Source organism: Mya arenaria, chromosome 6 (genome assembly GCF_026914265.1).
Source record: "Mya arenaria isolate MELC-2E11 chromosome 6, ASM2691426v1".
NCBI classification, from domain to species: domain Eukaryota; kingdom Metazoa; phylum Mollusca; class Bivalvia; order Myida; family Myidae; genus Mya; species Mya arenaria.
Genome location: NC_069127.1, coordinates 20,502,871 through 20,567,705, shown reverse-complemented (window position 1 = coordinate 20,567,705; position 64,835 = coordinate 20,502,871). Strand labels below are relative to the sequence as shown.

At 33.7% G+C, this 64,835-nt stretch overlaps 3 protein-coding genes across 5 annotated transcripts; 2 read left to right on the top strand and 1 right to left on the bottom strand.

Annotated features, from left to right (window-relative positions):
• Window positions 1-8,013: 8,013 nt before the first annotated feature.
• Window positions 8,014-17,502, top strand: LOC128238185 (uncharacterized). The gene is made up of 4 exons (XM_052953809.1): window positions 8,014-8,115; window positions 11,520-11,645; window positions 15,233-15,337; window positions 16,678-17,502. The coding sequence occupies exons 1-4, from the start codon at window positions 8,103-8,105 to the stop codon at window positions 17,127-17,129; spliced, it is 696 nt and encodes a 231-aa protein (XP_052809769.1). The 5' UTR covers window positions 8,014-8,102; the 3' UTR covers window positions 17,130-17,502.
• Window positions 17,503-20,575: 3,073 nt separating this feature from the next.
• On the top strand, window positions 20,576-28,646 carry LOC128238183 (probable serine/threonine-protein kinase mkcB). Its single transcript, XM_052953808.1, has 6 exons — window positions 20,576-20,631; window positions 21,088-21,213; window positions 24,168-24,281; window positions 25,123-25,236; window positions 27,519-27,618; window positions 28,176-28,646. The coding sequence occupies exons 1-6, from the start codon at window positions 20,619-20,621 to the stop codon at window positions 28,513-28,515; spliced, it is 807 nt and encodes a 268-aa protein (XP_052809768.1). The 5' UTR covers window positions 20,576-20,618; the 3' UTR covers window positions 28,516-28,646.
• Window positions 28,647-31,412: 2,766 nt separating this feature from the next.
• Window positions 31,413-62,694, bottom strand: LOC128238182 (uncharacterized). 3 transcript variants are annotated; one of them, XM_052953806.1, is made up of 49 exons: window positions 62,657-62,694; window positions 62,088-62,270; window positions 57,155-57,340; window positions 56,703-56,924; window positions 56,473-56,604; window positions 56,030-56,214; window positions 55,509-55,664; window positions 55,103-55,241; window positions 54,672-54,794; window positions 54,428-54,552; window positions 53,842-54,147; window positions 53,287-53,497; window positions 52,253-52,509; window positions 51,683-51,896; window positions 51,272-51,514; window positions 50,888-51,037; window positions 50,262-50,456; window positions 49,655-49,906; window positions 48,680-48,878; window positions 48,269-48,438; window positions 47,183-47,344; window positions 46,552-46,674; window positions 46,200-46,337; window positions 45,215-45,328; window positions 44,710-44,823; window positions 44,144-44,404; window positions 43,691-43,816; window positions 43,301-43,426; window positions 42,919-43,044; window positions 42,601-42,732; window positions 42,258-42,335; window positions 41,749-41,913; window positions 41,368-41,493; window positions 40,937-41,062; window positions 40,630-40,758; window positions 40,140-40,262; window positions 39,627-39,887; window positions 39,122-39,231; window positions 38,790-38,826; window positions 35,351-35,629; window positions 35,101-35,139; window positions 34,675-34,787; window positions 34,349-34,410; window positions 34,010-34,164; window positions 33,219-33,324; window positions 33,080-33,096; window positions 32,123-32,249; window positions 31,612-31,667; window positions 31,413-31,456 (listed from the first exon to the last, which is right to left on the bottom strand). In XM_052953806.1, exons 2-49 carry the CDS (start codon window positions 62,176-62,178, stop codon window positions 31,416-31,418), a joined length of 7,128 nt encoding a protein of 2,375 aa, XP_052809766.1. In that variant the 5' UTR covers window positions 62,179-62,270; window positions 62,657-62,694; the 3' UTR covers window positions 31,413-31,415. The 3 variants fall into 3 exon arrangements, 2 of the variants coding, with proteins under 2 accessions (XP_052809766.1, XP_052809767.1); XM_052953807.1 differs by lacking the exons at window positions 31,413-31,456; window positions 31,612-31,667; window positions 33,080-33,096; window positions 62,657-62,694 and having other exon boundaries at window positions 62,088-62,617; XR_008261642.1 differs by lacking the exons at window positions 31,413-31,456; window positions 31,612-31,667; window positions 32,123-32,249; ... (4 more) ...; window positions 38,790-38,826; window positions 62,657-62,694 and having other exon boundaries at window positions 34,694-34,787; window positions 62,088-62,617.
• Between the last annotated feature and the right edge of the window lie 2,141 nt (window positions 62,695-64,835).

The window sequence follows — 64,835 nt, the reverse complement described above, 5'->3', positions numbered from 1 at the left end:
GACTTTGCGCGGACTTTAACCAACCCACCTCCGTTCATATCCCCGACAATGACATCAATCATGCAGTTCATTAATTGTAATAACACCAACAGTTCATTATTTCATTCAAAAATTGATTGAAATATTCTTCATTTCATTTCAGAAAACCTTACAGTTATTTTTTCACCCATTCTGTAATTAGAACGACCCGACCGTAATCGGAAAAAGTTCATCAAATGACGTCACAATAACGCAGGAAATTATTAACCACTTCAAATAACTTTATAATTTGAAATTGACACACTAATGACACTAATACATATAACATATCAAAATTTGCTTTTTCTTACATGTTGATTTCAGTTTTCAGACCTGCAAACACTATCAAGATATATAATTTTCAATTTACATGTAAATTGTTATGCAATGATTCTCGATCCGAACACATCCGAAGATGTTGCGTTCATCGGAAAATACTTTTCAATTGCCGAAAGGTAGTTCATTTAAGGAATGGAAGTTGAGGTTAAAATATGATACTGTGAAAGTAATGTACCAAGCACAGTATCGCATACATTACCAACTCCAATGTTCTTCTATTAATTAAGCTTTTTTTATTTTACAAGATTGTAAAACAATTTATTGCAACCTAATATTTATCACTCTCGTTGGCACGATGTTACGCACAGTTACATGGTCCTGTGTTGTGGGGGAGTACTCGAAGGAAACCCACTTGTCCGGCTTGGTGACCACACACGAAACTGGACATTTGGGTTTTTACTTAAGTTTATATTGCTTCTAAAGTGCGCGCCTGTGATCATTCTATTATTTATCGAAAGTGACAAAACAGGATATTTTTTATGTTTTTGTATTATGGCGTGAATATATTCAATATCGCTTTGCGTGTCAAAAGAATGATGTTTCTGCTGTACTTATGGCTCCTGTGTTCCAGGTACTGGTACCTTCTTAGTGAACTCCCTTCTACTTTGTGTATGTGTTTGATATGCTTTCTAGACACCCATAGAGGTTTTGATATCAACAGATGCAACAGAACACATCCGCAAATGACAATGGTAAATGTAAGAATATCAAGAGCATGAAACAAAGTAATAGCGGTTTTTAATACAGGGATTTTTGAGTGAGTGCATTAGAACACTTCAATTGTTGTTTTTCCACTTTCTGCTTCTGTCACAGTCACATTAACACAATAATTACAAGATCTCTTAAAGAATGAACAATTGCTGCCAGAACGATAATCATGAATGCAATCTTGCTAATTTGATGGAAAATTGCCATGCTAAAGGTTGACAAATCATCCGATACTGATCCATAGCCACAAACAAAAGCATGAAACTGGACAACCCAATGATTAATGAAATACATCACTTTGCAGCCAGGTTTGTTTTGGAATGTAACCGTAAAACAATGTTCGATGATATCGTCGGAGAATAAGATGCATGCTATAGGACAACTGTTGCAAGACCCTTTACTTTCACATGTGAAGAAGTCCTTGGTACTTTGAATCCTTAAAATATGACGGACATGATATTGTCAAGTATTCCAAACACTATGACGGACACAGTTTTAGCAATGGCCCTGGCATTCTCTTCAATTTTCCTTTTCCTTAAGCTTTCGAGATCATCGATATTACTGTTGCTTACATCCATTGTATTATCCCCTGACTTCCTGAAAGTAGATACTAATAATTTTCAGTTCATATAAGGGTCAAATAAGAGTGAAACTATTGATGTTACATATTTTGTTAATATAAAGTAGCATAACGCATTTTTAATCTCCACGTATTAAAAACTTTAAACATAGATTAACTTGCCTTTAAACAAAAATATTTAAAATTGTAAAGCAATTATCTTTTAAAATGATGTGAGGTTAATATGAATAATTATTATGCAGAACGATTCTGCCTTATTTATTAAGAAAAATACTGCCCGCAAATAATTTCAACATTTATTTTACTGCATTGCCGGTGTCGATTTTCTGGTTACAAATATGTAAAATGAACAGAAATTACATCGACAAAATATGAATTATTTTCACATTAAGTCTAATGTATTAATACACACTTTTTAATAAACTGATACATATTGCAAGATCATTATTGTCTTACAGCCACCTAACATTTGAGTTCCTTAATGGCAATGTCCGGACAATAGGCATTGTAAATCGCCAAAATACACGATTAAAAAACGGAAGTTTTCCGTTGTGATCCAGCAGAACCAATGAAATCAGACTGGAAGTTGTGAATTATGATCCAGCGTACCCAACAATTTTATGAAACCAAGTGTGGATACCAAGATGGTACACACGTTACCCTGCCAAACCAGAAAATATGTTTGGCTATCAAGCAGATACCACGAGACAAGATCTGTATTTAGCTGAGAAACTTACCGTGATACCAGATCCGAATCTTCGTATACTTATCAAGCTCACACCGCATATCCGGACCAGAGGCTTCGTATTGAGATGCGGCCTCATCCGTGATACTTACGCAGACGTTGAAATGTTGTTTTAGATAGTTTTGTTCCAGGGTTTTCTGACAAGAACTTGTCATACAGATTCCCAACATAATCTGTCAAAACTCTTGTTTGCTGCTTTTCTCCTGACTCTGTCTTCTTAGCATCGGCCTTTCCTGGTTGGGAACGGCTGTTATCATCCCGACTTAGAAACTCGATTACCTGACTTTTCAGATTTCTCGCTATGCACAGACGACTTTCACTGTGCGTGATATTGACCAAATTTTTGTCCATCACTTTAGCCAATGATTTTCTAGACAGACCTGTCTGTCGCTGTATTTGATTCAGACACCTATATTTTCTTGCTATTCTACCGGATACAATACAGTGCAGCCCTTGTCGCCTTTTTGCTGATGTTGATTCTCGTGCTGATTTAATTTCAGACATGACAGTGTTACTTAACAATAATTTTCTTCTAATAGCTTGTTTGCTTTTAGGTGTAAGTTTCAAACTTTGGAGGTCTGCTTCTGTCTGTTTCTTTGGTGTACTATTCACAGTTGTATTGTGTTTCACTTCATTTAGTCTCTTGCTTATGCGTGATATCTTGCGATTCCGGACTTTAAGTTTCTTTCTCAGACTCTCATTCAATTCCTTAAGTTGTCTTACTTTCTTGTTAGACCTTGCAAGCGCTCTGGCTTTCACTGTTTTTATACCCCTTGACTTATTACTATATGTTGGTAACCTAACGATAAGTCGACTTGGATCTTGTAGCTCTTGTTGTGTTCCTTGAGGAGTACCGCTTTCGTATCCACTAGTTTCGTTCACTTGAGATAAACCATCTTGTTGTTGTTGTTTACGCATTCTGGATAATCGGTTCCTTAATTTGTTTTTTGAGTTTCTTTCAACCCTTTTTCTCTCTGATAGTGTGAATGCAGGTTTATAGTAACCGCGCTGTCGAACCTTTTCTTTCTCTAAAAACGCTGACCCTTTAGCCTTTTCTCTCTCTCTATACGCCTTTTGTATTTCACTCCTTGATTTCGCCATTCTGAAAGACCAATATAAAAGTAACGTAAGTATCGATACATACGTTACCAACATGTTTGGCCAAAAGTTCCGCCTGTAAACCTTTCTTTGAACGTTTTACTTATTCTAATATGATGCCAGCAAGTTTAATAAAAATATTAAAACTAGGTGTGTGATAAAGAAATGCAAACAATTAGAAAAATTGGCTCGATCTGTCAATATTGTACTTCACATATTTCTGTACAAACTACTATCAATGAAACAATCAAATTTAATTAAATTATAATCAATGACGTATGTATTTTCATCACTACTGCATAAATCAATATGTATATGCAATTAGTATTACTAAAAAATAAAATAAATCACTATTTTATTACTTATATCAGTGCTTTAACATAATGATACATACGTTACTACTGGTCACGTATGTATCACTATACATGTATTGTCATCCTTAGCTCCCCTTTCCTCTGAGCTTTAGACTCCACGTGAGTTTAAATCATAAAATATCATTGTTTTCACATTTAAAAGACAGTTTTTATATAAACTAAATATTAAAAACAACAAAATAGTTCATACCTGCAAATCAGCCTCTCTGCTTCAAATTATGTTAAGACAAGAAACGTCCGAAAAACATACAGCTAGTAAATATGACCTTCCATATTTAAATCATGGCGGTTTACAAACTTCAAATCGGGTAAAGCTAGGTGATATTATGTTTATCGATTGTTTCGAATTAGTTTCGAATTATTTGGTATCGTAAGTATCGGTAACGTATGTATTATTTTATCATTTTAATAACAATATATCGGCTGTTAAATACCAACCATGAAAATGTGTTGATTTTGAGACAATCAGTTTGCCATTAGCTATTCATTGGAGCAGAAACGTTTCAATAAATACTTCATGCCTATTAGAAAATAGTCAGTAACGTATGTATTATAATTTTTCAAACCATTGAATTGCTTGTACAAAATCGGTTCCATATATTTTTGACATACTAAGAACTAATTAAATCAAATTGAATTATATTTGGTATGCTAGAAAGAAATTAAATACTGAATTTATAGTGTGTTCTTACTGCCTTTAAATAACTGAATGACGTGCTGTATTTTGTGGTAACGTATGTACTGATATGCTGTCGTCACGTTTTTACAACCTTTTACAATGAGAATAATATAATGTATCAAAGATTTCTGATTTTGATAACAATGGAAATGTTTATTTTTTTTGAAAACTGAGTTTAAACGTGTTTTATATGCATTTTTTAACTGTTGCTTAATGTCAGAAGATTAAAAATCACAACTGGCGTCAGTAACGTAGGTATCGTTTTGGTGCAATTAGAAAAATAATATTTAATTACCAGCAAACTGATATAAACAACATTAACTCTCCAGTAACTGGCCTATGGTTCCCTACATGTGTGACTTGTGTTATCAACACTGTAGACCTGTAGTAACCTTAGAGACACCAGAACACCTGTATGGGCCCTATAAATGAATTTGGGTGTTAATCGGAAGTTCGTACAGTGATCAAGCTGAACTCATAATATCAGATCGGAAAGCTCTGTATTAAGATGTAGAATCACCTTTATTTCCAAACCGGAAGTCCCGTATAGAGATAAAGCAGACGACCTTTTACATGAGCAGAAGTGCAGCACTAATTTATAAAATCTGATTGTGATTATCACTCCATTTTTGTGTCATGATTTGTCTATGTTTATTATTTGACATCCACGGACACCTGTTTTTAATGGGATGTGTATTTTTGTTCTTGATTCTCCATTAAACATTGCTATCATATGTGTTTGTCGTAGTCATATTAGAACAGAGACAAAAGCTGGTCATATTGTCCGGTGTCGACGTGCGTGTCTGCGAACTCGCTTATTCGGAATGTTATTTTAAGAAACGTTAAGCTTAGACATTAAGCCAGGTTAATCTAATCATACATCATAAATATTCAATAATTTACTTAACTATTAGGGCATTATCAGCACCAGTACAAGTAATGAGTGGATAGTACTTAACAGTTAAAGAAATTGACATACTTTCTATACAATATATTGATCAAGTTTGATCATTTTACTAATATTGACAATCTGCTTTCAAACTGTGCCAGCAGTCCATATATCTTATTGCGTATAACAATATTTTTTTCGAAGAATAATTACGGTCGAAACTCGATGGCTCGATATTCTAGGGAACGGCCAAAATACTTCGAGCCAAGCGGGATTGCTTACAGAATGTCATTTTTTTATTCGTTACAAAAAGTCTCGTTTACCTCGTTTGTTATTGGCTCTCCGCAAGAGAAGAGTATTTATTGGACATGATTACACATCGTACAGTTCGTAACAGGACTTACTCGATACTTAGAAAATATCATTTGATTTTTTTATTTACTATAAAGATACATTTATGCGAAACAAACAAGCAATTTTAAACAGTTAGTAACACAAACAGCTTATAAGTTATATCAAAATGCATTGAAATTTATACAAGGATAGCAATTAGAGACAGAACTAAAAGTAATGGGATGTTAAATCTAACTGTTAAACCATTAAAATTTGGTAATAATTAAATAAAATCAAGCCATTTTTATCAATAAGCGCCTTGTGCTAAATGAAGCCAAGCAAACCAGAGATTCTTACTTGAACCCGCGAAAATGACATCGATCCAAGCAAACAAAACAAAGTGTGAAATTCGTACTTGGGACCGCGAAAATGACATCGAGCGTAAAGATATATCGACCCTCAAGATATCGAGCCATCCGATCAAATTTTATATGAACATAAAGTAAAATAAACGACGAGGATATCGAGCCATGAGATATCGAGCCAACGAGTTTCGACTGTAGTTTGATTTCAGTAATATCAATTGCAAAACCATTTGACATTTTATTAAAATTTTTAATGATCCTTAATATTTCTGTTCCACAGTCATTCTTGAACATTTTTTAATGTCATTTATTAAAACTCTAGAACATTGCATACGGGCTTTTAAGCTTAGAACAAGCTCATCGTTAAGCAAAATATCATTGATAGCGCTAGAGGTACGTTCCCTAATTTGGTCAAACGGCCATGACGGAAAAAAAGTTTTACAAAACACGGATTTAGTTGAAACTTTTTTGCGTTATAATAAAACAAACATTAGATACATTTATAGAGTGGCTGATAAGTACACTAGCACTGGAAGCTACTCCGTTTGTCCTGGTGAACAAAACGAACATTCTTCGAATGTATGCAAAACATAATTTACATATAAGCCAAATATTCTTAGAACTCTTTGCAAAAAACGTTCTTTGAATGACATAACTTCTCACCGATCAAAGGAGATGATATTACGGACGGAATCAATTACTTTCTATCTAAAAAAGTGAGTTTTGGGCAAGTAGAGAATCCGAGACACCAGTCCGGACACTACGCGTTGTAAATAATCAGACTACACGATACAAAGCCGAACGTTGTATGTTGGGATTCAGCAGATCCCGTGACACCAGACCGGAAGTTGTGCATCAGGATCCAGCGCTCCCAGCATTTTCAAACTTATTGGGTCATTTGCACATACGTTACCCTACCCTATCATAAATTATGTTCAGTTATCAAGCAGAGAAAATGAGACAAGACCGACAATAACTATTCGTCGAACCAGACCAAACGCGATACAACACCTACTTGTGACATAATCGTACGAATTTGTCACACACGTGTGAGGAATTCATATGAACACAATCATGTGTGTGCTAATTACGGACCAACATCGCTTTATGTTGTTAAAAGTCATAACAAATTCATGACAAAACCAATCTGAAAGAATCAAACTGTGGGGCGTAAGGTTTTGGGGTAATTTTACCCCTAAAAGACCAATTGTCATAAAAACAGTGTTAAGTCATGTGTTCGTATCATTTGAACAATTAAACTCATGGAAGTAAAAAGGTGAACGAATAAGAATGTCTGATGTGCACAAGTTTGAGTTCTTGACTAAATGGATCAATGCGGCTATACAGCATAGGCTCCGAGGACCGTTCCCTATAACCCCCCCTCCCCTCCCCCCTCCATGTAGAATCGGACTTTGCGGGAGTGCAACATAATATTACTGAGAATACAAACTACCTTAAGGAATTGCAAAAAGGCAATCATTAAATACTAGGCTTAATTATTAAGAATTTCAATGTTTTAGATGAAGAATTGAGGTATTAAGGAGAGAGATGAAATAGAATTGTCAGATGAAGATTACTGTATATTTTTCAACATTTTGATTTTTTTATTGTAAATGTAACCCTTTTTGTATTGGATTTTATATTAATATGGGCTTCTGAATGAAAGGTTATAAATGCGCCACCCGTGTTTACCTATTTAATTAATTCCTCATTAATTTTGTTATATGCTTACATGCATATTGTGTATTATAAATTACTTTTGTAAGACACCGATCATGGTTGACAAGATGAAAAATCGAAAGACATATATAACTTTACTATTCTATTTTAGTGTTTTTAAATGACACTTTTATTATATTTACTCATATGGAACAGATGATAGAGTCACGGCTAGGTGGATCTTTCAAATCAAAGATTAGGATACGAACGGGGAAATTAACTTCCGTGTTTTTGTTGTTGAGCTTGTGAAGGAATATGCCCTCTTGTGGTAAGTACCTTTGTTTTTTCATCTCTTATTACACTTTCAAAGGAATTATATAGATATTAATAAATTAATGTAAACGTCACATACGTCCGTGTTATTCTTATATGGCGGTTGTTTAAATGTAACGTGTTTTGTAGGATTTAAGAACTATATTATGCATATTGTCGATTTAATATTTTGACTCAAGTATGTAAGTCGATATGCTAATTTAATCTTATAATATTTGATAATATTCATAAATTCATACAAGACTCAAAACGTTTTTGATCATTACCTGACTGGCAAAGTTTCCCCAATATGGTATGTACCCTACTACTATTCTTCCTAAATATCTGTACACACACTACTTATATATCTCTAATACAATAACTTGTGCTTATTTTGTATCTATTATAATTACATCGTGTTTGAACTATGGAACCTATATCTAAACACACAATTCTTAATTCTATTTTGTAGCATTTTGTATATATCTTGATAAACAAGCATACACCATTGATCATTATTTCGAATAAGACATGTAATTACCCGTACTTCTCAATTTATAACTTGATCGTAACTGTACATGTGGAACAATTATGAAACAAACAAGTCAGGCATGGTAAATGGATAAATATTATCAGTGGCAACTTTCACGGACCATGCAGTCGACATTTTAAGTTATTTAAAACGTTATGATCAAAGGTAAAAAACATCTCCACAATATCAGTGACACAGTCAATTCAGGCAACAGTCTCCTATGGCACGCCGTTTCAACATTAATTCATAAATTCTATGATATTACCTATTTTGCTTTTCGTGAATTAATTTGCAAAGGCGCGAGAACAATTTCATATCAACCAAAAACTACCAGTCATTTCGATAACCTGGGTTATGACGAATTATATTGCAAACGGCGCGTGGTATGAACTGAGATCAAAGGCTCCTCGAGCCGAATGCACAATTATGCCATAACGTAGGATTTTACTGTTACTACAAATAGTTAATACTTGTGATTACCGGTTTTTCATCGATTGATTCGCTTCAATCAAGCGACACTGAGGGTTTCACTGGTCCAATCAACCAAAACACAGATCTCATTGGCTATGCATTCATAATGCAGAAATGCTTGATAGGTTCCGTTGTAAACAACTATAACTGGTATCGTTTCTTTGATTCAAGAAACTTAATAGGACTGCCAAATCGAAATCGCCGAGAGCAGCAAACTGTAACTGGTGCGGATAATTTTATTTGGTGTGAGGAATTCACTATCTGGTCTGATCCGGCAGTTAGAAAATGAAATGCTATTTGAATAATATTTAATATTTAGCGACGCTTTCTTCACGCATATCCAGTAACATCCACTTAGCGTCCGGCATTAAAGTTGTGCCTCTGAAAAAATGGTCAACTCAGAAATGGTTAGAACAAAGGAAAGTTGTATTCCTTGTATCGGTGTTTTAACAAAGGGCATGTTAAAGAACCAAAGGTTATATGTGTGAAGAGCTAAGGTATCGTAACCGGATATTTTTGTATTTCACTCTGTGTATTCTGTGATGTCTGAATTTTGGTATCGATATGCAGTTTCGTCTCAAATTCCTGTCACAAAAGGCATTGAAAATAGTAGGGGTCAATAATACAATGCAAAATACAGGGACAAGGCAAGAAGTCGAACATTTAAAAATAATGCCCGTTAAGGGGCACAAGGCAAGGGCCCAAACGACAACTAAAAGACACAAACATATTAGCATCACATTCAAAAGTACAAGCACCAAAAACAACCTTACACCACATGCAGACGAACAGACACAACAAAAAAATCATACACTCAAGCCATAATGCAACAAATGGTCAATGGAATACTTTGAAGTGTTGATTATTGAATGAACAATATGTTTTGTTTGAAATCATCAATCTGTATTGATCTATTTTGATTGTGAAACTTTAATGGTTACATCGGCGACCTTTTAATTTTGTTTCCAACTCTAATGACTAAACAGAACGAACAGTTGCTTCTTTGTGGCCATCATGCAAAATGTGCGGGAAATATAGGAACATTAAACCAATTGGAAACCATGACAAAAACGACCCAATACATACCCATCACATGATTTGAACAAAATAGTATTTCAACAATTATAAACAAAGCTGTGCATTAAATGAGTTTTTCAAAACCTTGAAATACCAACTAGCAAAGGTGCTATTTTCACAACTTCAAATTATAACAGGTTACATACAACTGATTTTAATAGCCTGAAATGTTCTTCAACAAAAAAATAAATATTTTTAGAATTGTTATATAATGATCTAGTTCAGATCTACAACTGTTCTGATTTGTAGAAATTGTGGAAGGTTATTTTTTGTATAGCATCTGGTTTTTACAATTTTTAAAACAACTTTTATAGTGCATTACTATGTATGACGAATTAATGAACACTCCTAGATGTAACCCCTGAGATTCATTTGAACTGTTCAAGAACATTTCATGCATGATTGAACTTTATTATAAATTATATAAACTATTCCAAAAGCTCATAAATTGTAGTAGCCTTATAAAACACACTTTAAAAAAGCTTCAACCATCGAAATAATGAATACAATTAAAGAAATGGAACACTATTGGATTTTTTTTTATCATTTTGTACCATGTGTTACCATGAATTATGAATATTATTTGTGTTATGCCCACCACTATATTTCAAGGACAACACAGTGCGACAAGTATATTCTTCTTCTATTTTTATTACAATCACATTATCAGAGATTCAGATCTAAACACATTTATTTTAGTATCTTATAAAAAATATCCATTTACAGAAAAATAAAGGTAACCTGATATTTTCTTTTTAAAAAAAACAGGAAAATATCATTTTGTTTGATCTTGTAACATTACAGAGTATTGCAGTTTTCTTATGACTGAACATATATACTGTAGTTATATTAAATTAATCAAAAAATGTTTAATTTTAGTGAAGTGATTTATCATTTCACAGTTTTTGATCATGTCTATTCAACATTGAAAGACAATAATGATAGTTTGCAAACTAGTTAAACAGTCATGCAATCATGCACGTGTAAAGCTAATAGAATGCTTGAAAATCAACCTTTTTCTTTATACAAGGTGTAAATATAACAAAACTATGCTAAGTAAAAAGAACCTGAAGCGTGCTGAAACGCCAATTCTAAATGGTCAAATTTCACGACTTTTTATAATAACATGTAAACAACATTTACTGACACTTTAGTTCAACTGTCTGATGTTGACAATTTTGACCATCTATTACTTTGTCATTGGTATTCCAATATTTAGAATCTTCACAATATTTTATCACTTTGAAACGTTTGAAACAGGATACCATATTTATCAAAATTAAATGCACTGTTCAATAAGTGGATTTATTACCACATCATAAACCTGTTACATCTTAAAGCGTCGTGTTCCGATCCTTGTGGATCCTGGTCAGCGTGTAGTGTAACCTGTGGAAGTGGGTACCGGGGAAGAAAAAATCGCAGAGGATGTCATGACGAGGAGACATGCACCCAGCCAATATGTCCAGGTAGGGCGTAATCTGTTTATAAAGTAAGTCAAATAAGGCTTAACTTACATTTTATAACCATCTTATTAAATTGAAACACCATAGGCGCTTACTTCTATACAGATTTAAGTTCGTCTGACACAGTCCTTAACATTTATAAAAATATATATATACTAGTATATATATTTTGTGTAATGTAAGTAAGTTTCGTTATCGTACCTACATTCAAAAGTTTCAAGATATGTTTTTTTCAAATGATCCATTTATTCGCTTCGCTTAATGTTAAGTAAGTGTTTACTGAATACGATCATTTAATCGAAATAACCTTTATATACAATACTTAGGAAATGCATGTATCATTCAATGTTTTCCACCAAAAAAAGTTAGGCTAGCCACCTTGCTGGATCGGTCAATGAAAGAAATGTACAAATAACATTAAACGAAGTTTTCTGATATTTAAATGTATATAACATATATTTTGGGACTAAACCCTAGAAAAGCATTAAAAAGATACAATTTTGTGAGACACGCTCCTTTTTGTGATACAATTTTTGGACATGAATCTGGTCCAGCAAAAGTTTTTATCTTTATGGTATCCATGGTTTACCTGTGGGCTATATGTAAAATTTTGAAAAAGCATCAACCATGAGAATATTCTAGTTTTAATGAAAATATACTATATTATCAAATAGTTGTCTTATATCAGATCAATTGTTCTAACATTTGAAAAGAACAATCTTATTGCATAATGCTATTTCACTGAATACAAATAAGTTAATAAGCGAGTTATATATAGGATTTTTGAAACAGATAAAAACATATCAATAAATTCACTGAATAGGACGGGATGATTAAGCAGTTTGTAATAGTTAATTTACATTAATTGATTTCTGTTCACTACAAACTGGCATCGGATTAAATTTAGATCGTGTTTGTCTCATGTGCATTTCTGATTTATTGGTTTACTGGAAACTAGACATACAACTTCTTTTGAAACAAACTGTTTAAAATATACTTTAGTTGTTTTCACGTTGATTATAACTATATTTTAGTTCAGAATGTTTTACTTTGAACACGAAACTTTGTATACAAAGGGATTAAATACAAAGGATAAAAATCTTATTACCCGACTTTCTTATCTAATTCACATGAGCAATTTCGATCGATCGAGAGTAGTTTATTGTTAGCACATTAATTGTTATTTAAATTTCATGAACATTTGACTTCAGCCTTAATACAAACCAGATTAGTTAGTTTATTAATTCGGTAAAAAAGAGAAGGTAACTAGATGAAATATTGGAAAAAGAACCTTGTAACTTTATAACGCGACAATTGCGACCGACTATTGATGAAAATGGTTAGACCATTCATGTAAAATTCGATTATCTACATAACACATACAAATAATAGGTCAAATTATCCATATGATTTAAAGTTCAATCCCATGTAGAGTGAAGTAAATCACTACCTTAAATGATCGAATAACATAATTGGAAGCAATTGATGATATAAATGTTTCAACCAAATGATCGTGACACTTGTTAGATCAACATGTTTGGCTGTATGTAAGCTTGGTCAAAATTGGTAGTGATTGACGTCCTCTTACATCCTTATAATTACCCAAGAACACACCAGGAATACTCAAAGACACCTCAAGCTGCCCCTTTACCTTCACACATCCAGAAATAACATAATGACTTAGCTAAGCTACCTAAAGTCGCTATGAAACTACCCAGGGTCACTTAAAAACTAACAAAAGAAACCGAAGAGCTAAATGAGGACATTTTAAAACTAACACTGCAGAACATCCTAAGGAAATTCCACAGATACCCAAGGACACTCCAGAACCATCCAATGACAGCTCTGGACTACATATTAACATACCAGTACTAGTCGAGGATAGCCAGTGACTGCCCAATAACTGCCAAAGGACACAGCGTGACTAACCAATGACGCCCATTGATACTCCAAAACTGCTCACTGTTATAATAGATTTTCCGAATAGTTCACTATAAACTACTCGAGACCACTTCCGAACTACCCAAGGACACCACAGGACTGTCGAGGACACCCCAGAACTGCACAAGGACACTGCCAGGTTTACCCAATGATTCCCTAGGTAATACAAGTACACCCAAGGACAACCCAAGAAAACGGCATTACACCCGAAAACTACCCAAGACACCAACGAACTACCAAATAGCACTCCAGGACTACCCAAGGATACCCGTGGACTTGCTAAGGACACACCGTGACTAACCAAATACATCCCAGGTCCATGCCTACCCAAGGACACTCCATGACAACCCAATGACACACAAGGACTCCCAATACCAAGGACAAGGACACTCAATCATTACCCAAATTCAACCATAAAACTTCAAAAGAGCAACTCGAGCCTTACCATGACCCTCCAAATGTATGAATTGACATTTAAGGATATCCTAAGGACACCAATCGACAACGCAAGAGACGCAAGTACGCACTATTGATTACTACTGGTGTAGTACACTACAAAACTACGAAAGGACACTTCATACCTACCAATGTACATCTCATGTCTACCAAATGACATCCAAGGTAAATCTAAGGACTCTACACAGCTACTGCTGGACATCACACAACTACTCAAGGACAGCCCAGTATTACAAACGCACTCTTTAGAACAACCTTATAACACCATAGGACAGCCCAAACACGCTCCATGACTACCAAAGCACCATCAATTACTTCCCAAGTACACTGCAGGACTACCCAATGATCACAATAAGACATCCATTATTACCCAAACATTCTAGGACCACATCCCATGACACCAATGAATACGTATGGACACCTTATTACTACACAATGAAACTAAACACCTACCCAAACAAATCCTTTAGTTTAAAATCCTACATCAACATTTCAGTAATTTTATACAGCAAAATTATTCTATACTAACGATCTTTGATATAACATATTATTTTGTATTGATAATAATTCATATCAGTAAAACCCTGCGAAAATCTAAATTAAAGAAAAAAAAACGGAATGACCTTCATTTTTTAATTCATTCGGCGTTTTCAACACTTACTGTGCCTTTTGTTACTTTTAATGTATGCTTAAATGGAAGCTGAAAACTTTCAATTAAAACATAATGTGTTATTCCTTGTGGTAAGGATAGTTCTTTCCCTAAAATACCTGAGGTCATTCAGTGAAAATAATGATCCTCAGTGTTCAATCATTGTCCGTTCCTTTTAATTGCTTTACAATCATACTCATTAGAGTATATATAAATTTGGGATATCTATTTTAGGGAATGGTTAAAGATAACTTCAATTTGGGTATTTTACATTTTTTCATGAATTCCTTAAGTGGTCTAATATTATTTTTTTCATATTTTGCAAGACAAGATCACACTCAACCAACTTGTTTGCAATACTAGACACACAAGAGGTTTAAAAAAGGAACTATGAAAAAAAACACATCACCTTTTTATTATGTTTGCCATTGTGGGTCCCTACTAAGAATAATAGAGGCGTTTGTAAACATGGTACTGTGATTTGAATAAACATGCAACACTAATGGAGTTTCGGATTAACATAAATGTTGGTTTTCCACCGTAGAAACAAGAGTATTTACGACCAAAGAGATATACCAAGGATCAGTCAGCACTGTATCTTCAACGACTTTCGACATATCAAGTCCAACAGAGCGTCATAAAATCGCAGGTGATTTACCAATTTTTGCAATATTTGTTTATACTAAAAGCATCTTGAAATGTCATATTCAGATGTAGAATACTTACCCAACAATGAAGGACACAGTTAATCGCTGGTGTAAATATATGATGTGTAACGAAAATGAGACTCTCAGCTCCCAACGGTCTAACTTGGCGCACGAAGTATCCCATTGGAACCCAATGGGCGTCCCCCAGGCACGCCAAGGGACGCCCATCGGTGACCTTGTGACGTCAATCAAACGTCTAATTAACACACAGACGAATACACTGATTTTGAACAGATTATATGGGACAAATAGTCTGAATAACTGAATGAAGGCGGAACGTAAGATTGGAAATAATGACTGAGGAATTGCCTTTTGCGTAGACTTTATTCCAAATATCAAACTAATTTAAAATTGTAAAACATAAACTGATAATTTTACTGCAATCATTTTCCAGAAAGGTTTCTGTATAAATCCTTGAGTTAATTCTTTACGCCCACAACAAGATAACAAATACAGTTGTTATAGTTAGAGTAAAATAAAGTTAACTGTTTAAAAGAAAATATGTGAAATATTTATACGATTTTAAAAGAATTCATTTACTTATAAACTATTTTGAACACACAGTTGACACTTCTTTTGTTGGCCGTTGAAAGGCAGCAACATGTATTAATTTTTAATCTATTCGTTTTCCTTTTTTGTTGCTCTGCGACTATGTGTGTCTCTCATTTAGAGTTTAATAAGCCTCAACCTTGTGTTTTCTTTGTAGTTTTTATTATTGTATTATATCAGAAGAGCAAAAAATGAAAAAAAAACCAGTTTATTCATGTGGGTATATCGTAATTAAAATGTATAATTGATTTCACTGTACATATCTGTTATTTTTGTTATATTTGCTTTGTAATAAGATAGTATTGACATGTTTGCTTATGTTTCCTTTCTGGTGTAGATGCATTTAGATGTTTTTCATAACATTGAAGGAAGACCAATCATTGTTAAAACGATATTATTATCGGACATACCCGTTGTTTATCCAGCTGTTTTAGATTTCTATAATTTGTACAAACTATTTCAGAAGTGTTTTTATTTGACAATATTTTGATAGTAAATCTTCATCCAAATAAGCCATTATCAAAACACTTGCAACGGTCACAACTTTTACAATAATTGCAAAATATGTGAATATGTTGTATGAAAAACAGATTCTGAATTGCCAGGATCAACATTCAAGATCGGGCAATATCTCATATGTAACCAAAAGGATCCTATTCAAAGATTTGTATATCAGTATTTCCTGTTTGATCTGCGTGTGTAATTAAAGTGTGTGGGGTTTTTTCTTTTAAAGAACCGCCGAAGTCTTCAAATTCATTTAAAACAGTGGCGATAACTGTTCCAATCGTATGTGTGATGTTGCTGATCCTAATCGTGGTAACGGTATATTTGGTACTGCGACGAAGGAACCGACAGCAGCCTGATTCGATTGAACAGGAAAGAAACGACAAGCTTCAAGAAGCCATAACCCCAGGAACAGGATATTATAATATAGAAGGGCAGAGAAATGACGGTGGTTATTACAATGTCTGTTCAAGTGTCACAGATCACGGTTCCATGGAAAACAGGAGAGTTGTTACACCAAACAGTTGTAAAAACCCGAACAAAAAGGACAAAGAAAATGATCAAGCTGTTCAAAACCCCGAAAATGTATCTCAGTATGAGAAACTACAACAAGCTATCTACCAGAACAATGAAACTAATGATGAACCAACAAGAGTTTATACTGATTTAATATTGTCATAGGTTCATTAACGTATTCAACCATACTTTATATTATTTATTGCAATAGACAATTTCCTTAAAAATTAATGTCTTCTTTAAAAAGTAAGATTCAATATTTTGTTTCTGAGAAAAATAGGTGAGATCTTTATCATAATTACCTCTTTCAAATTATCTATATTTATTGGGGTTTTTCCTGTGTTATACTGTTTTATCCAATATATTTATCATAAGAGACAAGAGCCGTCATTTTGTTGGATAAAACATAGATGTTATTGAGACATTTTTATAGATTACGTAGATGGGTAACAAAATTACAGGACAAATACTAAAATACTATCCTCCTCAAGTAAATCAATGTATCTGCAAATCCTCCCTTCATACGTAAAATTTGGAAATAAACTGAATGCAATTTCTTTTTTTCTTTTTTTTCTTTTAACATGGCATCAATACCCATGCCTTGAATTTCACACACAATCTATTGTATATTGCCAGGAATAGATCCTAAACATTAAACCAGACTATCACTATACGTATCTTTGTCATACTTGGTATCACAAAAATGATATTCGGAATTCAATTTGTCGTCACAAAAGGGCATTCAAGAGAGCCAATTCAGCAAAGAAACCGGCCAATATTGCAAATTACAAAAAAAGAACCCACTTAATTATCTCACCAAGCACAGCCATTCAACAAACTTACATATGTATTACGTGATCAATATTTATGCGAAAAGCTACAGAAACATGCTCAGTAGCAAAAAGTTTAAACATAAACCCGGTTTAATGGCACTGGGGAAACGTCAAAGACACGTTAATACATATCATTGTAAACTCATACAGCTTTTCACTCAACAAACTAACACTGAACAATTTAAACATACATTAATGGTATTTTTCATTTCAACCATCTCCTTAATCTCAATTGTCTCAGGGGTATATTTATCCCAATTCAACATGTAAACAAACCGCAGGTTGATAACTGCATAACCATGTGCCACTAACGCAGCAAAGCCGACTGTACTAAACATAATGCAACGCGCTACGGAAGTTAGGCCAGATTGATCATTGCCTAATGGTTTAACACCTGACTGTCAACCCTGCGGTCGAAGATTCAAGCCAAGTTCACCTCTTCACCACTTTTTGTGTAGGAATGATGCCCATCAATTTCAATGGGGTCGTATTCCATGGCTTATCCATCGGCGTCGTAACAAAGCCAGGACTTTGAAAAATGACCTCAGGGGCTCTTGACTGAGGTAAACTAAGGCAGCACTTCGACTAAATCAAAAGCTGAAACCTTGCTCAATATTAACACCAATCGGCAAAAGACAGCAGTTTTCATATGTCAGATATTTTTTTTTTTATTCTGGGAATATGTTTTATTTGAGGGTCTTATTTAATACTTATCATTTGGTACCAATATGTTTTTCTTTCACTAATCATTCTTTATTATTCTCTTGCTCATTATCACACATTCGTGCTACAAAAGTGGCACGAATGAGGAAAACCCCAATCTCAATCTCAAAGAGAAAAGGGCAATTATTTAATCGCACGGACTTAAATATAACTACTATATCATTGAACTGTAATGGGTGCAATGTTAAAAAGCTTCCTTAACGATCAAAGAAAAAGAGACGAGGTGAAACTATTTTTCAGGTGTAAGCCGAATACTTATGACGTCATAAATAGCGACCAAAATTTAGATGATAGTATGTGGGAATAGATATTCCCAATTGCAGATTTACAAACGACATAATTTGATTATATATCGGTTGTATTTTGCTAAAAGCACCGCTAAGATGAACTGACCTCATTGTATCTATTGAGATTTATTTTGCCTTCTTATACTAATCCAAATAAAATAATAAAAAGAACAAAATTAATATTGTTTAAATATACGGAGTGAGGCCACAGTTACTTTTAGCATATGATTAATTGACATGTAGACACTGATTGAGCATCTAACCTTAAAACAGATGCAATCTGACCAATTAAACACACACCAATTAATCACGAGAAAACACTATATTGACCATTGATCCGGCTGTCAAAATGGAGTAGAAAAACATTACCCTATGGTATTGTCGTCATTCGGCTACAAATCATCATTTACAGATTACAACAGTTTATTGTGTTTCCAATATTTATAATATTTATTTTTCAAACGAGTGTCAATTTAAGTTTTAAAACTTTCTTCTCGTATTAACCTTATATGAAATATTAACGATAGTTGATCAATCCGTGTTATAAACGATGAAACGTTCACTGTAACGAAAAATACTCAACAACATACAAAAAAGGCAAAATGAAAAACATTGGGTAATTAAAAATGCTTACATATACTGTTCGTAATTGTTAATCAAATCAATCTAGAATTTACGATGAAAGATACAGATTGAATGGCTTCTTTCTTCTAAATAATTTGTATTCTCTTAAATTATTAACATGCGACTAAAAGTGTTCTTAAAGTATTAAGCCATGTTAATAAAAAATAGTATCATCATTATCTAGGCAAAGCATGTCTGATAAACATATAGTTCGAGCATGATTTAGGGCAAACATGAAACTCTTTTCGGCATTTCTATTCTGATCTGATATTAATCATTTAAAAAGCTACGGTTTACCATTCACAATTGTTTAAATAAGCGCTGACATAATGGTCTGATATTGCATTATTATGTTGTGAAACTACAGTATGGGTGATATATGTATCAGTTATAATAAGATGAATTAAAATGTTAATTATTAAGAATGGGAGGAGTAAGCTTAGCGAAAGATCCCTTCTTAATGATAAGGTATTACTTTATGTAAATTAACTAACTAAGAATACAACCTCATGGGCTGACAAATTGACGTGCAAAGTTGAAATTCCTTATAATAAAGCCTTAATAATTGTTTATCTGCAATTTCTTTGGCTGAACATGTAGGTTGTGTTCTCATTCCTGTATGACTTAATTTAGGTTGATGCATGAATATTTATACGTTTTGCTTAAAGGTAATCCGCTCTGATAGTAGGTCGTAGAGGTTTAACAGGTACAGGTTTAACATTACTACAATCGTTAATTACCATATACGATTGTTGCCTATTATCACATTTGTTCATAATGCCAAATGTCATTTGTCAAACCAGCACAACGAATAACGAATAACATTTTTCTAACCAACACGTCCAAATATTCAATGTCGTTTTTCTGATCGTTATAAGATGTTACTTTTATTTCAATTTTTAGATCTAACTGTCTGAAAACAAACGTAGTTTGTGTTTACAGTCAATATAGTGTGCTTAATTGACTGTGCTATAGAAAGGTATCTCCGTCGTGGCTGAACGGATGAGATATCGCAATGGATGTATTACAAATATATATAAATTAAGTACATTTTAATGACACTCTTAGTAGATTTAATCATTCGGAAGAGATTATGGTGTCAAGACGAGGGAGATCTTTCAAATCAGATGTGAGCATATAACCGGAGAAATTAACTTCCTTGTTCAGGTTGTTAAACTTTTGAAGGAATGGCCTCTTGTTGTGAGTGTATTTATTATGTTGTTTTTATCGCTTAAAGTATTCTTATTACTACTTTTTTAAATAAAACTAATACGAATACTTAAAAAAGTAGTAGAATCAATAAAACTATATAAAAATGAGCTTGACAGGTCACCATATGTTTCTGTTTGATGCATGTCATTTTGCATAATCATAACCAAATGTAACTAATGTGGTTTTATTATTTTTCAAGCAAAGTAAGCAATAATTCAACTGAATTTGGCCATTTATTCGCTCTATGCATGATATCATTATTGAATACTCCGAAGCACGTTATATTTAAATGCAAAAAACAACACACCAAAACATCATCATCGTTTCGTTGTAACAGTTAAAAACGGTAAATAAGAACAATGATTGTTAACGTTATTATTCAAACTACATTGACTGCATATTATTAGAGTAAAATCTCACTTCTTAACATGCTCTGCCTTTAAGCATCGTGTTCCCATGTTTGTCAATCCTGGTCTGCGTGTAGTGTAACTTGCGGAAATGGGACACGGACAAGGACGAATAACCGTGGATGTATGGACAAGGATATATGTTCCCAACCAATTTGTCAAGGTAGGGAGTATTATAGATTTAATTGGTTTACAACAATATATTGTAACATTATTATTTCCATTGTATATTTATGTCGGTATCTAGGTAACGTGTTTATGCGAACGAAGATTTATGTTGATCTTTGATCAATAATTAATTAATTATATACTTGCCCTTATCTCATTTTTTAAAATTTTACCCGCTACTGTTCTTTAATTAAGATTAAATACATTTTATAACCAGCGTAGTAAATTTAAACACAAGACCCTAGTTAATTCATTCCGGTATCTTGTGAAAGATTTTATACCAAGTAGGTTCGTGTTGATCTGTTTTCAGAGATTTACTTATCTAATATTAGTATTGATTTCATAATTAAACCCGCTAACGTTGGTCAAATGAGGTAAAACGTAGATTTTATATCCTTGCTTCAAATTTAAAGAACCTTAACTAGTATTTATTTAAACTCCTCTAACATAGTTTTTGACATTTTAAAAACAGTGTGTTTTACTTAATAATGAAGAAACCTATTCAAGCCATAAGGCTTGGTTCAAAACATTCATGTCATTCAGCACAACAAACTGAAATTCAATACCCTATACCGTACAAGGAAGTATTTTTGTTAAAGCCTATTTTTGCATCACACTCCAAAATTTCCCTGTATATGGTCAATTAAGCAAAATAACCGGTTTCTTTTGACACTACAAAGGACAATCAGTTATCAATAAGAATATTTTATTTGATGAAAAAAACTCAATCAATTTCCACATACTCGGGTTTCTAGTGTAATACTTGCTTATATAACGTTTTCTAATGTCTTTGAAACAATCACATTTCAAAACAAAATGAAACTCTTCTTCAATGTCTCTTAAAGCATTAACACATAATAAACATTGTCTATCTTCTCTATTGACTCGTTGCGATCCATATCGTCCGGTTTCCACACGTAATTTGTGACCAGATACACACATCCTTGTTAAATAGCTACGCAGTGATATGTTTGTAACAATGTCCAGATATTGTTCATATTCAAGGTTATGTTTTAAATGTTTATACACTGTCAACAAACCATTATTTTGTAGACTCTCTCGCCATTCTTGCATGAAATTGTCTACAACTGTCTGCTTAAACATAGATATAAACTGCTTAATAATAACACTGTCTATATTATTCCATACAAAAGTGTAACCAAATTTGTCGAGAATATTCTTAATATTGCTACACCAGTTATGTTTTCTATAAACAAAGTCGAAATGTGATCGTACAAAGATTTAATAATACAATTGTCTGTATTGACGACCTTAAGCTAGTATTTAATTAGCCGGGTAAATGGGTATCGTCCCAGTTCTCCGTAAACGCTACAGTTACTTGTAGAAAGTTTAACGTTTAGCAGTCGTTTACAAAATCTTAAATGCAGCCTCTCTACTTCTTGAGACTTTACATAACCCCACACTTCACATGAATAATTCAATATTGAACTAACAAATGCATCAAAAAGTTGACAGCATGTTTTGGCAAAGTCAAAGTAACTTGTAAAGTCAAAAGATTTTAAATTTGACATTAGCGCGTTCATAGCCTTAAGGCCCTTTCCCGTTAGCATATTTTGATTTAAAGCGAACGATCCACTCGAGCTGAACACCATTCCTAGATAATTGAATTCATTTCTAAATCTAAATCATATGTCCATGTTTCACCTTGTCTCAAACGACCTCTCTTTTTAAAAACGATGACCTTTGTTTTGTCGGTATTGACTTGTAATCCCCATTAATCGCAATAGTTTTTAAGCGCATTCAGGCTTTCCTGAAGGAGATTCAGCTATCAAATCCATATCATCAGCATACATAAGCAGAAGTAAGGTCAATTCCTTGATTAAAAATCCACTTGTAGGAAGTGTTTCAATATAAAATTCCATATCTTCTACGAATAAGGACTAAAAATTGGAGAACACACATCCCCCTGCTTCAAACTGACTGCTATTTCAAAAAAAATCGGACATCTTTTCACAATGTTTGACTTTGCACCGCACTTTGTCATACAAAGTCCGTACTTTTTCCCAGAAACACCGAGTCTATATAGCTTATACAATAACGCAGAGTGGTTAATAGAGTCAAAAACTCGTTTCATGTCGACCATGGCTACATACAAGCGTTTGCCGTTGTTTAGCATATGCTCAATCAAGCAATTTAAACTAAAGATTGTGTCGACTGTGGAGTACCCCTTTCTAAAACCGAATTGGCTATCTGGTAGTTTTTCATGTTTATCACCCCAAGTCATAAGTCGAGTATTAATAATGCTAGTAAAGAGTTTTGCCATTGAACTCATAAGGGTAATTCCTCTAAAGATTGTTAATTGGTCCTCGTCTTGGTCCTCGTCGCGTTACTTGTACACGAGGACATGAAAGAACTGTGGGGTTGATGTTATTATCGGGGTAAGTACGCAAATGTGTTGGTTAAAGGGTGTGAACTCCGAATAAAGCGAGAATAAATCAATCAGTTTAAATCACTTTTGAACGTAAAACTGAAACACTTATGACAACCTGTTGGTTTAATTTTTTCAGGTCCTGCTGTCACAATACAAACGATAAAATTGATAAACAATTTTCCAATTTTAAATTACATGTTTATTGTTTTGCGATAATTTGCTATTCGAACATATTTGATGATGTAGTGTTCATCGGAATATATTCGCAATTGCCGGAAAGCGGTTAATTTAATGAATTGAAATTGAGGTGTAAATATTGATTGTGATTCATCAATAAATGACTGGATTGCCTCCTTGCCGGATCGGTCAACGAATAGAAAAGCTTTCCGGGCGGGTATGAATTCTACTTATAATTCTCAAAGTCAAAATGATCCGTAACATATTTATGCTCTAAAACATGTTGATATGTAAACAATTAAATGTGTTTGGTATGAGAAAGCAATATTTATGCATATTACGATTGAAATATAGACACTGAGTATTGGTTTCCATTGTAGAAACAAGCACAATGACGACACAAGGGATAACGCGAGAAGCAGCCAACACAAACAGCACTGTAGCTCCAACGCCTTTTGCCACATCAAATGCAACAGCGCGTCGTAATATCACAGGTTGTTAGCCTATTTGTGTAACAAATTGGTTTACAAATCGAACCCACTTACGTTAGTCAAATCAGGTTTAACATTACTTTTTTAAAAACACATCATTTTTGTACTTATTTATTATTCTGACATAGTTTTTGGACATTCATAAAAAATATATCTTTATTATGAAAACACCTAATTAAAAGCATTATCGCTCATTTCATTCAAAAATGTAAAATTAAATTTCAATACCTTATACAGTACAGGGAGCTGTTACTTTCAAACGGACAATTTATTTGCTTCACACTCTAATGTCCGTTACAATTGGTACTTATATCATGTATGTCGTTGCTTAAATGAAATGCACGTTTTGATACATACAAAGGAAAACGAGTAACCAATAAATATTATTAACCAAAAAATGTTTGTATTGCCTACTTGCCGGATCGGTCAGTGAAAAGATTTTATATGATATGTTTTATTGAACAAAAATGTTACTTGCGACAATGTTTTGCTGTTGTGAAAATCGCAAGCCTCCATCAACAGTTTATGAAGTCAGCGGTTCATATTGTATGACGTTAGCAGTCCACATTATATTTTTGGCGAGGTCCATAAAACTGATTTTTACACTGATATACGGACCAATCGACTTTATATAAAAAAGGAGGGACACATTTATTTAAGATTTCATATATACTAAACTTTTAATTTGATATAAATATAGGATATAAATAAATATATGTGTATGTATTAAATGTATATAAGTAAAATAGAACCTGCAATTAAGGTACTGTGTTTTGTATGTAAATGCAACATCTATGCATATTCAAATATACACACTGACATTGAGTATGCTTTCCCTTCGCAGAAGCAAGCACAATGACGACACAAGGGATAACGCGAGAAGCAGCTAACACAAACAGCACTGTAGCTCCAACTTCTTTCGCTACATCAAATGCAACAGGGCGTAAAAATATCACAGGTGGTAAGATTTTGTTGGTTTATTTGATTATACGAAAAGTTTTATATGATTTGACATTAAGCTGGGTTAAAAGGTAATACACAAGTAAAGGACACAATTAAACCCCTAATGGCCAAATATACATAGAGACGACATTTAGGTTACCTAAAATGGGAACAGAAGTTAAAATGCAAAGTACATTTAATACAAAATACCGCATCTGGAATGATTACATTTTCAGAAGCACATAAACTTATTCAAGACTAACACATTGAACACAAATACAATTACACTGTATTCCTGTTCATGAACAGGAACTGGTCTTACTTGGAACTATTCTGTTAAGTGTTGACCAAGTTACTAAGATTAAAATCATTAATTAGCAAAAGAGTATTATATTATTTTCTTCAGCAGCATCTTTCAAGCAATATAATATGATCATGAAGCCTAGCTTAAACAGTGTTGACTTTATTTACATTTTAGTTTACTCCTCTACCTGAACTAGATGATGAACAATTTAGTAACAAAAACAAACGCAGTTACAATTCATACATTGGTGATTTAAACAACGCAACAGCAAAACAAAACACCTGACATAAACGGGCATGCTAGGCTATCAGCAGGATGGCACACACGCGCGCACGCACGCATCCACGCACGCTCGCTTGCCGCGCACGCACGCATCCACGCACGCTCGCTTGCACGCACGCACGCACGCGGAAACAAACACACGTAAACACACACGCACGCACGCAGCACGCACGCGGAAACAAACACACATACGCATGCACGCACGTACGCTAGCACATAGGCACACATGCATAAGTTAACACATATGTTACGGATTGGTTTCGTTATTGATGTTGGTGTTCGTACCAACTGGGGAAGCGAAGCTCATATTCATTTTTCAATTTTCATTGAGAGGTACCAGGTTATGTCTCTCAATCCGAAACACGACCAGAAGACAAAACTGTAAGATAACCAGAATGACTTCTCTATTAGAAAAAATCACAATAGATAACAATTTGTGATAAATACCAAGAACAAGTATACAATAAAATAACAAATTTAATTGAAAGCAACACATGAATATCATGATACAATTTTTAACATAGCGAATAGTAACAAAATTCATTATTGTCACTAGAATAAATATAAATGATTTTTTCTAAAACATATGAATACTGTTGAGGAATTGCTAGAATTATATGAGTTCAAGAAATATGAAAGCAAACAGAAATTCAAATAAAATACTAAACATATTGACGAAATAATTCTTTTAATCTTATTCAATAAACAACTCAGTACATTTTTCATAAGAAAGACTTAAAACAATTTATGAAAAAAGAATCTAAATAAAATAATGAAATATATTCCTAAAATAATAAATTGTACTCTTACCTGTAAGATAACCAGAATGACTTCTGTAGTGGGCGCGCGAGAGTGGTCATTTTATACTTAACCCGTGTTGGTGTAAATTACTCTCAGAGCGCAGATCTTACAGGTAAGTCATAACCTTCTTTCGTCTTAACCAAAAATGGTTGGACGATAGATGAAATTTGCTTAGTCAGGATAAGATTTTGTTCTAGAACTTTTCTTGCGGGCAGAGATTATTAACCTGTACTAGATACTATTATTCAATGAATACGTTGTGTGTTATGAATATATTCACGGCATTATTTATGAATAGATTGAGGAATAGAATACGATATGATATTCTGGTACAGCAGGATGATAATTTTTCAGCACGAATTTGTTACTAAGCTAAGATCTTAGAGAGCTGTTAAATACTTATGCTATACTATTTGTTCATTGTTGCTTTTCCCAGAATAACATTAAGTCGTTCACTAAATAATATTTAAGCTTTCATTTAAAAAAAAACATTTTATTTATCTATTTATTTTTTCTTTTAAATTAAATTTTAATTCTATTTTAAGTAAATTTATTTTAATTTTAATTTTAATTTTAGTTGAATTTAATTTAATTTAATTTAATTTATTTAATTTAAAATAATTTAATTTAAATCTTAATTTTAATGTAAATTCAATTTAATTAATTATAATGAAAGTTTTGAAGAGTAGTTATATTTTTTTGAAACTTTACTTGGTATTACATACACACGCACGAACGCACGCAGCACGCACGCACGCGGAAACAAACACACATACACACACTTACGCACTTACGCACGCACGCACGCACGCACGCACGCACGCACGCACGCACGCACGCAAGCACGAACATATATTATATATAGATATATATGCCATTGAACATCTATCTAAATGTTTTTTTGTTGACAGCCAGTGACACCGGAAATGACCTATTACCTGTGAAGGTCGCTGTACCAGTCGGCGTGTGTCTTTTTGTTGCAGTCGTCTTTACAGTTTTCCTTCTTAAACGGTACAACAACAACATATTTTGCTTCCCCCCATTGTAGTTCATTAAAAAATTAGTCCTTTGGCATATTAAAATACGGGTGTATAGGATTGTTTGTTTTTCATTAACTTTTGTATAACTTTTACATCAGTAAATATTCAGATTATGTGAACACTATTTAAAGCTGTTGTTGAGAAAATAGAGTATTAAAGAAGAACAGGGCAAAATTATGATATAGATTGAATATAGAAAAGGAAGAAGTGTGAGAAGTACGAAGGTGGTTCCGAGTGAAATAGTGTTTATCGTAGTTGTATTTTGTGTTTATATGCTGCCACGGCGGAATAAATAATTTTAAGGAATTTCACGTAAATATATTGTATTTGTTTAAAAATATGTTGTAAAGAAACAGTTCATAACATATTATTATAAAAACATGTTTTATATTTAGGATAAGAATACAGTAGAAATGAGTAATATACAATCCTTCCCCTTAAATATTTGTAAATAATTGGAATAAGAAACAATATCAGTACGTACAGTATGTATTTAGTATCAGCATGTAACCCAAATACATTTGACAGACGAAGCAAACGGCAGTCTGCAAAAAATGGTGAAAATGTCGATGTCCCAACCCAACTCACCGATATTCCGGATTGCGGCACTAGTACAGAGAAGGATGCGTCAAACATCATCGATTCTGACACGGACAGATCTTCAACATATGATATCAACCCTTTATACGACTCTTCAAACACTGAGCATTACTATAATCATGTGAGGAGGAATGAAACAGACATATTTCCGGAATACACTAGCGTTATTAAACGCAAACATGAGCATATTGAATCGAGCAATCAGTATGATTACACAACGTTTAACGGTGCAGTGGGAAATGATAAAACCAAGGAAGATTTGCAATAATCTTCATCTTTGACAAGAGGGTATTTCTGAAAGTAGTTGTATATTCTTAGACATTACTTTTGATGAATAAGTTTGGATTAAGATATATCTTAACTGTAATAATAAACCCATTGGAGAGATTTGAACTTTGCAATGACTATATCACATTACTGTACATGTGTGTATATATTATAAATGCATATTTACTATTTAGACACATTTTAAATATGACATTGATTGTATTTAAGTTTTTTAAGAATTAAAAATCAATGTTAATAACTATATGTTATGTCCTAAATGGAGTTGTTTGGGTGTTTTAGTTTTCGTGCCAATGTACTCTGCCGATCCCGTAGCCAGTTCCGTAAACAATATCATTCCTAAATGTTTAGGAACTATCTTTTATTTGATGCATGTATAAAAGGTACGAAATTTCATCGTTACCCTATCAGAGGTATCTTGCCAAAGAACAGTTTCGACATCAATTCGATTTTAAATTACTGCACTATATGGTTCGTAATCAGAATAATCACAAATGCCAGGGTCATCGGCATTTGTACCTTGCCAGTTATATCAACAGTCCGAGAAAGAGAGAACACTGACTTATGTGGTGTTTGTATTTGTGTATGTGATGTTTATATGCTTGTGACAATAGTTCATTGTCGTTTGGGCCCTTGCCTTGTGCCCCTCAGCAGAGATTATGTTTAAATTTTCGACTAATCTGATTGTCCCAGTTTTTGTCATTGTATTATTATAAACGCAATTGATTGTGTTGTATCGTTCAAATTTGAACCATTTTTTTCTTTGGATTTTACATATCTATGCTCTATGATGTGATTTGCACATTAATATCAATGTAAGTTTATTTTATTTCATCAATGAATATTGCTAAAAATGAAAGAAGCAATCGTGCATGACATGATAGTTGCGTGCAAGAAGACTTCGACCGACGACGCTCATATTGGGTTTGATTTACGCTCGATGAAAAATGGATGTGCCATTTGATACATGAATGATCGTGAGCTGTGGGAATATTTGGAGCGTTTAAGTTCCTGCCCTCACAAGCAGGACTGACTTGATCAAATGTACCTAGTGTGCCTACAGTTGCAAGATTTCCTTTAAAGACTGGTTGGAATAGTTCTTGTTAACGTGAAATATCATTTGATTAAGGCGATTATGAAAAATGTATTTCGTTGAAATATGTATTCCTTATCTTAAGACGCAAATAATCTTTTTATATTGATTTGTGAATTTTATGATCTTAGATAGATCATACATCGGTCCTGTAAATGTAAAAAACATTGTGTGCATTCGGACTGGAGAAACAATTGCTGAACAAATAACAATATGAGTTACGCTTACATGCGTGTGTCTGATGGTTAGAATTAACGTTTCGGTCTTCCATGTAAAGCTGTTGGTGGAAAAACGCCTATAAACAGTTTCAATACGTTTAAATGAGAATTCCATATTAACATGGAATGAAAACAGCAGAAAGAGTAGTCGAAAGTTTAAGCATAAACCCCGTTTAATTGCACAGGGTCAAGGCGACTTGAAAATGGATATATATATATATATATATATATATATATATATATATATATATATATATATATATATATATTGCTAATACAGACTAGAAGAAGTGTTTGACTTTCAAGAAAGAAAAACTAGTTTGTTTAAACATATTTTATTGAAAAAAAAACACACACTACATTTCAACACAAAAGCATATAGTTTATCTTGGATTGGAACCGTATAAAGTATTATCTAATAATATTACTTTCCGTTACCTTATGTTAAATATTCAGTTAAGCAATATAAGCATTATTTAAAACTGTAGTCTAAATCCACTAGTTGTCTTTTGTCCCAAACGAGCTTTACAGCGTTCCGTTTAATGCTAGTACTGCCAGTGAATCTAATAGCATCCGACAAAAATGATTCGGAAGTAGAAGTATGTTTGATATATGCTAACAAACCTTTGAATAACAAAAAAACGGAATTACTAAATCTGGAGATTACTACAGTCACATACAGGGACATGGAACAGACATATGTTCGGTTTTCTTCAGCGCTTGCACGATTTACAATTTGTTCCACTACACGTATTGTATACCCAATATATAACTACGAATAACACTCTGAATTGACACGTTCAACCTTTCATTTGTGTTATCCTGTGTTCACACTTTGCAGTTCAGTTATTTAAATGCCCTCGAGACTGTATTGTTTTAAAGACGTTAACATAATTAACGAAGATTCACATTGGTCAATGTCAATTGACGTGTATAATGTTGATTTCTTTAAAGGCCTAGTTTAAGCCTTCTATAAGTGATCCCCCCTCCCCCAAAAAGAAAAGAAAAGAACGTGTATAAAACACAACCGCTTTGTATTCATATTAATTCTAATTGCCTTGTGCTGCCTTATCAGATCTCCGATCTGAGTATCCTGCTGCGCAGTTTTGTTATTGAAATGGACAACAGTTGTTGTTGTTGTTGTTGTTGTTTTTCAAATAATAATAATATTATTACAATGCCATAGAATAAGACTAAGATTTATGTAATATATAAAAACCCATATATATGATTAAACAAGGATGCTTCACATTTTGGATATAACAATGATGACCATGCATTTAAAGTGGATTTCAACATATGTTTTTTTAGAACTATTTAAAAACTTATCACTCTTGTTTGTTAATTATTTGTTTTCAATCGGTTTAATTAATAAATACTTAGCTTTGCATATTGTGTACATGTATTAGTGAGGCAATGAGATTATCTTCTCGAAAAGTGTCAACCCTAAATGGCCAAGAAACATATACACAGGAAATTGACACATTCTGTGACACCAGTGGATTATCATGCCAAACATTCCTGACACTAGGCCTTCAAGAACAAATATATACTCTTTGTAAATAAATACAACTAGTCCACACTTATGCGTGCTACTGTATAACCACCGGCATCTGAAAACAGAACAAGATGAAGACTTTTTATATCACTTAAATAAACTCTTAATTTTCAAAACGTTGATGGATATAATTTGAAATTTAACACTGAATCGTGAATGTTCCATATAACCAAAAGCGTTAGTAAGAATCATGATGTACTAGTTGTTTACCGTTGTGAGTTGGTAAATCCTCACGAGAACGAGAAGACCTTGGTTGTGCGGTGGAGCTGAAAAACATACAACACTATTATATAGTTTCATTTATTGTATGAAGAAGGAAACTTGTGAAATTGTGATGTTACTTTAACATAATTACTCTGACGACAATATATAATAGATACATACATTGAAATACTTTGCAACTGCAATATGTCAATCACAAGGCTACAACAGGTTGTGATTGAGCACACCATTTATTCAAACACAAACAAAAGTCAATTAGTATATTTGATACAACAATATTACCTTGATTACCTAAAACGCCTAGATCAGAACATTATAGAATTAAACAGAACAACGCATCACTTTCAAGAATATAAGTTACTCTTAATAGGTAGTTCGACTTCATCAAAGCAATATGCAGATTAACGCTTGGCATCTGTATGTTTATTAAACGTCGTAGTGATATAATCACAATTATCAATAATTAGACTTAGGTATATGCATTTAATCAACACTATACCTAGAATAGCGTTTGGCTTTTTTCGTGTTCATTTTACGTCTTAGTGTAACGATGGTTACATAGAAAATCACGACAAGGATTAAGAATGCAGTTCCTCCAAATACAGATCCAATGATTATTGCCAGATCTGAAATATGTGATCAAGTTATCTGAAAAACGATTATGTCAATATTGGATTTCTGGTTAGCATTGAAAGGATTAACAGAAACGAAAGAATATGTAAAATGTATACTGTTACAACTATTTCAAGCTATTTTGGCCTTCAAAGATGATTTAAACAGTTCGTTTCACATTTGAATGCAGTTAAACTAAAGAACACAAACAAGAAATGCAAAACACATACATATGTTCTTTTTAACTCATGTTTTTGTATTTAATTAATCAGCAACAAATATATTATCAAGTGATACCAACATTATATCACATCACGAGGCATTCTATGTTAAGCACTACTGCAAATACATTAGTTTGATGTGACTGATTTGTACATCGGATACTTTAAATGTATATTAGTAATATTCAAACAATTAAAACGAACTATGCATTTTAAACATTTAATGGAAAAAAAACAATGATGTGATTATGCAACAGTTACTGAATTGCATGATGAGTGTTTTAGTGTTTATAATGTTTGCCATTGGTTGAAATAAAGTTTTCTTGAAAAACAATGTCCTGAAGTTTATAATAATTTCCAAAATTATAATGCAATAAAAGAAGGAAACGATTACAAACTCAGATACAATGGTTAAGAAGTCTAAGCGATGCTTGTTTCAGGCATCTGAAAAACCACGTTGAGTCCATGGGTCTTGGGTCATAGACTGAAATGGCAGCTTTTCGATGCGAACGTTTATGATGATTTTAAAATCAATGATTGCCACATAAATTGCCACTAACTACTTTACTGTGTAACGATACGTTTTCAAAAACTTTTCAAAGCTAAAACAATATTTGCATTACCATTTCGATTATCCTCACTGAAATGTATAAAGAAAAAAATCAAAAGAAAAACACAAGCCTTCAAAATGTTCGTATTGTGATAAACGTGTCAGTTTGAAAATCTAAATGGCCTTTTGATATTCTCTAAAGCGGACTTTACCAGCAATTAATACGATTCTCCTCAACGCAACATTTGTAGCCCATGTCACAATTCCCAAACAGATTTTGGTAAAACTGGCATTCGTCGTCTGTGTAGACCGATGACTCTGAAAATATATGGAATTGTAGTTAAAAGCTAATTACAGAAAAGTCATTCATGTCTTATAAGACGGTAGGTAGGCTATATCAACTCATTTATTTGTGTTTTCTTTGCATACAAACAAATATTACAATGATAATATAATTTCAAAGTCTGACCTTATATTCAAACAAATGTTACAAATTTCAAAAGGCCTAGGGATTGGGCCCTGCGTTTTGCCAACATCAGTACAGGGCTGTCCCAAAACGTCGCATTAAATACCAAGCAAAGCGTGCAAGCTTCATCGGTAAACATATTGTTATTCAAGCAACAGAACAATTCAGTATTTGGTATGAGTATGTTCAACTCATTTTCTATTACAAATACCAGGTTAAATACTTTTTATTAAACAACCTAACATCTTGCTTAAAAACCCCTTACTTAAAAGTGCGTGCCATATCATTGATACATACAAACTAAAGATTCATTTAATATGCGTCCATGGACGCTTATCGGAACTATGAACTCATTGAACTACCATAGTGAATCTAAGCCTTAAAATTAATTTGAATAAGATATCAACGAGTCACAATTGTCACAGGTTTTCTGAAAATCGGGGTAGAGTTAATGTTAATTTTTCTATTAAAATACACATTAATAAACGCACTCTAAAATGGCAAATTGAATTAAAATTTGGCAATAGAGCGTACTACCTGCAGATACATGCACCATGTCGCCATCAAATTCCAAAGTATCTCCACGTGCCAGTTGCAAAAATGCATTTGCAGCTTCACCTTGTAATCTATCCTGTTCTTCAGATGTTGCGTTCATGCAAACGGTATAATTTACATGAAGAAGTCCTCTTTTCCTGAAAGGTATTACCTTAGATCTGGGAGCTCACTATATATGTTGGCTTACTAAGTATATTCATATGTTTTTGTGAATGGGTGGATTTATTGACATATTTGAATACTGTTTTAACTTTCCAATCCAATAAATAATTTAACCTAATGTAAATTATTATGGAGATAGATTAAATTATGTGTACTAACCTGATATCACAAATCGTTATTTCGAGAGGAAAGTTGGTATATCTCTTCATGTATGAAAGAAGCTGAAAATAATGTTTATTGCTATCACATGCAACCTTATTTTTGGCCATTCGGCAATATATTTACAGTGATAGGTTAAGCTATTATTATGTGGTCTTCACATGTTCTTTAACGACTTTCTTTAACGATTTAAATATTTCTTTTTAGCAAATATATCAAAGAAGATTAAACATTTATACTAGAAAGAGACATTTCGATTAAAGAAATTCTACTCATACCAATCGCCAAACAATGTTTTAACCCAAATCAGCAGTCAATAAACTCACCGCATCTGTTAGTTTTCTTGCAGTTTGTCTGTATGTAGTACCGATATCAAGATTAATAGTCTCGTCAAAGGTGATATTGAGCATTGTTGTTAATGTGACCGTAACTGTGCAATCTGAAAAGGAAAATGCGCCTGTATGGAGCATACATTCTCGGGAAGTACAAACTATATGGTAAGTATAAAAACAGGCTCGGTTTGATTGAATCTGTTCCATTGGCAGGAATGGTATGTGCAATTTTGTCAACGCCCTCTTGCACAGGGTCAAGTAGTGTTCGTATTAAAAAAAAATCCATAATGCATAAATCATTTGTTGAGGAGTATATTATGAACCGCGAGCTTACATTACAGCTTTGGTTGGAACGTGTGTTCAAGAGTTTAATGTCATTAACAATAATTTCTAGTTAATGGAAATCTTCATTAAACGTACCTGTGATATTTTGATTACAATCTACAGCAAAGCCAGTATCTGAATAAAGAGTAAGTTGACATTTAGAATGTATTTAAAAACGATCTGCTGTGGTATTAAACTTCCTGATTGATACACTACTGCTGTCATGCCATTTGTTTATTCTATTTTGCCGTAATAAGGACAAACTCATAATCATGTGTAATAGTTACTACAATCTATCATATAATACATGTGTATCTGCATATATGATAGTAAAATGTTGAAATACCTTTGACGCAATTGTTGAATAGATCTAACGTATAGCCTCGTTTGCAGTCGCATGAAAAGTTACCCTCTGTATTGTGGCAACCTTTCAGTGGATCGTCTCCACATATTGTTTGAGCTTTACATTCGTTGACATCAACGTTGCATGAAATTCCATCCCAGAACTTGTTACAAAAGCAAGTCCCATCCTTTTCATCACAAGACTGATTGCTATCAGCACTGTTTGTTGTGTTGCATTCACATATATTTGCACAATCCAGGCCGTATGTATTATTGATGCATCCTGTATATAATTCTATAATATGATTCGTATAAACGATGGTATTCCAAAATACTTAGACACAATTTATAGACCTCGGATTGCTATATATCTTATTCAAGTTCTATAAACATATTTTTAGAAATAAGTGTGAAAAGTCTCAGAACGAAATAAGTATACCAAAATATTATAAGTAAGTCAAACAGACTTGCGCAAATTGTTAAGTAAGTTCAGGTTAAGTGGTGTAATATTTTGCTGAATAATTTGACATAGGAATACCTCATTAGATAGTTAAATATTACACAAAGATCCGTTAATCTAAACTGGATATCATGCATTCTCCTTCAGCACAAAGTCACGTGATGGCCCCAGTGAGATATGCATCAGCAGCCCTACTGGTCAATTGCGTTCTAGCCCTTGCTGAGTACACATCAATATTATCTTTACTGTAGAGTGATAGCTCATAGTGGTTATAAGAATTAGTGATACATTGGATTTATAAAATGTTATTTGTGAATTTAAATAGTTTTAGTTATAATAATTGTAGTTTTTAATTAGACACTTGGAAATAAACAGTTATTGTGTATCACACTAATCATGGATGGTGGTATTTTGCAAAAAATATCACAAGAACTTTGTCCAACTGTAACAGACATACTCTGTAATCAGGAAGACAGTTCGGACGTGCCTGAACGGGATAATTCTCGGGCACCACAGAATGATTTGTTGGCCATTCAGAAAGGCCAACAGGAGCAAATTGCATTAATGCAAGAGATGATGCAAAATTTTGCGCATTTGAAGTCAGACGTTGATCGACCATGCGATGAGAGTGAAGACGAGTCTTCCTCAATGCCAACGCCTGATGTCGCTGACCATGCCAGCTGCAGCCAGTCAGTTATGGCGGCTGGTATATTTGAGGACATTGCCGCGGCTTTGTCATTGAGTGAAGCTAAAGGCTCACCAGTTTCGGGACCACTTGCCAGTTTGACGGACAAAATCATTGACAAGACAATGGAAGACAAAAAAACGGAATGATTTGGCAGATAAGTACCCTGTGCCAGAAAACGTCACGAAGTTAAACCCTCCTAAAGTAAATCCTGAAATATGGAGAATAATTGAAGCGAAAACGCGTTCAAAAGACGTGAAGCTTCAAAAGATTCAGCAGTTCACACTAAGAGCTATGGTGCCGATCATGCAGGTGATTGAGAGCTTGGTTGCAGGACGGGATTGCCAGGAGAGTTTGAATTTCGATGAACTTGTCACAAAATTAGTGGATGCCGTAGCACTGACTGCCGTGGGAAATGCAGATGCTAATGCCGGCAGGCGTGAGTCAATCAAGCGCGACATGAACGAGGAATATCAGGCCATATGTTCCAATACTAATCCAGTCACACAGATGTTATTCGGAGACAATATAACTGATCAGTTGAAATCAATAACTGAATCAAACAAAATTGGATTCAAAGTACGTGCAGGAAAATTCAGGCAGACACCTTACGCGAAAGACCGTACCTTCCGGAAATCAGGCTCTTTTTTTAGGACAACGACCGTAACCACCGCGTTATCCTCAAACACAGAGGGGGAGGGGATATCCTCGAGGAGGACCGCACAGGGGACAGTCCAGTGCGACTACCAAACAACATGCCAAACATTAAACTCAACCTGCAATGTAGCTGAGGTGAGTTACTCTAACATTAACTGCATTGAATTAGCAGGCAGACTAAAGCATTTCGGTACCCAATGGGAACAACTGACCACTGACAAGAGTATTTTAGAGACTGTTTATGCCTGTACCATAGAATGTATTGACACGCCAAATCAGACTCATGTACGTGAAACTAAATTAAATTCAAAAGAGACAATAGTGCTGGATTGAGAAATAAAGGGCCTTTTACTTAAAGGCGTAATTGAGACTACAGAGCATTGTGATGGAGAATTTATCTCAACAGTGGTTTTAAGGCCAAAATCTAATGGTTCATACAGAGTGATATTAAACTTAAAATCTCTTAATGAGTCAATCGAGTACATACATTTTAAAATGGAAAGTTTACATGCGGCTATACGGCTTATAACACCTGGTTGTTTCATGTCGTCAATAGACTTAAAAGATGCATACTATACGGTGAACGTATCTGAGGAATTTAGGAAATATTTGAGATTTATATGGAGAGGTCAGCTTTATCAATATACATGTCTTGCAAACGGTTTAGCCTGTGCACTATGGAAATTTACTAAACTTCTCAAGCCTGTATTTTCTTGTCTTCGTATGAAAGGTTTTTCGTCTGTGGTGTATTTGGATGACTCGTATTTACAAGGCACTACGTACGCGGAGTGTCTAGAAAATGTTTCTGTCACACAAGAGTTGCTTGCTGACATAGGTTTCGTTATCAACAACGAAAAATCAGTGTTTATACCAACACAGGAACTTGTCTTTTTGGGATTCATTCTTAATTCAAATACTATGACCATTTCACTTACAGAACAAAAAGTGCAAACAATAACGCTAGCTATACAAACTTTACAGAACTCTGCTAATTATACAATTAGGCAGGTAGCAGAAATAATAGGAAAAAAATGATTTCGTATAGTATAGCAATACCTTATGTGATACTTTACACAAAAGTTTTAGAACAGGATAAAACAAGTGCTTTGAAATATAATAAAGGCAATTTTGATTCCCATATGACACTAAGTGCTGAATCTCTGATTGATCTAGATTGGTGGTTAAAAGCTCGTTCCGTCAATGAAAACATTTTGTAATTGATCAATTAAACGAGACTTACCTGTAAGGTGAAGTAAGGTGAAGTTTGATTGAGATTCTCCGAAGCACAACGTCATGGTGATGGGCTCAAGTGCCACACCCAAAATGTTCCCTCCCATATATCTTAGTAACTAAAGTACGACTGTGACTGTAATGTATGACTGGTGTTCACTCACGGATGTTTTAAAGATTGACCAGTAGGGCTGCTGATGCATATCTCCCTTCGCCCATCACCATGACTTTGTGCTTCGGAGAATCTCAATCAAACTTCACCTTACAGGTAAGTCTCGTTTAATTGATCAATTACAAAATGTTTTCATTGACGGAACGAATATTTGAACACGTCAAAAGATATGATGTCGGGCGAATAACACAATGAATCAGTTAAGCATGAAAATATAACCTAAAAACAAATATGCTTACGGTCGCATGTTTCCGACTCGGTTTTTCGAAGAAAACCCTATAATATGGTAAAATGGCCGTTTACACCGATATAAGAAATGTTCTATTATGCAGGGTTAAATGCGTGCATATAGAAAAATCCATTTTCGTTCCATATTGTGTTACAAATTATTAAATAGAATAGATCAGCAGCTGTAATGCTAATTGCATTGAATCTTCAAAAGTGTAAGTAAATTAATGGTAACTTGTTTTCTATGTCTTATATAATGAATCATGAATAATCAGTTAATCAATGATTTTTGTACCACTTTTAATTTTAATCCATTATCTTTATATAATAAAATTCTTGGTACCTTTTTGCAACGACATTGTCCATCAATATGATCACACGAAAACTGCTTCTCGTCTTCAAAGCATTCACAACGTCGACGGCATGCCTCACCGAAATAATTTCGATCACATTCTAATTCGAATTAACACACATATATTGTAAAATGCATTTTTCAACATTACAAAAATCATTTAATATGTTTACAATGTATATTTTTATAATTATCATTATAAACATCGATGTTGGTGGTAGAGGCAATACTTTGGTTGTTAACCTTTTGTTAGATTGTATTCATAAGAAAATAATGATTCATGCATAGTCTAGTGTTATTGTTTTGTTACGTAATGATCTTTTCGTGTGAGATTGCCGAGCCTTTCATTCATATATGTTTGACTAGCGGGCTTGTCCCTTGAGTTTGTTGAATTGAAAGGACGAATAAATACACGACAAATGGTAGCGAAATAAAATCCGCTTAAAAACAAACTCAAGTACAAAGGTGTTGAACATAAACATATAATTGTACTTACTTGCGCATAGTCCGCCCCCTGTTTTCTGGTAGCCTGTGTGGCAATCGCATAAAACACCTCCGTCTATATTTCTACATGCCGCATTTTCTGAACAATTGTGCGTACCGAGATGACATTCGTCAATGTCTTCGGAACAATCGTCACCGGCCCATCCTTGTTTGCATATACAAGTTCCAACAATGTTATCACACGTGACAGCTTTCTCGGCTTCACAGTTGCAAGTTGAACTGCAGTTTACACCATAAGTGCCTTTTTCGCACACTGTTGGATAAGACAATAACATAATTGATACATCATTGTATTTGAATTGATAATAAATCTGTTTTAGGTGCAATGAATATCTGTCCATTTATTATAAAGCGTTATCTTTTATAAAATTAATTCATAGTTTTTACAACAAACATGAAAAAAAAATCAATTCATACAGAGACAATCGTAATAATGCAGCGTTAATGGTTAATATAATTGAAATATCTGTAACATAACCCAAATAATGACATTACAATTATATACCTTCGCATGATCTCCCATCGTTTGCAATGTGAAATCCATCGTCACACAGACAATAATATCCTCCTAAGTTATCTTGGCATGTGTGGGCACAGTAACCGTTTTCGTCATCGCATTCGTTCACATCTGTAAATTATACTGTTTTTTTTAAAATGTAGCAATGTGCTTGCACATGCATAAAACAAAGATTATCCGATATGATTTTGTTTAAGTATGTATCACATAATTTAAACTGATAACATATTCAGAAATATGACATATTTAACTAAATTTTGTGTATTTAATTGTCATTATAAACCTGCGTACATTACAACAAAATAATGCCAACTATTCAAAGATACATACATTGCAACATATTTAGCCTAAACTAGTCAAATACGGTTATACTATGACCGCAGCTCTTCAGCTTGTTAATGACTCACACAACTATTTGTATGACCATGACTATCATAAACATAAACATGCCTATTTTACATCGAAAAAGTTTTCATACTTATGCAGGCATTAGTTGCTATCTGTACATATCCTCTCTTACAAATACATTTAGTTATGTCGCCATTTCGTGTACAGATTGAATTTTCCGGACAGTTTTCAGCATCAGCAGAATCACATTCTATCTCGGCTGAAATAAAATAGGGATATGATTGTAAATGGTCGTTAAATTGAATAATAATATCTTTAAACAGAAAGCATCTAAAAAGGGTATTAATCCAGTCTAATATTTAATTTGAAAAATGACAAACACGAACATACTCAACTGTATCATGTTAACCAAACAGTATCCGCTAAAGGTTATTTACCGAGACAAGAATGCCGGTCAGTTAAATCAAGCACTAGCCCTTCTTTACACGTGCATATATATCCTCCCTGAGTGTTTTGGCAATTTTGGTCACATTGGTGAAATCCTGATTGGCATTCATCGATATCTGAAAATTATTGATTTTACAAACTCATGTACGAGCATAAATCATTTACACTGATATAAATATATATACAAGTCATTATACTGATTATTGTGCATTGTAGTGCAAATGAATGTTGTCTGAAAATGAAATATGTTTGAATCAAATGTTGGTTGAGACAAAAGACAAACAGAAATGACGCACTACCGTTTAAAGTTTGGCAAAAGCTATTGACAATAAATACAGTTCTAAAAGATATGGTGAGATATTATTCAGCAGCATAACAAATCTTCGAAGCTTAATTTAGATTGTCTCCTATTTGAACGTACCTAAACACCTTCGAGTTGTTAAATTTAACATATATCCATTGTAACAACTGCATTCGTATCCACCGCCGGTATTTCGACATGCTTGTTCGCACGTATTCAGTGAAGAGTCCAGACATTCATTAATATCTGCCAAACACACCAAATTATAAACAAATGTGTTTCACACCCGTAATTATCAAACAACTTTGTTATGAACTGGCCAATTGCCGTTTATTTAAAACCATTTAAGTAATCGATATTAATATAAATGACTCATGAGATAAAAAATAATTCAAACGAAATAAATTAAAAGGGTATCGAAAACAATTAAGCATTGTAAAAATAGAAAAAAAAATTATACGTATATAAGTAAATAAATTGTGCAACAGCTAGACGACTGACCTTCGCATCTGTCCTCTGTCCTAACATACCCAGAGTGACACTGACAAAGGGAGCTCCCTATCGTATTGACACAGTCAAAGTTTGTGGGACACAAGTCTTCACTGTCACATTCGTCGAGGTCAATGTCACACTGATCACCAGCCCATCCGTTACTGCAGTTACAACCTACAATTTACGACGAAATCGTGTATGGCATTGATATTGTAAAACCGAAATAAAAACTAACAAACATAACAATCCAAATAAGAAATGTTAATCACAGAAGTATATGTTTGCTGATAATATATAAGTGTCATGCATGATATCTTAAAACCAATATTATACATTTGTTTTTAGTACATACGATCATAACTTATGGAAGAAGCAAAAAGGTAAAGCCATGAAAGCTGGGTTAAAAAAGCGGTCATCATATGTTGAATGTCATTATCTTATATTAAAAATAAAACTTGACAAATATGAAACAAGGCGAAGTGTTATAGAATTTGAATGAATCCGATTGCTAAACCAACCTTGTGTATTGTCGCATGTTCCATGTAAGCAGCTGCACGTTTGCTCACAGTTATTTCCAAAGTGGTATTGATCACATTCTGTAAAACACAAGCATGACGCTGGTATATGTAAATAATGAGTACACTTATAGGAATACATTCAAATGAAGTGTGTGCGTTGTTCAACAACGTAGAAAACAGGAACATATACGAACTATCAAATTCAAAGTGGACCATGCTGAAGTTTTAAATTATTATCTGAAATCATACGATAACGGTATTATCTTAGACGTTCAGCCTACAACTTATGTATGCCCTTATGCAGAAGAAATTTGTCATGAAAAGATACAATTAACACTCTTACCTTCACACTGCCGACCGTCATTGGAGAGTTTGAATCCTTCTGTACACTCACAGTTATACGAACCCGGAACGTTAATGCAAATCCCTTTTGGCTGACATTCGTTTAAAGTCTCGTTATCGCATTCGTTTATATCTGGATTATTTTGATAAACCATAACGTATTGAATAGGTTAACAATTTGAATAATAACTTCTGAAACACTAGAAACAATTTTGAGTGAATATTATCGACGAAACTCAAGTACTCAGACGTTTTGCATGCTATAGGATTCTTTAACAAAACGTTTGAGATACTTTTATTATGGTTAGATTAACTTTACCTTTACATGTTTGTGAATCTTCCTCGATGTAATAGCCAAAGTTGCATTTGCATTCAGCCACATTTTCCTCAACGACACAATAATGAGAGCAGTTTAGATTACTAAATTGTAAGCACGGGTTTTGTACTGAAATGGAAATTGATGACACATTAATTAAATGCACTAGTCATAAATGAATTGTTTTCGCAATTACAGATTTGTTGACGATACTGTCGGAAAACCAGGGATTAATAAAACATGCACAGTTCAATGCACAGCCGTCAAGAAGCCAGTGAAAAAAATACGTTAAAAAACAGACGAAAAAACACACATACAAATCATTTGTTTTTATTGAACTATAGTAGATACGCGTTACTAAAAACATGATGTATGTGTCCTTTACCTTCCAGGCATGATTGCCGGTCCTCGGCTAAGGTATATCCATGATAACAATAGCAGTTGAAACGCCCAGGAAAATTTTCGCACATCTGTTGGCATCCGCTTATTCCGAGTTTACATTCATCAACGTCTACAGAATAAAAAGAATATTAATACAAGGTTTTAATTGTGGAATTTAATCTCTTGCCTAAAACAATATAATTCCACGCATATATTGAACTATGTCGCTTATTTAAAACTACATTAATATAAATATTCATTTCAAAATTCTTTCGATATTCAACAAGCGTATATGTGCAGCTACATACTGCCAAGTTAAGCTTAAGAAAACATATTTTTTAACGAATGGCTCAAACAAACTAGCAATAATTCGGGTGCCTCAAAATAACTTTACCTTTACAGCCTTCGTTAGACTGAACGAAACCTTCCTTACAATCACATGTATAACCGCCCTGAGTATTGCTGCATAGCATATCTTGTCCGCATCCATTAAGTAAAGGGTTTGTGCACTCATCTACATCTGAAATATTTCACTTACATAAATGTATGTGGCGAATTGACATAATTACAATTATGCAGTATACGTCTTATTAAATATTTTTACCATTGCCTGACCTATGTTAACTGCAATGACCAATAATACAAAACGCCGCCTCGTATAGTGTTTACGGATTTCTGGTTAAATCATAATCAAGTGATGAAATAAGTTCTAATTTGAAACTTTAAATATCTCATCAAGAGATCCTTCATTAACACAATAACATTAAAATTAAAATATATAATGACAACAGCAACGAGCGGTTATAGATAGATGTGTCAGTCATTATTTTTAAATATTCAACGATACCTTCGCAATGGTTACTCCCACTTTCTTTGAATCCCATTACACATTCGCAAAGAAACGATCCAGGAATATTGACACATGCCTGGTAGGCATCATAACACGGAGAAATATGATTGTCGCATTCATTGACATCAATATCACACCTATCTCCTTGCCAGCCGTTTTCACAGACGCATCCCTTCACTTTATGACATTCTTTCGTGCCCAGAGATGAACAATTGCATGTGTCTTCGCAATTTGTTCCAAAGTATGGAGGATCACATTCTGCAAATATTATACTCGTGCAAGTGCATGCAAGTGCAAAGGAGGAGAATTCGGAAGTACAAAATACGATTTAAGAATTTGTAGTTTATATCAAGTTCATTGAAATGATGTGTTGATGTAACTGTCAACATCTCCTAGTACTAGCTTAAATGCGGTTTCATGTTTTCATTTTTCGGTAAGTTATGTTTAAAGGCACCGAAGAATCCGGAAACCAATGACTACACTGTGGAAAAGATTCCTCATTTATAACATTTACCAAGATATGTATTCTATTTGTATTAACGAACTCATATTCATCGCAATACCTTTACATTCTTTAAGTCCTTGCAATCCGTATCCGGCAAAACAACTGCATGAATACGACCCGATAATGTTTATACACTCTTGGGGACAAACATTCCTCTCGCATTCATCAATATCTTAAATAAGTTGACAGAATTTAGGTTTTAATTACCCTTATCAAATAAATTTGTATTAAACTAAAACACTAACATAGGTACATACAAAGTTCTTAAAGACTCATTTGAGTCTGTTTTGAATGTGTTTGAGTAATTTGGTCAACATTGAAAGAACTCTTTTCACCATTTTAATGTGTATTGCTACTGTTTAGTGTAGTTTGAATATACTTGAGAACAAAGCTGTTTTTGTTGTTGACAGATTTGGCTATCAGGCAGTTTTGTAATAAGAAACGTTCAGAAGGCCTAATTTGACCTGTTATTTATTTTACTGTTCGTGAAAATAATTAAATATATTGGCAAGCACACAAAGAGCTGCTTAAATGAAGTGTTTTGTCAGTGTAAGCACCCTTACCTGTACATCTCTTCGAATCTGTGTCTAGCTTAAAGCCATTTTCACAAAAACATATCGATTCATTGTTCTTATTCGTTGTACATCCTGATGTCGTTGAGCAATCAGTGCTACAATCTTTAATAAAAATATTCAATTTAAGTCAAGCATATTGTATACTTATGTTTTAACTGTGTTTGAGATTGAAATAAGAGGTGATATAAAACAATACACATTTTCCTTTTGAATTAAAACAAATCTGAAAAATGTCCTCAAACTATTATTAAGGTTTTCCAACCTTATAAAGCTATCTTAAGCTTTTGGATACTTGATTGAAATGTCAAAAGATAGGGAACCATTTTGATACATTTAAAGGGTAGCTACCTGTAAATAATTGTCAACTAATGTTTTGAGGGATAAAATTTGATTGTATAGGGTAAATACATTTGAGGATTTAAAATGGATTATTTTGGAAATTACAGGTTATTAATTACTTCATGAGAGCATATAAGTTCAATATAAAACGAATATTCATGTAATATTGTGTAAGGCAATACTTACAATATTGATGCGAAAAACAACAACGGAGCCCAAAATAAACTATACTGCTTAATTGAACATTTAGTTTATCATTCACACCAATGATTATCTGTTAAAATGCCGGATTCTTACGAGTTTTCATAATGTATTTTTTCTGAAATCTGTTCAAATAAAACTAAAAAGGCCTTAAGGTTAGACAGATTTAAAGTTGTGAATGTAGACTTATTATCTTTGAAAAACACTATAATTCAATAGATGGCCATTTACAAACACCATGGATCGAACGGTTAAGCTTGCGAATCGCAGCGGTCGGAGTACGAGATCTTTTGGCTTAGACAGTCAGTGCCTCTGGACAAACCACAAGTACTGGGTGTCTTCCCAGTAAATGAAATGGAACGTAAAGTGATTTCATATCAGCCACTAGTTGGAGCTTAAAGGAGTAAGAATTAGCAACAAAGTAACCACTTACCATCGTTGCCTATCTTTTCACATTCAGTCATTGTATCGACAAGTTTATAACCCAGATGACAATTGCATTGAAACCCTCCGTTTGTGTTTTCGCAAATGTGGGAGCAGTTGTGGGTAGCTTCGTCGCACTCATTGATGTCTTAAAAAATATAACTTTTCGTTTATATGAAATACTGAAAGTATAATACTTATGCATGTGCTTTATAAATGTAGCTATGTACCTTGGATAACTTGCAACACATTGTGCTTTCACTAACGACGAGTTTACTATGTTTTGTTAAAGTAAGTAACAATAACTGAAGATCTTTCAAAAAATGTATCAAACCATAGTTGTAAAACAGTGTTGATCATACCGACACATTTTTTCAAGTCAGACGATTCAGCTCTATATCCACTATTGCATGAACAGAAAAAGGATCCTTCTGTATTAATACAAATTTGTTCACATGAGTTTGTGTCCGCACATTCATTGAGATCTGAAATAATAAGATGATACAGGTAATCATCCGACCATTTTTTAGCCTATCGAAAGGAAAACAAATCAAAGATTTTTTGTCCAGAGTGATGTGACTTGCATTACATGTTAGTTCTGGAAAGAAGTTTATTAGAAAGCACAACCTACATGGACATTTTAACATGATAGCAGTTTCGGTTTTATTGTTACTGTTATATTGACAGCAACAAAAGAGCAGTGCCATCAACAGGCCCTTGTATCAACTTAAACTGTACCCCTGTTTGTTCAGTCATTTACACAAATACAATCTCTTAAAAAAACATCACTGCAGATACGGAAAACGAGGCAAGTCGGCTTTCTTAAAGTTAACAAAGTTCCACAATCCTATATTTGTTTGTTAACAAATGTAAGTGTTAAGGCTATACTAACACATCATTTTGTTCATTAGTAGACGAGCTAAAACTATATATTTATTTCCTGTATATATTTCAAAAGGTGAAATGTGATACACATATACACTAATATTTTACCTTGACATCTCGCACCATCATCGATATAACCATCCGGACATCTGGAGCAAGTGAATCCCGGCTCGTCCTCCGTGTGAAATTCTGCAGGTACATCGGAGCAGTTCCGTCCATTGGAACATGGCTGTCCAACACATCCGTCGATATCTAACTCACAGTCAAGGCCTGAAAAATAGTCTATCTGAGACCTTTGTTCAATGTAATATTGGTAGTTAATCGTTTTGTTTGGTCTGTGTGGGTTTTTTATGTTTCAAACAATAACTGCATCACACCATAGAAATGTTTTTTTGCATAAGGTACTATAAATTTTATTCCTTCGTCTGCAGGTAGAATTGGGATCCCTAGTCATAGAATTGCTTGGGGTTTGCCTATTAGCTTATTATTATTATATGTTTTATTCCTAAGTTTCCTTAAGTTTATGCATACTTTGATAAGATTTACCATTTACGTTTTTACTTTATCGGCGATCGTTGGGATAAGAGTGAGGTTGTGCACACAAACAAGTTTAAATCCCAGTAAATTTACATTTTACTGACCGTTCCAAGGCGGTACCTAACAATCCTTGATAAACAACCCCAGTTTTAAACATTATATACGTTTCTGGTTTGTTGTTGTTTGCTTGTTTTTGTGCTCAATGGCATTGACGTTGACCCTGTGGCATTAAACGGGGTTTATGTTGGAACTTTTGACTACTGGACTTGTTTCTGTAGTTTTTCATAATATACGTATTGGTGTAGTCGTGTGCACTTCGTTAATTGTCTGTTCAGCCTCAAACGGGGTCTCATTTAACAATTTGGCTACTTGGTACAGCAGTTACAGGGGAGATTATGTCTCAGTGTGTGTTTATAATTTTATAGTGTTAAGAAAAATATCTTTGGCGAATGATTACGTGTCACAGCCGACTAGTCAACACTGTCAACATAAATAATTTCATCATATAGGGTATACATGTATACAAAAAAACAAATGTTTTGCTAATATATTTATCGGACATAGATGTAAAAGGTAGCATGTAATAAACTTATTTTCCTTATAATGTTTTATTTGAACTTTGGAATTATACATACAATTTTAATATTAATATTTCACCTGTAAATTGTTCATAGCAAAGACACTTATTATATTGAAACATCAGCGTCTGACTGCCCCGCATCTCCGTTTCGTTAATACAAAGACCATGTCCACTGCAACCGGTACATACTGTTATAGGGATGTTTGACACGGGAGATCTACCACCGTCGTCGGCCTTAACTACGAGTCTGAAATGAAAATAAATAAATAGTGTTTCTTAAAGTTTATTAGCGTATTTCTAAAATATAAAATATCATGCAAATCTTCATTCAATCCATTAATTCAATTTGTATATTAATCGATGATACAAGTCTAGTTTTAACAAACAAAATAATGACAGCAAACGACTATCTGACAAAACATTACTAGCTTTATATTTCATGTACATACAATTTCCTCCAACGGACACGTGGAAAATAGTTTTCTTACCGTAGAATATCACCAGGCAGTCCAGGTATATGCTTATATCTAAGTATTCCTGTTGTTTGGTTTACAAAAACCGAGTATTTCATGGTTCCTAACACTTCAATATCTGTAACATCACTGCCAAATTGCAATTGACACTCCGCTTCCCCTCCAATCAAAACATCCAGTCGATCACATGCCACCAGTTTTGGAACGCTCCTGCCTGTATTGGAAAGGTATGAAACAGTTTAATCTTCACATTTCCACAGTTGAGCAATTATTACGAAAGAATATTGATTAGATTTCCAGTCAAAAAGCATTTACGTTTTCCCGGGAATGTCTTAATACAAAAAATGTCTATTAGTCAAATTTATCGAAACTGTCCAACGTCATGTTGTTTGCAACTATTTTTTTTTTTTAAAGATATATGCATTTTTTGCAAACCCGGAAATAAATTTCATCCACTATTTTTCATTATTTTTCTGAATAACTTTCTTAATTGACAAGATATCATCAAGAAGTCTCAATACCTTGTTGAATATGTAGTCTGGGGCATTTTGACATAAAAACAAAGTAACTACATCGACAGACATTCACGAAATAATATAAATGCTTTTTTATCCAAAATCTCATAAAATCTTCTTTTTGTAAAATTTGTTTAACTCCTTACTACCCCAAAACATGTCATCAAGAATATATGTTTCACTCCAAAAACGGTCGTTCCTCAAAACTAAATAAAACACGGATTTTTTAAACGTTCTTGTATTTGACCTTCCTCACCCACTTTTGCATTGTGAGCGGCTCTTCATACACCTAAGCCGTAACACTTGCCAGGGGGGCGTCAAAATATTAGATTGATATTCTTCTAAGGAGTAAAACCAGTTATCACTGAACAATTATACTTACATTAAGACTTAGACTGAATGTTATCTACGCAGCTAGTTTTAGAACAAGAAGCTTACTGGATACTGGCAAAGACCGATAATACACACTCCTTACTTATTTCGGTCTTCGCTTCCTTTGCATCGCTTGTTGTTTCATGTGTTTGCCTTGAAATGTCTTCATTTTCTGTAAACACTTGATCAAATATACAGGCGAGGTCCTGATCTCCGCCACATGTCTCGCTTGCTGTCTTTATAATTTCCAAGGGAACTGAGTCAAGGAAGCGAGGGATAAAGGAGCTATTGTGGTAATTACTGTGGTTCTTCTTGTCACTATACCGGAATGCGGAGTTGAAACCATCGATTTCCCCTGAGAATTAAGAATGGACATTTCTCATTCACAAAATATATAACAGATTGGAAGATACTTGTTGGCCAATTTATCGTTTTAAAACAGTAACGTTACTTTCTAACACATCGTAAAGTAAATTGACCCCAATTAATTTTATATTAATACTATGTACAAAAATGGCTTACAATGCGTCCACGCAAAGACGTTTTCATTTTTCCCTTATCGTATTAATTAGTATGATATCATAAGATCATCAGAAGCAAAAATAAGTAGAAAAAATGTTGCTCTTGGTTCTTTCAAACCGTTATATTGCTATAAGAGAACACGTAGGTTCTGTAAGTAGTACTATCACAAATACTTAGCAATCTCTTACACATTTGGCCATATTGAAATATTTCATGTTCGCTTATATTGCTGTTAAAAAGTTTCCCTCCGGGAGTCATAAAGTCGTTGTCGGGAATTCCATCAAAATTACCCAACAACCCTCGCACGTTCCCTTTTAACGATTCGTTGACGGTTGTTTTAAGTGTCATCATCCCATTGTTAGTAAATATACTCAGAGACACTCCTGAAAAATTAAAACATTATGAAATTATTTTAACAAATCAACTCTTAACAAACGACAAACTTAAAATATTGGATTTCATATTTTTAAATTACAATCTGCTTTCAGTATTTCATTATGTTCTATTAAGTGCTGCAACTGACATTAAATACTGTTTTTTGATATTTAAAAAAAAATAAACTGTGATTATTTACAGTGCAGCATGAAACATGTCGTCTTATTTTCCACCAACATTGTATTCTTTCATTATCTGGTACTTTAACATCCATTAGTAAGACCTAATAAGACATTCCTATAAACGATTTCCACTGCTATTGTGTGCTACCAGAGGAACCCCCTTTCAGAATGTATTTATACTAACATACAATCAGCTTGTAAAGCACTATGTCCTATTTGATTTTCAAAAAACAATTAACTTACGCCAACGTGTTTACCTGATTGAAGAAATTCAATTTTAAGATTCGTTTTGTTCTGGTCGTCAAGATGTTTTACAACAGTTAACGTATTATTTTCCGTTTGTAACGTGAAGGAATTGTTCGCATGATCCGCTGTTCGATCGACATTGTTGACATACAATATGATACCTGTAATTAAAATTGTGTGATTAATAATATTATCAATAGAAGGATTTCACGATCCTGATATAGACAGTGAGATTCATATATTAGATATCTCTTTTTATAGAAAGTATTTCCATAACAATATTTCAGGTAATGAGGTTATACGGGAATTTCAATGTTCACTTTAGATTGTGTAAATTTGTTTTAAAAAGTACAATGAAATCACTTGATATTTTGCAAGTACAACTAAATATTTACCGTTCCGTTTAGTGTTGAGCTCCACGTGTACAGAAGACCCAGAACTGTCCTTGGCAGCAAATGCTGTGTATATTGTGGCATCCGTTAAAGTGTTATTCACTGTTACAGCCCGCTCTGTTCTTGCTTGTAAATCAAAGGTGTTGCCTTCAAAGTTGTAATTAAGGAGAGTGTATTCTCCGAGTCCATTGAAGATAAACTTCTTTCCATCCAGAGTAAGAATGTGGGGATCACCCCAAGATACCGCTGAAAGTAATATATACATTATTTTCAAAAGGGTAAATAACACAAATGCACACAAGTTTATTCATTAGTTGATTTAAGGTTTCAAATGCATGTTTTTAAAACAATATTGCAACTGTTAATATTGAAAGGTCAGCGAGCCATTTTCTAGAATTACAGCTTATAGCTTACCAAAGTCAAACCAAGTATTTCTGTAACATTCTCCAATTGGTCGTAATTCGTAGTACAGCTGACAGAAACTTGAATTGGAACAGCAAACGTCTTTAGGACGCTGGTCATGTAGTTTATGTTGCTGTGGGGAAAGGTCTGGATGAAAAGTGTACAATCCCCCTGCAAATGGAATTTCTTCTGTCCATTGTCCTGAACTTCTCTCATAACAGCATACCTATAAAGTATTAAATAAGAGTGTAAAATATATTACCTAATTTCAATTACCTATCGGGTACAGTCTAGCATACGTCGTGTGTATGGGTATATTTGTTTTTCATTTTGTCGAGTAAGGTGTAAGCGGAAAGTTGTTAAAGTTTTTTACGTATGCGAATTGATATATTACATAAATGCATTGTCGTTGATTCACTTGCATATCTTGGATGATAACGTGTGAGTCGACACAGTGTCTTTCGACATCTACGTATGTCATGCCTTCACAATATCGCAATTTTATTCTTTAAGCACATTAACAATGACGAACTAAATACTACAAAACAAACGAATGGGCAATATGTGACAGTGTTTGTTAACCTTGCCATACAATCCTGTCCTGAAGGATGGAAGAAGTTCTATACAAATTGTTTTGTCATAAGTTGTCCTTTCTCCTCTTGCTAACGGATCTTGATCTGCTTTCTCTAAGCTACAGGGACACTGAGGGAGCATACTCATTATTCTGTGATATTCCTCTTTCTTATGTTTGTTGCTTATAAACCAGTCTAAGCAGTCCATGGCAAAGTTCTGGAGCTGTCTATTTGCCGTTATCCTTTTAACGATAAGACCATTAATTCCTACAACAAAGAGAAAAAAATTCGAGTTTGGAGACTTAATTTAATCGTTCAATAAAATGACATTCTTATATACTAGTTTTACTAATTGGTTTTATAAACTTGCGTGGTCCTGTTCGTGTTTGCCAAATCACTGTAAGATGTAGACGCTATATATCAGATTTTTACCGTAAAACTGCATTGATGTCTTATTCTATGGTTAAAACAATTGAAACTAAAGGGACTCGCCTAGTACACAATATTTCACGAAGACCTTGTGTAGACGCCGAAAGTAAAAGGGACTCGCTCAAATTTTGGCATAATTTTTTTGATTGATTTATTGCGAACTGATACTATTAGGAATAATAGAGAAACTGACAACAAAATGTCACGCCAAGAAGGACTGATACATAAATATAGTAATTACCTTTACAGTTTAGCTTTATGTTGAATCGCGTTACAAATACAATTCAAAGTCGAGGACTTCAAAGGCAATAATTGAGCATATGTCAATAATTGTTGTAGTGTTCCATCCGCCCGTATCTTATTTTTAAAACTCGTAATGATTTGCCACACTTTATTTTGTCATACAAAAATGTTTTACAAAAAACATGAGCTAGTCCCTCAAACACAAAGCGAGAGACACACAACGTATGTCACGTTTGTGATTAAACGTTTAAGACGGACATCACGTGCAATAATATATCTTTTTAAACGATGTGTTTACCGCCTTAAAACGTTCATGAGTTTATATTTAGGTTTAACTGGGATTTATTGTTAAAATAGTATCCATATAAATACCTTTAGTATTCGCGTAACGATCCATTCGCAGAATTGGTTTTTGAAACGAAAATACATCTTTATAGAAATACTGCTTGTTAATGATAATTCCAGTGAAAACATTGGGTTTATTTTCGTGTTTAACGTTCCATAGCATTTGATTCTGACCGTAAATGAAGATGGAATATGTAACTCGGCCGTTGGTTACAATAGCCATCTGGAATGTGCTTGTCTGAAACAAAATGTTAAAAATAAAACTTTTATTGAGTAAATAAATGAACAATATACTTCTATCGACGGACTGAAGAATGAAAAATGAAGATAATGAGTATGAGACTCTTCAAACAAAAGCTATATACTGTAACAAATGTCCAGTAGACATATCTTTGATTTATCGACATTTAACGAACAACTATTTAAAATAAAGTGGAATAAATTGTTTCCAGGCGTTTTAATCGTTTATTTTGTTGACAACCGGTTTGACTTACTTATTGGAGTCTGTGCAAACTACACTTGCTTTAAACAACTACAAATTGATGTTTTGCATAGCCATATACTTATAAATGCAAACAATACCTTTTCGTCTTCATATATCTTCTGGTATGGAATCATGTTCGACCAACTTGCAATCACTGCAAACTTGATATCAAACGCACTGTCGTCATAAACAAGGGAAACAATCCTCCGCAATGTATTTATATCTTCATTGTGGTGTAGGTCACTGTTTTGCAATATATCAACTACTCTATATGAAACAGTTCCATTCGAGGTTTCAACATAAAATGGTGCTAAAAGTAATGTTTTATCAAATGTGTCTGTTGTTCGGGGCGGATTTGGATTCGTATACTTGATGCCAATACTAATATAACCATTTGTGCAAATCTACAAATATAAAGTATAAAAAACATACACTTTGTAATTGTTCAAATAGCATGAGTAGGTATACCATCCATCATGCTACTTACATTGAACATTGGTATCATTTGGAAAAAGTGCGAACATATCAGAATGTATTACCAAAATAATACTTGATGGTCGACATATTGATAATACACTTTCAACGAAATATTTATTGTTACTTTAAGAATGGCATTATTGTATATCATGCCATTGTAATTTTCAGCCATTCAAATGAATAAATCGACATGGATAATGTACTCACAAACAATTTGTAATATAACTTATCTCCAACAGGAAAACCCGGTCCAAAGCGTATTTCGCTGCTACACAGTTGTTCATGTTCAAGGATAGTATCGTTCGAGTAGAGGCCAGATGGCAACAAAGGCACTTAAATCAAAGATAGGTATGCTTAGCATATGCTTATTCTATAAAAAAATGTTTTTCTTTTTACGAATGATGGGTATCTTACACACGATTGATCAAACATAGAACATATCTGCACTTACCTGCATCACAAGTTTGTGAATCATGGTCGTAAAATCCAGTTTTGCAACTGCAGAAGTTGTTTATACATAGGGCCCCGTTTGAAAAACAATCACGGCTAACTGTACATTGGGTCCCGGCGTTCGCTGCAATATTTAAACAGGATCATGGTCAAAATTCAACTCGTGGCCGATTCCAGTTTGTTAAAGAAAAATATTGCATTGTCAACAGTTTTTTTTTCTTTATCTTATACGACAGCATTTCCACAAAAGTGAGTCCATTTTATATGTTAATCAAGAATACTCAAATCACGTAAGACGACGGGACGGTGACTTATGTCAACAGTTATAACCAATTCATGCATCATTTTTTAACCATCAAACTGGACGAAATTAAATGTCCAAAAAGGTTTTCACTGCAAGCTATTATTAAAATCCTTAAACGAGTCTATTACCTTCACAACCTAAGAGATCGAACCGCATTGATACGTGTCTATACCAATCAATCGGATTTATACGCACACATAAGGCCAAGAACTTATTTTCCAGGTAATTAGTTACAATCGAATCCGTATCCGTATTTCCCTGGAATACCTATAATATTAAGCATGTTGTTAAGATATTAGATCTTTATAAAAAAGAGTCCCCATTGGTTAAAGCTGGATTACGAAAGCATCATTTAGCATATATGAACTTCTTTCGAATCCGATTCTTGTAAAAAAATCCAATGCGTTTTAACCTGACTCAAACCCGAAATCACAATGGTTCAAGACGAATGTTTGAAACATCTACTATCACTCTAACGTATCGTACATGGATGATCTGTTATGTTTCTTTTTGGTATCTATGGCATGCATATACCTGTTCAGTTCCATCAATTTTCACCGCTCTCACAAATTGGCTACAATCGCTACTGTATGACAATTTGTATGCTTTAACATATTGGTAATGACCATCCGTGTTATCCCGTCCCTGAGTAAATACAGCACGAATGATACTAAGTTTGGTAAGGTGCACCTGTGTAGTAACGAAAATAGCAGATCAGTATTTGCTTAATGAACATAATCTTTAGCAAGACATAAATACTCTAAATTACAACCAACATGAAGACAAATGGATGATACCCTTTAAATGACTCAAAGGGTCCGAATAAACACTCATCTTTGCAAAATACACGTGAGTCTTATCCGCAATTTGATTTTATAATGTCTTCAATATAAACAGATTTAGTAAACGATAGAAATTTTATTTCACATTAAAAATTGCAATAGAATATTTTTTTCCGCTGCAGTGCTATGGTAAGCATAACAATCTGACAGTAAAGCTATCTTGGACTGGTCCCTCGCACCGCCATTAAAGATTCAACGTAATATTTCTAATACCTGTATGTATTGATTTATGTCACTAATACGAGCAGACCATGCTCCCCTGAGATAGGATCCATCACTGAATAGGACGTATGGGGTATTAAGTCTACCTCTATAGGCTGCATGAGTAGCATCCCAAATTGAAGACGCTGATAGCTGACTGTCAGACACATTCATTACTAGATAATCGTTACATAATTCTGAAAGATTATAAAGAATAATCTGTTAACTCAAAAAGCAAAGCGGATTGATTTACAATAAAATCATTGAACAAAACAAAAATGTATTTTACCAAAAGGGTAAAGACCATAGCTTTTATTGAACATTCTCAATCAAATCAAAATGCTATACTTTGTACTTGCTATGTGGTTCCGAATGGTCTCTATCGCAGTATCAATCGATAAAACAAATAATTCACCCCCCCCCCCCCCCCCCCCTATTCACTACTATATCCTTACCTTTTGCAGAGCAAGTGTCGATGTTTGTTTCTTTGTCAAAACCAACTGGACAGTCGCAAAGTCCGCCAGAACAGACCGAATAATTAGCATTGCATTCTTCATTATTGACACAAGCTTCTCCCAGTCGTTGATCTGAAAGATTATAAATATGTGTCAAAATGCAATAACTCCTTCTGTGTTTATGCACGAAATGATGTATACAAAATCGAGCGATTATTGAAAAAGCTTACTTTGGCAAATAAACTCCTGTAACAGATCGCAGTTTATATCGTTCATCCTGTACCCATTTGACGTTGCATACATTAACATCTCTAAACATCCTCCTCCTGTGGGTATGGTGTCCACGTAAAATGAGTCATACATTCCACCTTGTGCAACTGATCCATCTTCCCATGTGAAACTTCCGTTTGTTAGGTTAGCGCCTATCCATATCCCTTGGTTGCATGTTCCTCCTAAGTTCACATAATGAACAAGTAAATATACTATATTTTTTACGACTTCTATTTAACGATTTTCACATGAATATCTTAAAATCATACTTAAACTATCCGACGCTTTAATGTAAAGAGATTTACTTGTTAAGAAAATGTAGTGATCAAGCAAATAATGATCCTGGATGATAAAATCTCTATGGATCTGTCCCCTTTAAACATAAATTTTGACTGAAATGTAAACTGCTTACCTTTGTTTGTGTAAATCATATATGATATATTCGATGCTAGGTAAAAATCATCAATGCTCGTTATTTTAAAGAGTCTTCCTTTGTTTAGTTTGCAAGTTTGTCTTGCATTCTCCCACGTCTTACAGGATGTGAACGCTCGATAACATCTACCACCGGACCCCACTTGGTATCCATTCGAGCATGACACTACAAAGAAAATCACTAAAGTATATTCTGATCAACGCCAAACAGAATCACAACAAGAAAGCATGTGAAACCGAAAACAAATATAAATTTATTTATGAAGTATTATGAAAGAAATGTTTGGTTTAACGCCTCGGCACGGTTCGTGAAATCACTACTCGCATATGTGCTTTTTTTAAAAATACGTTTCAGAATCATCAAGATATGCATTAACTGTGTGACTTTGAAGTATAAAGAGCCTTAAATCTTGAGTTTTAAACTGTTAATTGTCGCCGACATCAAACGAGTGTTTAGTCACATTACTCATGCCAGTCCAGATCTTTATCAGTTGTATAATTCTGTACTCAATCAGGCTTAACCACAATGTTTCCTTACATTTATGAACATCTCAGAATGTATCAATTTGAAAGGCATTTGAATATGAAGATAGATTAAATTATATCAACCTATTACAGTTAGTTGCTATCGTTAATAAATGAATGATATAGTCACACTGATATCACTTGTCCAGATTTAAATAACATGTATATAATGGCTTTTAAAGTTATGCATATCGATACGATAAGATATGCTTATTACATAAAACATAATACAATGTTCAGAGCATTTAAACAAAAAAACAACTAATGCACAAACACATTTTCTGGAGCTAATGATTAAATGTTATAACATACTATTATAGCTAGTACGCATGTTAGTAAATATATAATAAATACCTGCACGATTATAAAAATTGTCTTTTGCCTATACAATATAAATTATGTGACTTTTAAATCAATTCATGCCAGCCTCTCTTACCTCTTATCTCTCTTATCTGGTTAGCAGAGAAAATGTATTTTGCTAGATTTTAATTTTTTTTGTTTTTGAGTTGCAATTTAGAAGGCATTTGAATTGATTCAATGTTAGCCAATGGCAGATTTGGCTTTAACATCTTAATTCCCTGTATTTTCGCAAACGAGAAGAAAGTGGGGCTCAGAATCTGATTCATGTTTCATGAGACACAATTATTTCATTTATAGTTGTATAAGTATATCAGCCCGTCTCAATCGCTAGTCTATGAGCAGAAATTGAAAATATTGAGAGAGCAATACGAAATTTATGTTCATAGATAGCAAGTAGGAATATTTAAAAATAAATTGTGTTTAAATTATGCGCATGTTCCTAATTTTGGAGAATTGTTAATGCCTTATTTTTTTCAAGTACGCAATTAGATTGATTTTTTGTGTGTTAATATTGATATCTGTTCACAATACAGATAATTTATTCATATCTGGCGATTTTTTACGATTATTCAATAGCGCAGATCTTTAAAATGAATCATTTTTATGTCAACAGCTTGATGCATACCGAAATGTCTGAGCAGAAATTTAGAACTGAGCCCACTTAGACGTCAAAAAGTTTTATTTTCCGAAGAATGGGAAGTTCAGTGTTGTAAATTGTATGGTATAGTTTGTTTAACGAGAAGGATGCGTGTTGAGCGATAAGTTTTTTGGGACCTATAAAAGTAACCGTTCTTGAATTCCCAAATATCTAAACGAGTATACGAATTCTATTGCCTTGTCTTAATGTATACGGTTATGTGTGTTGATATACCATTTTGGATGATAGTAGCGTTTGTCTTTGCTACATTAAGACCCCACGTATTACAATTTTTCCCACGTGTTTAAGCATAAGACTTAAATAAACATAAATAATGTCATTGTTAGAGGGCTAATATGAATTTGCTTGGTCATCAAGGGTATCATAAAATGAATCTCACATAAACATATTAAGCCATATATACCAAACTACCATGGATAAACAATAAGGTTGCATATTTGTGTCTATGCTTATTTTGAAATTACATTTTCGTAAAAAGTTTGAAGAACGAATTATGCTTTATTTAAAACATAAAAAACATAATCTAAATTCAGATTTCGGAAAGTCGTTAATGTAAACTTCTTGAATATTTTAAATACCATGTTTTACTTTCATAAATAGCCCGGCTTACAGTGTAACCATTGACATTAGCAATTGACGATATACTAGAATACAAAGAATGAAGTTGTTCATAAAAATTATCGTACAAGTTTAACATTTGAAATAATTTGCAGAGTTACATTTCATTTGTTGTAAACGAATCCTTAGTTTCCTTAATACTACTCACTTGGCATTTGGCAATTAGGTTACTTAAAACTGACGAAGCAAGATGACTTAATATTCTCACCGTAAACTTTATTGATGTGATTATTAGATAAACTCATTGTAATAATCAACTTATATACACACGAACAATTAAAAATGGAACTAAATAGTGTATCAGTATAAACTTAAACCTTTGCAATTCGTTCTTGAAATTTTAGTTTATGTTTAATGCATGTAACAAAATACAGATAGATGCAAAAAAGGGTAATCGTTTAAATATTTGTTTCAATATATATTAAAGGAATTGGCAGCATAATAGACAACCCGACAGAGCACAGAATAAGGTCATCAAAAATGCGATAAACGTCAACCAATGCAGACCAAAACGAAACTCAATTTGTCATTTTTTATTATTTTTTTCAGTCGGTTGTACGCCTGTAGCCATGTGCTTGGGACACTACCACATCCCTCGGGAGGGTTAAACATGACGCTCGGGTATCTACCAACCACATCTGTAAGGCGGGTAAAACATGAAGGTCAGAACTCTACTTTCCACATATCAAGGAAGATGAGGCTCGGAACTCTTCCAATCAATCACCTAAGGAGGATTAAACATGAGACTCAGAACTCGACGAACTACAAACCTAAAGACGGATTAAAATAATACTATTGACCCGGCGAACTACATACCTAAGTGGTGTTATACATGATACTATGAACGTGACGAGCTACAAGCCAATGGAGGGTTAAACATGTGACTTTGAACTTGACGAGTTACATACATAGGGAGAGTTTATCATAGACTATGAACTCAAAACCTACATATTTAGGACGACTGGCATTGGTCTTATTATTACTATATTCCTCCTTTAAATTGTTATTTTGAGTGCAATCAAAGTCATTATCCATACCTACAGCTTCTGCTCGACTCACTCACTATTGATTTTGAGTTCAGTAGGTCAAAGGTCAAGGGCGCAGCAGATGTTCACTATTTAATACGGGTGAATAAACCAAACATCACTGTTGGATCGTCTCTAGTCCAAAATTACAAATTTCATGTCCATCATTTATTTTTTCTCAGCTACGACCACACAATAGGGGAAACAATCGCTTTTTCAAAAAAAGCAATCTCTAGTTAATATCATGTTTTGCATGTTTAACACCTTTTCAAACTTTATTTCGGCACGTTGACTCGCGCCAGTTGACTGTCCGTCATTTTGAATTAAATATAATATGCAGCTTATATTTTAGTAGGCATACAATTCTATGTTTTTCAACTATGGACAATGTGCTTTCTGTGGCTTTTAAAAAGGTTAATCTGGAGTAAAACCTTTGAATTGTTTTTCAAACCACAAATGATGATCGAGATATCCATACCTGATGCTTTACTTAAGGTGAGAATCTGAAAAAATGATTTAGTACATTTGATATATAAACCGAAATGGGCGAGCGAAAATGTTTGTATACCGAGTCGGTGTCAAAGGAAGGAAATATTTTTAGTGTTTTTATTACACAGTTCTCATAATGATACCGAAATCATGTTCCACACACACACAAACACACACACACACACACACACACACACACACACACACACGCGCACGCGCACACACACACACACACACACACACACACACACATAAGTCAAAAGTTAGTTGTTATATTTTAACAAGAAATTTGGCATAATTTTAACCCTATTGCATTTATACGCGTTAACGTTTCAAGTAGCATATTATATTATGAGATATGCTTAAAGAATACAAGCAAATTCGTTGAATTGATATCTTCTGCCAGATTAATCAAAGCAGATGGCATGGAAATGACGTATTGGTGAAAAATTCAAACCAAAAATGCAATACGGCTGAAGATTAATGGACTCTTATGAACATTGGATGTTAGGTATCAGCTTGTAAAGAAGTGTGTGAAAGAGATTTGATCAAGGTAACATTTTGACTTAATTTCATAAATATACGACCAGATATAATACCACTAGAACTACCAAGATTGTTTCTACCAATTGTTTGACCAAGTGACATAGTTTTTGGTACTGTGAGATTTGAGCAAGGGAAACATTCTTTCGAAGTTTGAACATTATCTGAGCAACCAATACCATGACAGGGTTACAAACAAAAAATCTAAAATTTGACCTAGTGACCTTTTTTGATCACATGAGACTCAGTTTTAAATCAGTCCAAGATTTCATCAAAGGGGGAACATTCTGATTAAATGTTAATGTAAAATGGACAAAATATTATGTCTCTAGCGTGTTTCAAAGATCTGTCGAAGATTTGACCTCGTGACCTAGTTTTTAACTCCATATGACCCAATTTAGCAAACGGTTAAAACTTGATCAAGGGGAACATTCTAAAAAAGTTTAAACAAATTATAAACAATCCCTTACAAAATTTTGTTCCGACAGTATGGTTCCAGGCAAGAAAAAACTATTTCACCTATTTGTTTTTTTTGTGTCATCAAAAAACCTAGTTTTAAATTAATTAAATAATATTGGACCAACTATAATATCCCTAGTTTGTTCCATATAGTTATATAAGATGTAACCTAGTAATCTAGTCTTTGACTCTATGTAACCAATATTGTTAAACTGTCGATACAAACGATAACTTACCCGATGCTCCGACAAAAGCATCAACCACCTGCCTCCCGATGACGGCTAGGACACACAAAATTGCCACTATACTATTCCCATGCACCAACATGTTTTCCCGACTTTCAACCCGTGCACAAATGGCGCTGTGGAAATGTTGTTAATAGGTCGCAGATAGTTTTCAGTCCAGAATGCGCTGTGGAACTGTTGCGAATATGTAAAATTATGTTCAGTTCAGAATATTCACAGACATAGCATGCATAGTTTTATAAGTCCAAAATATGGTTCTTCAATGAGTATTTCTTGTACGGATTTCATGAGAATAAGTAGACGCTGATAAGGAAAACCGATTTTTTATTTATAACAGAATTCCTGTATATCTTAAGTTAGGTATTTAAAACAGCGATATTACACTATTTTATACACAAACTTTCACAACTTAGGAACCGCTTTAAGTTGTATATCGGTCCTTGTTCTTTAAGTTTACGTTCGCATGTTTACATTTCCGCATTATCTTAATGTTTGAAAACTGTAAAAAAGGCACAATTCATTAAAATTCTCATCAACGCTATTTTTTAAACGTTGCTTACAAAATAAGCTTTAAGCTATTGATCACTTCCTCATTCCCAACAAGAGGATATTTCAGACTTGGTTTAAACATAATTAAAGCGTTGCAATTAAGATCGATATCTGAATATATTATTAAATTGAATTGAATGCTCTAATGAAACAAATTGTAAACTTGACAATGCGCTTACCACGCAGTCATCATGTACTTAAGTTTATAAAGATAAAAACTTTTGCATTCAATTTAATTGGATATATGTCCGAACAGTTTAAGCCAATTATGTTCCCAATTTGTAGCACATTTTAACGATTTAAAATTTACAAATAATTTCAGGAAGAAAATTCACGGACTTGTTTATTGACGTCGCTTTAAAACGCCAGTATTGAATAGAGTCCAATGTTGTACCATGAAGGGTCACGTGATCAAAATGAACCAGCCAACATTATTATTGTACAATAATACTGTGAAATATGATTGATAAATTCAACCTGAACAATAATTAAAAAAGCTGAGTAAAGAAAATGAAATAACAAGATTCAAATAAAAACGTATGCATTTTACCGTTATCACATGTAATCCTTGGACACATATAATGTGTATCTTATTGCTTGAACCCTATTCGTTGGCTACAGGATTTGTATAGCTTGGTTTAAGAACCTAAGGACCTAATTTATCAAAGCCCAGAAAAAGGTTTCGGAGGATGGTTTGCTTATTTTATATTAATAAAATAATCTGATATCATATGAATGGGTAAATTGAAAAATTCAATGACAATTCAATACCTGTAAAGGTAACTGTTAAATTAATGAATATTACTATCATTTTTATGCTAAGCAGTAAAAACATCTTGATATATATATTGTCAAAGTCGGCTTAGCCTAGGTTCGAGTTTGCCAGTAAGCATGCGAAAAGTGATACATGAGTCTTTTACGGAGCATTTAACATTTTATTATAAAAATAAATCTGTTTAAAAATTACAAATTACGCATTAAGCAATACTGATGAAACAAAGGCACTTGTCAGCTTTCAACGACTGTTTTCTCAATGATTTACATTCAATGTTGAAGTGTTGTCTGTTTCAATTGACTCAACGTTTAACAAAAGGTTATCTCTTGGTCAATGGCAACGTCAGTATCTTGCAGTGTCTTGATTCGAAGTCAAACCATTTTTAAATTCTAAATGACGAAACATGGTATCCTAACCAACTTACGGACAGAAAGACCGTTTATCTTACCTACCGACATTTGTAAACCTAAAATGGTAGAAATATTTGGTTTTGACAACCGGAACCAGATCAAAAAGTTAAAAGATTTTAACTTAATTGAAACATTTTGTAACATCTTAAACACTGAACTATTAATACAATCGCTACTCTCAGAGTAAACAATGACGCACTTTAAAGTTTACAAGTGCATAGGATTTAATTTCAGTACTCGCGGGTCAATCGCTCTAATCCATTCGGTAAATAAATAATGAGCAGCACTTTTGTGGTGAACCATTTGAATTTTGGGCTACGCAGACCCAAAACCTTTCAGCAGTTGTAAAAGTGAAGCGGTATTCCTTTCAAAAATGTACCCCCTTTAGAAATTAGTATTCGCTTCACATAGGGGATAGGTACGATACACCTATTGAAAAGGCGGTATTCGCTTCACAAAGAGGATAGGTACGGTACACCCTTTAGAAAATTGGTATTCGCTTCACAAAGTGGATAGGTGCGATACACCCTTTAGAAAATAGGTATTCGCTTCACAAAGTGGATAGGTACGGTACACCCTTTAGAAAATTAGTATTCGCTTTACAAAGTGGATAGGTACGGTACACTCTTTAGAAAATTAGTATTCGCTTTACAAAGTGGATAGGTACGGTACACTCTTTAGAAAATTGGTATTCGCTTCACAAAGTGGATAAGTACGGTACACCTATTGAAAAAACGGTATTCGTTACGCAAAGAGATTAGGTACGGAACACGCTTTGGAAAAAGCGGTATTCGTAACCCAAAGGGATTGGAGATTGAGTACGGTACACGCTTTGGAAATCAGTATTCGTAACCCAAAGGGATTGGGTACGGTACACGCTTTGGAAAAGCGGTATTCGCTGCGCAAAGGGATTAGGTACGGTATACGCTTTGTAAAAGCGATATTCGTAATGCAAAGGGATTAGGTATGGTACACACTTTGGCAAGCGGTATACATTACGCAAAA

Coding starts and splice junctions, on each gene's coding strand:
- LOC128238185 (XM_052953809.1), top strand. Junction 11,646..15,232: donor CACCCAGCCAATATGTCCAG/GTAGGGCGTAAT, acceptor TTTCCACCGTAG/AAACAAGAGTATTTACGACC. Junction 15,338..16,677: donor AGAGCGTCATAAAATCGCAG/GTGATTTACCAA, acceptor TTTCTTTTAAAG/AACCGCCGAAGTCTTCAAAT.
- LOC128238183 (XM_052953808.1), top strand. Junction 21,214..24,167: donor TTCCCAACCAATTTGTCAAG/GTAGGGAGTATT, acceptor TTTCCATTGTAG/AAACAAGCACAATGACGACA. Junction 24,282..25,122: donor AGCGCGTCGTAATATCACAG/GTTGTTAGCCTA, acceptor TTCCCTTCGCAG/AAGCAAGCACAATGACGACA.
- LOC128238182 (XM_052953806.1), bottom strand. CDS start 62,178: ATGTTGGTGCATGGGAATAGTATAGTGGCAATTTTGTGTGTCCTAGCC. Junction 39,232..39,626: donor AGGGGGCGGACTATGCGCAA/GTAAGTACAATT, acceptor AATTCGAATTAG/AATGTGATCGAAATTATTTC. Junction 34,788..35,100: donor TTGTAATCAAAATATCACAG/GTACGTTTAATG, acceptor TTTCCTTTTCAG/ATTGCACAGTTACGGTCACA.